Source organism: Cupressus sempervirens, chromosome 7, assembly GCF_028749045.1.
Source record: "Cupressus sempervirens isolate cs-2001-9-10 chromosome 7, ASM2874904v1, whole genome shotgun sequence".
Taxonomy (NCBI): Eukaryota; Viridiplantae; Streptophyta; class Pinopsida; order Cupressales; family Cupressaceae; genus Cupressus; species Cupressus sempervirens.
The window spans coordinates 730,831,748-730,903,836 of record NC_143124.1 but is presented as its reverse complement, the minus strand read 5'-3'; the positions used below and the strand labels follow the sequence as shown (position 1 = coordinate 730,903,836).

Sequence of the window (72,089 nt, the reverse complement as noted above, 5' to 3'; positions counted from 1 at the left end):
CACCTTTGAGTGACAGTGAGAGTGAGTCATCTGAGACATCTTCTGAATCGGACTCGGAAGAAGAGCAGAGGAGGAGAAAACATAGGAAGAGGGGACATCAGCGTTATAGTTCTTCTGAGTCTGATTCAGAAGGCTCATGCAGGAAGAGAAAGTCACATCAGAAGAGGCATCATGGTAGACGATGATGTTACTGTGTAAGTGGTTTACCTTATAAAAATGTCATATTAATTAACTAGTCTCGATAAAAATGTTTACATATGCATATGCATATGATGTCGCTGTGTAAGTGATTAGCCTGTTGTGTTTGTCATTTCAAAACTTCTTTTTTCAATGACACAGTTTGCCTATTAGTGGCCATGACATAGAGCAAGGACTTGAAATTCAATGCGAATCTACTTATTTGGCTCTGTAAACACGGCACCTAGCTGCCCTGTGCCTGTATCATTTGCAAATGTTGTAAATTCCAACAAAAACTTATTTTTGCACCAACTTCTTGTTGAGTATGGGCTTCTCTTTCTTGACTGCAGGGATACTTTCATTGCTCCTCTTTTTGTCACTTCTATGGATCAACTTGTATTTAGAAATCACATTTTTATCTGATTTAGGATCTTTTGTTGTTCTGCAACTTAACTCTAGTTAGCTTGGGGTTTGAACCAAAGTAATGTGACTCGGACCCGACTTGGACTTGGAAAGGATATCTTGACTTGTGACCCGGCTCGAACTTGCTAGTGACTCAAGAGCGACTCGGCAAAGTGAAAAAACTTCAAAATTTCGAGATTTTTTAGGATTTAAAGAACATTCCATGCACCCATGATTGAATAAAGCTATAAGACACAATAACATCATTAAATAGAAGGAAATTTGATCATAATGCACATACTTAAAAGTAAAACATACATCAATTACATAAGTACAATACTACAAAGGTAAATTGCTAAATACTAAATAGTAGCTGAAGGAAATATTAGAAAATTACAACATAGATATATAAAATGATAAATCCATGAAACCCATTAAAATGTATATGAAATCCAACACATCAATAGTCATCATCAAATGTTCCAAATCCCAATCATGTGTTAAGTTAAACAAAAAATTAAAACAAGACTATAGCTATGGCTCCTAGTCCTCATCGTCATCGTCATCGTCATCGTCATCGTCATCATCATCCTCATCCTCATCCTTATCCCCAACCTCAACCTCAGGCTCAGTATAATCTATAAAATGCCTCTTAGTAAGGCATCTAAGGTAGGTCCTAGATGACTGATTAGCCATAGCATCAGCGTGTGAGGTGCCTCTAGGATCAACTGTAGTTTTTGGCTTTGCCAGTGCTTGTGAGGTGCCACTAGGAAGAATTGGAGCGCTCTGGTCCTTTGCTGCCATAGCCATGGCCTCAACGTCTCTGTTTGCCTTGTGAACCCACTCTAGGTCCTCATCATCAAAGACGGGATCAATAGCTCCAGTGATCCACTCAGACTCTAGGTCAACCTCCTCTAGAGTAATCGGAGAGGTGTCACTATCCAAAATCTCTTTGGTCCTAATGCGCAGGTTGTAATGCACAAAGACTAGCTTATTCATTTTCTCCATAGACAACTTGTTACGCCTCTTCGAGTGGATGTGCTCGAACATGCTCCAGTTGCGCTCACATCCAAAAGTGCTACTTGGTTGGCTCATTATGCGGATGGCGATTTGTTGTAGTAGGGGTAGGGGCCCCTTCTATATTATTGTGGGGGAGGGTTGGATTCCGCACGAATCTCTATTTCCGGGTGGATTGGGAGATAATGTGTACATTTCATTCATTCCTCAATAGCCCAACGGGGCCTAGCCTCGCTCGATGAAGAGCTCAAAGGTTTTTGGTTGAAGGCCCAAATATTTGTCACCATCTATTTGAATTTTGAAAAAAGCAAAAGAAAAAAATATTAGTCTCATTTCAAAATTTGAACTTTAAAGCTAAAAATTTAAACACTAGATTGTATAAGGCTTAAGTTGCAATTTTTACCTGATTGCAATTTTGTACGACCTTTGCAAATTTGACTTGAAAAAATGGGCCTTGATGCATTATTATAGGCATCCATCTCAAGCAATATATCTATGGCGTTAGTGGCCATCTTCGATATCACAGTGTATAGGCCACTAAGAACCTCCTCATCTGCCTTGAAATCTTCATGAAAATGGTATGCCGGATTGAGGTAATAGGCTGTTGAGTGGATGGGCTTATGAAGCTAATTTTGCTATCTCTTATCAATTATGTCCCAAATAGGGCCATTCTTGTCTTTAACTCCTACATATTTGGCCTTAATAGCCTCCTTGGCCCTATCCATGCCCTCATATATGTAGCCCACAGCAGGCTTCTCTCCATCAGCAACTCGTAGGAGGGCTACAAGGGGCTCAGTGATCTACAAAACAATTAAACAAAAAACCACTTTAGTGAATGATGAAAGTTTGCAAAGTTGCACAATGAAGATAAAACAAAAGTATGTATGAGATAAATTAATTTATAAAATTTTAAGACTTAAGTTTTTAAAATTTAAATTACCTCCACTATCTCTATACATGGCTTCGAAAAACCTTCTTCATCATAAATGCATTTTGTTGCATCTATCCCTGCAAGGGTGGTGGCAAAGGAGGAGAAACTTCATTGTGGACCAACAAACATGCCACCTCAAAGCTAATCTTGAACTCAACAAGGATTTTAGTGTGATAAAATTAGAGGCAAATTTTGTGATATTGGGACAGGTCAACTCCTTTCCCTTTGTGTATTCTCTCATAATGTTGAGGACCAAGGCATGAATATAGATGAATTTGCAAAGATTTTTGGCCTTAGCAACACATGATTTCACCCATTCAAGCTTGCCAATATCCTCTAACATGAGGTCGAGGCAATGGGCTACACATTGAGTCCAAAAGATTCTTGAGTGTCTCTCCATCAAATGTTACCTTGCAGCAATTTTAAATTAGTTAGTAAACAATGAAAATTTTTGATATATTAAAAAATTTTTAATTTTCAAAATTTAATGAAAAACTAAAATAATTTTTTTAAAACTTAGAAGTTACAATTTTACTTGTAGCAACATAATTAGCTGCATTATCAATCACTTGGACAATATTCTCTTACCCCACCTCCTTTATGACCTCCTCAATAGCCTCACATAAGAATTGTGTATTTTTGACATGTGAGGAAGCATCTATATAGACTTCAAAAACATGGTGGATCCTGAAAGTGAAAATTAAACAAAATAATTATTATTCAATAGTCAATAAAACAAAATTTCTAGTTATTCAATAATACATTAAATTTTAGACTTCGAGAAGTAAAGGATGATGAATTACCTCCACTAGAAACAAGAAAATTTAGGAGGGTCCTATTCCTCCTATTTGTCCATCCATTCGTCATAATGGTACACCCCCTTTGGCTCCAAATCTTTCTATGGTCCTTCAACTCAAGTTTCATCTCCTCAACCATTTCTAGTAAGAGGGGGCCACTCAACTCATCCTCAGTGGGGGTTTTAAACCTTGCACCACAGATGGAAACCACAACAATCATCCCCTGCCAATAAGGATTCCTGTTACATTTATAAAACATTTTAATTAGCATATTACAAATTTTCAACATCAAGTTAAAATTATAAAATTGAATTTAAAACTTAAAAGTTTAAAACGTGAAACAATCAAATATAAATGAAGTTGAAGTACCTAGCTGCTATAAATGGAATGTTGCAGAAAAACCAAAACTTGCAAATTGCTCTTATTCCAGCTCCATGGATCTCCCTATTCTAGCCCAAGCTCTCAAGTGAGGGTTGTGCACTAGGAGTGAAACGTGGTACAAAAAAATTGTCCAACCTAGATTTTCTGACTTTAGGACGAAAGGTAAAGCCAGTTTTACTAGTAGGGGCAGCACCACTAGTAGTGCAAGGAGTAGATGTAGAAGAAGTACAACTCGCAGAAGCATTAGGACGATAGGGGGGAAGGGAAGAACCTTCTCCAACACAACCTATTGAACCTAGCGCGGGTGTAAAACTAGATACTTAAACATTTCCAGATGAGTGTGGAAGGGAATTGGAACCAATTTGAGCTAACTTTGCTAATTGTTTTTATTTTAATTCCTTTTCTTGTTCATATTTTTCTAAGGCAACATGACAAAAATGTTGAGCCTCAAGAGTTGCAACTTTACAAGGCTCAGCATCATTACCACATATGCCAGCAATATGGTATTTCAATCTATTTATCCCCCACTATTAACGAACTTACAAAATAAGTATTTTGTTTGAGTTCTACTTCTACCTGGGAAGTCTATGGTGTACTTCCAACACTCATCTTTTTTATTGCCTTTAGAGAGTTTGGGTTTTTTACCTCCAAGAGCCATTATGAGTAAGGAAAAATGTAAAGGTTGCTGCAACAAGACATTTTTGACCAAATATTACCATTTAAGCATTGTTTTTTATGAAGATTTAAAATAAAAAAAATCCATAAACATACAAAAAAGATTCATCCAAAAAACCCATAAGCATAGAGAAAAAAATCATAAAAATTTAAAAAATCAACTCTTACCTCTTTGAAATGTGTTGAGAAGTGTTGAGAAGAGCTCCTATAAACTCCTTGATGATCTAAATGCAACCGTATAGTTGCTCCAGTGTCACAAATGCAAGCTTTTCTCCTCTTCCTTTCAACTAGCTGCAAAACAATGACACACTATTTCTCTTCTTCCTCTCTCTCTCTCTCTCTCTCTCTCTCTCTCTCTTTTTCTCACAATAGAGTGTTATGAAAGCCCTTTTAGGGTCTTAAGCATAAAAATGAACCTAAAAATATATTAAAAAACTAAGCAATTTTTTATATTTTATCTTACCCGGACTTTGACTGCCGGTCACGACTGTCGTGACCCATGAGTCATGCCTTGATGCACAAGTCACGCTCCTTGACCTGCCAAGCTCGGGTCATGGGTCATTTTGACCCGACAAGCCTTCCCTGACTTGCCAACTCGGGAGACTCGCCCGACTCGTGGCGAGTCTCTTTACTCTGGACTTTGAACTCCGCAAATGTAAAATCTAAGTTATGCCTACACTATAAAGGCAATTTTTGCACGTATTTCCTAATTTATCAATGTACAAACCAAACAAAGTCGGGGATAACAAAAATCCATGCTTAACACCAATATCACTACCAAAACATTTGGGCATTCCTTAAATCTTATTTTGGCTCTAACTCCGTCTATGCTCCATCACTCTAGAGTCTATATACATCTGGAATAGTTAATTCTTCCATTTTGTTCCACAGCTCTTCTCTAGGCATTGTGTCAAAGCCTTTCTTGAAGTTCACAAAACAGCAATATATTTCTTCCCCATGATTGTCCCATATTTTCTCCATCGTATGTCAAAGGGGGATGCGATTGTCATGGTAGAATGTCCAGGCCTGAAACCAGCTTGCTGTTTTTCTCTTTTTTTTCACCTTCTGCCCAACCATTGATCCTACATTTTAGCGTGCTCCAAAAAGTTTGCCAAGAAGAGGATTATAATAGTACAATAGCAATATCACAAACAGAGCCATTTAACATACGGGTCATTTCATTAACACTACCAAGTAAAACTATTGCTCTATAATTATTATGCGAGTCTCAAGTGCATCAAAGTGGCACTTGTTTGGCTATGTCATGTAAGCTGCACATTACAGCTGATTGCTGTAGAGGAGTGTTACATTTTTACTGACATATATCACAAAAAAGAATATGATCAACAAAGTTACAAACCTTAAATTATTTTGAAAAGGCGTCCTTAAAAAGAGATAAAAGGCACTGGAAAAGAATTCTCAATATATTAATATAGCAGCTAAAGTGTTCCCTACCATCCACAAAGCTTATCACATTTGGGAACTTTTTGTGTCTGAGGGTGGCAATAGAGAATATAATCTTCTCCTATGGGAGGGCATGCCCATATGTAACAACTTGTGAAACCTCTTCTTTTACAGTAGTCCAAATATCCAATTTGTTCAACAAGATAAAAAACAATATGGACTAATCTACTGAAAACTTGCAAATGTATGATGTGAAAGAATTTGAAGTTCTTCGCAGTGTGCAGAAATTCTTTGTGCTTTTCTCCTGTTTTTCTGAAAACATATCTAACCACAAAATAGGAAAGGGCAAGAGCAAAAAACTACATTGTTGAGCAATCCATAATAATGAATAATTGATTATGCAGTATAGCACACTAGATCACTCTTAACTCTTATCTTTAAACACATTTAGGAGAAACTAGTAAAGATATTAAGATAATGAGTAATTAGGGTGAGTTATAATAGGCAAATGATTTATGTTTTTGAGCAGAACAACATATTACCAAAATTTTGTGGTATACAGAAGTGCAAAGGGATTCTCCAGACACTGCTTTCCGTCTGGTCTGAAATACTTCACAGAATCCAAATAAGAGACGGAAATGCATTGCTGATTTGGATGAGAACATTCTGAACCAAATTCCTGAACATACACAGTGAAGAGGCAAACATCTATACCATTTATTTTCTGAAACAGAAGAACCTGATAGGATCAACAGTGTGATTCATAGATTTAGCAAAACAATCGTTAAAAACATAGCACCAAATGTACTTGTGATGGTTCTAAATATATGACTGTGATACTAAAGAAAAAGGCAACTGAGATATTAAAAATGCAGTGAATTCTGAAAATGCTATGCATGTTTGAAAAGAACAAACCTACAACGTCTCTCAAAATTACGTGATCAAATTTCACAACTCTTTTAAGGATATTAAAGGTCTCCAAAAGCGTGCCTGATTAGATGTGGACATCCCATATGACACTCAATATAGTCTCCCAAAACAAGATGTCATGCTTAAATCTTAACTAAAATAGATTGGAGTGCATGATGTTTCTTCAATCTAAAAGCAGCAAAAGAGATTTGAAAAGGGAATCATAATAGACCAGAAACAACCCCAAGACCCATTAGAATCAAGCCCAGAATTTGATGTTTTTGCAGGAAGTTAAACTACCTAAAAAGTGTAAAGCTCCCAACACCTTGAAACTCATTTTCTGAATCACTGGATGATTTGTAAATGGAATTCAACATGGGCTGATTCCTAAAATTGTTGCTAGAAGGGAAACCACACCATTCATGGTTACTCTTTCTTGCTGAACAATTAATAGGAAAAACAGCTCCATTTTTAACTTCTTCTGTGGTATGCAAGTATATCAAGATACTCATCTTACCAGATGTCTAGAGGTCAAATAGATAATCATTCTGTACACAGCAATCTACACTTTTTTGCCTTCTGCTTAAAGTGGACATCTACAGTATACAACATCTATAAAATTGATGTATTTGATTTTTGAACCTCTCTACTGATTATACCCGGTGGCTTGTTACGATGTTCTAGGATGTATGTTGCAGTTGGCTTCTCTTGTTCAAGCACAAGCTGCTGAATTTTCTTTTGGTAATCTTATAATCAGGCTGATTTTGTTTTAAGCTGGACTATTTACTTGTATTAAAAAATATATAAATGGTCTTTATGGAATGCCCCTAGCAACCTTTTCTTCAAGTAGATTGTCACTATTTAGATTAAATACAAAGATTTGTTCAACAAAAATTAAACATACCTTTGATTTGTATGAAAATTTGCTGGGGTAGCCTTCATCACGAACTATATCCAGAAAAAATTGCTTTACTTCTACTTTAAATTTGCTGGGGTAGTGCTACGACTTCTTGGCCTAGCCGAAGCCCAGAAGTGCCCCGGAGGCCTCCGAAAATGCAAAATACTAAAACATAGAAATTACCGAAAAAATAGATTTCGGTATTTTTTCATTTTTGCTTGTGCTGAACATCTTCTGCATCTTGCTGGACTGTGTTTTGATCAGATAACACTACTCTTACTACAAAAGCCTCTGCTCCTGGAACCTGCTAGTCAACACCAGTGAAGTCTTTTCTTGCTTACTTGTGTATGATCCCATATACAAAATTAGTTATGAGTAGCTGAAGCAATCCTATACAGCCGTGCAACTGCACAATAAAGAAACAAAGCTGCTGATCACAATGTTCGTAAACTAATATATAATATTAAAATGCACCATTGTTCCATAAAATCCAATTCATCTGCAGCAAAAACATCCTTTGTCAATGATCGCTAAAATTAGGGGAAAAAACTATTTGATTGACACCTGGTTATTTACTTAGATAGCAGAAGTGGTTGATATTCAAACAGGAAGAGGGAAAGCAGCAGTAGTATAGCTGATCAAGATTCAAGATGTAGCGAGAACATGGGTAATTTGTTATCTGCACTATCATGTGATTCATACCCACTATTTTCTCAGGTTCTCCTTTCAACAAATGTCAGGTACTACTCCCCGTGGGGTTTAAGGTAAACCAGGATGTGAAAATACTGAAAAGAGCAAGGATTTGTTTCAAAATAGGAGAAGTCATCCTTTTGTAGCCTATATTGCTCCCTTTGAATTTTTTTTCTTTTCTAAAGGAATAAAACATATATTTCCATTTTTTCCAATTTTCCTAATTCCATGTCTTGCTTTTCCTTACCCATACTATTTTTTTGCTAGAAACAAACAAACGAAAAACTCAACAACATCCTTCTGTTTAGCACTCAAAATGCCCCTTCCAGCAAAAAAATTCTTTTAGCACTCAAAATGTTCTTTCCAGTAAAAATAATGAAAGGGTCGCATTTGTTTCAATTTTTCCAATACCCACTGTGTTCTTACGAACATTAGACATCTTCAACAAAAAGAAAAATATCTGATTTCATTATTCTGTCACTTTTTAAAATCTTGTAAGGTTTTTTTGCTCAAAAAGTGTATGAAAGGGAAAAAATAAATAAATCTTTATCGTGATTTCCCATTTAGCTTCTTCTATATCTTGCACTTTTGCACCATTGAAAATTGTTATTACTCACGGTGATTAAAAACAAAGAAATCTTAAGAAAGCTACAAATAGTGTGACAATGATGCATTTTCAGCGTTTGTCAACTTATTTTAATGATCGTGGAGAAGTGTAGCCCAAAGTTCCAAATGAAGGAAAAGGGACCCAAAAAGTGTACAGCATGATATAAAGATAGATGAATTGGATGTCAAAATAAATTAGGTTTCAATTCTACCCACTTAGCTCATCACGTGTGTGAGCTAAATATCCCATGGGCAATAATTAATGTGAAAAGGTAATGTGTTGCTCTCATAAAAAACAGAATAATCTGTCTCTTCTCAATGGAACCATTGTAAGTCCTAATTTGATTTGTGAAATACAATTTGGGAATAGTTTTAGAAGCGAAGTATTATTCAAACAAAACAAAGACAAACTAAGGATATAAATAATTCCCCTCAACAAGACATCTATGGCTTGTTTCAACAAGTAAAATAGAACAGCTAAGATTTCAAATTTCAAAATTCAGAAAGAAAGACCCCATTGAATCAACGGAGAATTCAAAACCGGAAAAAAAGAAAAGAAGTAATCGCATATTTATGGATTCCATGAACTTGGACTATTGATGCCATTGTTTAGAATTCCCTTCAAAAATAATCTTTTAATATCTCCTTAATCAGAGATAAATATTTAGAGCACATAATACCAAAATGGGGAATGAGTTAGCAAGGAAACTTAATAGCAAAAAGAATTGCATGACAATGGGTTGAATAGGCTGTCTTATATTTAGCTTCAATGCAAACTCATGACCTAGTGCTTACTTGGGCTGATTACAGCACTGATACTCAAGAGATCCCAAGAAAAGATATTCAAGTAATGAAGAAATCTAGTGTAAATTTCATCAAAGAAGTATTTATCTACTGCCCAATAAAGAAGTCTCACAATGGGCTTAGAGAATAATAGAATAGATGGATTCAAAAATAATCTTTTAATGTCTCCTTAATCAGAGATAAATATTTAGAGCACATAATAACAAAATGGGGAATGATTTAGCAAGGAAACTTAATAGCAAAAAGAATTGCATGACAATGGGTTGAATAGGCTGTCTTATATTTAGCTTCAATGCAAACTCATGACCTAGTGCTTACTTGGGCTGATTACAGCACTGATACTCGAGATCCCAAGAAAAGATATTCAAGTAATGAAGAAATCTAGTGTAAATTTCATCAAAGAAGTATTTATCTACTGCCCAATAAAGAAGTCTCACAATGGGCTTAGAGAATAATAGAATAGATGGAAGCAAAATATGAACAAATTCCTAATACAAACTGCAAGAATTAATACAAGGGTGATGCATCATCTAAGAGACTCCCTAAGAGGAAGATGCGATAAAACTAATTTACAAAGCTGTTATAATACTTGACAATTCAATATTAAACAATGGAGATGAAGTTTCCTCAAATAGAAAAGCACAACAGGATGGTTCTAAAAGAAAGAATTGTTAATTGAATATGAAAATGAAAACTAATTAGCAAAAGTAAACTAGCAAAAGAATGCCATTATAAACATTCAATTATTATTTGAATACCCTCTTTTAATGGTCATCGTACTAAACATCCTATAGAAATCCGCAGGTCTATTGATCATAGATGCATAGTAGGCTATCACCTTCTTATCCTAACGCTCAATGGAATGAACTTGTTGTTGAGACAATCCCAAGATCTACAAAACTTTTAGAAATGATCAAACTATCAAAACCATCCAACTTGATGTTTGAAAACAAAGGCACCATTCCATGTAGCCAAAGACACCAAAATAAAATTGAAGCTAAAATTTTGAGGAAAAATCATCAAACCCTTGTACAAGTTGTGTTGCCCTAGCAACTCGAGGTAAGGTTTGAACATTTGCAAGATGCTATGATTTTTGAGAAAAAAATTATCAAAACCCTCAAATGTTTTTTCTTTGGGGAAAAAATAAAAGGATCCCAAAAACAAATTATGAGGATAAAATTGGAAAAACCAAACATGCTTGTTTAGGAGAAAAATCAATCAAAACCCAATATAATTTTTGAAAGGAAAAAATGAACAAAACCAAACATTGAAACATCAATGAGTAACTAGCACAAAATTAGAGTCATGGATTAGATTAGCATACAAAACATTGATTTTTAGGATTAATGTTTTGGGCCAAAAAAAATTGTACAAAATATGAGAAAAAAATTATGGACAAATTATAAAACTCTCAATTTTTTTTAAGGAAATAAATTATGAAAACTTAACAAATAATTTAAAAGGAAAATTATTAAAAAAATAGGACAAAACCAATTAAAACCAACGAAACTCTTTGACATAATTTTTTTGTTAAATCTCAACCAATATTTTTTAAAGACAAAATTTAGAAAAATCCAAAATCTATTATTTTGTAGAAAACTCAACAAACCTTCCACCCGTAATTTTCGTGGTGAAAAAAAAAACGTTTACAAAACCTAGAAGACCATATTTTAAGGAGAAAACCATGCAAAATCCTCACATTGCAAACAAGAAAAAGAAGAAAAAAAAGGTAACAGTTGTGACAAACAACCCATTGCAGAAACCTTCACATGGCACAAGACTAGTTTTTGCAATGTAATATACCCCAGAAAACTAGCAAACTTCATCACATGGTAAAATAAGAAAATACTTCGCATGGAAAACAACACATGTAAGCAACCTACAACTCACAAAACTATAAATGATGTTCTAAACAAAGTAATTGTTAACTAAATTTCAAATAGAAACTAACTAATGAAACTTGCTAAAGATGACCATTACAAACATTATTTTTTTATCTGAATAAAAACAACATGAGCCTAGGATGCTTTGTGCCATGAGTTTGATGCTCAAATTGCACTAAATTTGTTGGTTTCACTAATCAATGATTCATTTACAAGAATCCATGAAAACTTCACTTGAATTCTTCATTGGTATACAATTGGCAAGAACAAGGTTGTTTGTTGGAACAATAAAAGTCGGAGACCTAGAATGAAACATGATTTATACACATCATTCTCAACTTAAATACACCAAATAAAACCATCCACGTGCCTATTACATCCAATATTATCCTCTTCCAACATAAATCATTGAAGACCAATTGTTTAATAATCCATTTCAATCGCCCATCTAACTTAATTGAACAAGTTGAAATCATTTATTTTAATTAACTTATTATTTATCCACTTCACATCTATAGTCTACCCTTAAATAAATTCATGTTTATCTTTTTAATTTCAACTTTCACATTCCTATCCTCCCAAAATTAAATAAACGCAAATTTTAAATCTAGAAATATCCTAAGGATGATTATTAAAGTTGTACAAATATTAGATAATGGAAATTCATCCCCAAGAATGAGAAATGACATCAATTTATACCCTGGCCATCCCAAGAACTACTACTCATCTCGTACAACCCAACAAGTTTTCTTGAAAATGTGGGGGGTACAATCTTGGGTCTTATCTTGGAAATCACCTTGAAAAGCCTCTTCTCCTAAAGATCCCTAGTTGCTTCTACTCCTTCATGTTTGAAACGACCTTTAAATTGGTCATCACTTTCACCTCTTGTTTTAATATCTATTCCTCTACAAATATCCTCTTGCAATGCTTGCAGTTATCTCTAGAGGGTTGTAAAACTCGCCCTTGTTACACCTCTAGCTCTTTTTCCGTAGTTACTTCATGGAGGAACATTCATGCTTATCACTCAGACCCACAAATGTACCACAATCCTAGTGCAAATTGCCTCATGTTTAGAAATCTATCTTCACGCATAGGGACCTAGCTCTGACACTACTTGATGAATTGTACTCTCCTTATTAACACAAACACATACAATAGAATAAAAAAAATTATAAGAAAAGAAAATTGGCTTCTTATTATCTCCAAAATTATGAAATCTTACATTTTAGAAATATAAAATGCAAAGCCACATGGGCATTTTTTTAACAAGATTTTGTAAGTTAGAACCACCATATATATCTCCCAAAACTATCCTGGACAATCCTACAATCTTGCCATATATAAGCAATTTTAGCTACCCAAGAAGGTTCTACAAATATTAACCCTGAACTTTGAGGTCAACCAACCTTAAGATATTATTATTCATATTTTAGCACATTAGAGTAAGCCCTAACAATTTTTGGAACTTAAGAAATTTTGAAGAAATTTTATTTTCGTCTATTTCAAGTGGCTCAACTTCCTGACACCATAACTCATTGCCAGTTGCTTCGATTGGCTATCATGACCCAATTTCATAAATGACACAAACTTATCTACAACATTTGACTCACCCAAGCTTCATTAAATTGAGGTTTGATCCCTTTTTAGGGCACCTAAATCCTTCAAAATTGAGTTTAAAGTTTTTTTACCCCACTACAAATACTTTACTGGCAAGTTGATATATCCAAATGTACCAATTGAACAAACAAACACTTAAACAATTTTAGATCTTATCATTCCATTGCTCGACCTCTATTGTGAACTATTAGCAACATTAACTAGTTGTCCACTATTCTTAAATTAATAGACTTGCATAATGTAAACATAAATCAATAAAACATCACAGCAACATCCACGCAAGTTTGACACTAGGATTTCATTTGGAAATCCAATTTGGGAAAAACCACTAGCAACATGTCACCAATTTTCACTCTTCTGAAGTGAGCCCTATTAGGAGCCAACCCTATTAAAGGTTACAATACACACTGTTAAATATGACCTTGTTAAAGAATTTAATCACCCTATTAGGAGTGGCCTTGTTAGAGGACTTTAAAACATTCCATTAGAATGTCACCCGGTTAAAGGATTTTCATAGACTATTAGGTTCTTATGATTATTAGGTCAACCTTGATTAAAGGATTTCACATACTGTTCACAATGATTAGAAAGTAACAATAGGTTTGAACAATTTAGTACAACTCACTTTGCATGTTCAGATCTCCGTTCATCTCCTCATACTAATTCACTATTTGGCCTCCGTTCTTATCTCAATTTTAGATTCACTTGGCAACTCTTCAAGCAATCACCCTATGCTTCTCTTCAACTCAATTAAGCCTTCTGCTTAGATTCGCCAATCAACAACATTAGTAACAACTCCAACTATCTAGAATTGTTTCACACACACACACACACACACACACACACACACACACTACTTCTTTACTATCTGCTCTTCCATGCACACATACATAAAAGTTCACCTATGTACCTCCTTAAATAGGTAGTTCTGATCTTTTGCCGCTTAATCAACATCGTAGATCTTTAAGGTTCACAATTCTATCCATTAGATACAATGTATCTAATCACCATTATGTTTATATCTTCTTTTCTAGAAACTTCTCCTTGGATTCATCTCTTAGATCATTTACCTAATCCTCTCATGGAGTTAAATGGTCCAACTCATCGATCCTTATCTTTAACATGTTTTTCATTTCCCAAGAAATCAACTTAGTCAGCTGGAAATTATGATTCCTCACAAACAATTAAAATGTTGTTCCTCAACCAACACTAAGTTTTGACACTCGGTCATCACTAAATTGCTCGGTCACTATAGAACTTCTCACTTGACATCAACAATGTCACTTGGTCGATATTGATGCTTAGTCAACATTGGATTTTATCAGCACTTATTGTGGCTCGGTTGACACTAGCATCATTCGACATGTACATCAAAATTCCTTAGCCTTTCACTCTGTTGCTTGGTCAAGCCTACACAAGTGATCTAACTTTGCTTATACTGTCAAAACTTGAACATTAATGTCTTCTCCTCTATCAACATGATTTAAACAATTACTTTATCTTGTCAAAGTCTAACTAATCAAATGTCCATTTGTAGTTTCCTCTTCATAACTGAATCTTTCCTCTAGATGCTTTTGTTATGAACAACTTCTCAAATCCTCTTCATTAATCAAGCAGATATGACATTTAGGTTAGATAGCAAATGCCTCACCAATAGATTTGACGTCAATGAATACACAACAATTATTCCAAGTGTAGTTTCCAACAATCTCCCTCTTTGGTATTGATGACAACACCTCAACAAAAATATATTTTCAGGTTACCATACAATCTAAATTGTATAGACTTCAAGTAACACTCTCAATGTATCAGATCTTTTATTAATATCGTTAGTTTCATTTTGATGCATATCTCGTATCTAGTAACACATCTTAAAATTTTAGGAATTCCTTTTAAGTAATCACTCCCTCTTACTTAGCATGTCTCTACCAGCATCCAATTTCTCCTTTCTTGAATTCTTGAATTCCCCTCTTTGAAGATAACCTCCCCTTTAGTAAGATTTGTGCAATTTTTCCCTCTAGTATTTTATTTTGTACAACCTTGTCAATTTCTCCCTCTTTGACAATAATGCCAAAGACACTATCTCTTATCTTGATACATCTTGATTATGTAGATAATTGCATGTTAGGTTTGAATTCTTCATCTCTCACCTTCATATGATTGATTTGTTATGATGTTCTTCTTCTTCGCCACTGCCTTAGGCAATTCCTAAAGTAGAACTGTTTGCATCAATGTATAAGATAGACTTTTCAATACATTTGATGCAATGCTTCACTATATCTTTGTCTAGGGGAATCATCCCCAATGTACCTCTAAGATATTCATGAGCATCCTTAGATAAAGCTTCTATAAATATGTCAACAATTTTCTCTTGTGTTCACATATTCCAATTTCACTTTGTCTTGAACTAGCTCTCTCAAGTAATGATACTTGATAGCAATATGTTTTGTCTTTGTGTGCATAACAAGGTTCTTTGATATGTTAATAGAACTTGTGTTATCACAATAGATAACCACTGGATCAATAATTTCTTCCTTCATACCTTTCAACACTGCCACATACTCAACTTCAACTGTTGATTGGAAAATGCAGTTCTACTTCTTGCTTGTCCATGAAACTAGTCTCTTTCATAGAAATAATGCACCACCATTTGTGCTCTTTCTGTCATCAACATTTCCTGTCCAATCAGAATCAGTAAATATATTTAGTTCAAACCTATCATTCTTGTAATACAATCCATAGTCTTTTGTTCCTTTCAGATATCTTAGTATTCTCTTTATTGGCATCATGTGATTATCCTTAGGACTTGCTAAAAATCAAGCAACTATCTCAATAGCTAATGCAACATCTAGTCTGCTATGAACAACATATTCATCGATTTGTATTGTGTCTGGTTCACATTAACATAATTGTCATTCTTATATAGTTTGTATCTAGTAATCGTAGGTGTACCTACTGCTTTAAAATCTTCCATCCCAAAAGTCTTCAATCTATCTTGCTATAGTTGGACATAGTAATGAAGATACCTTGCTTAATTTAATATACTTGCAAACCAACAAAGAATTTGATCTCACCTAACATTGATATTTAAAATTCCTTCATTTCATCAACAAATGATTTTCATAGTGCTTCCTTTCCTCCAAATATGACATCATTAGCAAAAATTTCAAATAACAATACCTCATTGTTCTTTCTAATCTTCAAATATAGATTGATGTTATCATTTGTCTTTGCAAAACCAATCTTTACCAAATAGTTATGAAATCTCCCATACCATGCTCTTGGGGCTTGTTTCAAACCATATAAATCTTTGTGCAACTTGCTATGTACCATGTTCTTCTTATAACGATCCAAAAATCCTTAAGGCTGTTCTATGTATACTTCTTCCTCAAGTATCCCATTTAGAAATGCAAATTTGACATCCATTTGATAAACCTTGAATCCTTCATAAGAAGAATATGCAAGAAGAGTTCTCACTCCTTCTAGTCAAGCTATAGGGACAAATGTTTCCCCATAGTCAACACCTTCCTCTTGCACATATCCTTTGCATACCTATCTAAATTTATTTCTTGTGATTTCTTCTTTCTCATTCAGCTTGTTTCTGAATACCCGCTTTGTTCTAATAACATTTTTTTTCTTTAGGTCTGGGTACTAGAGACCATGATTTGTTCTTTTCAATTTGTTCAATTTCTTCATTCATAACTTGTATCTAATCTTCATTCTCCAAAGCATCTTTCATAGATTTGGGATCAAACTCACAAATTAAGCATGTATCACTTCTAAGTCTTTTTCTTTTCATAACACAAGACTCTTTATCTCCAATGATTTGTTCAGGTGCATGATGTCTTCTGACATATTTTGCTAACATAGGCTTTTTCCTTCTTTGTTCTTCAACATGTTCATCTTGAAAAACAATTTCAAGCTCATTGTCTCTCACTTGTTCAGGTTCTATATGCTTGACATTTCCTTCATTTTGTTTGAATTCCTCTATTTGTGACTCATCATTGTTTAATTGTTTCTCAACACCCATAGTCTACTGCTTGACAACTGGTTGTTGCAATTCGACATTCCCAGTCTGTTGAGAATTTGCAACTTTGTTTTCTTGTTTAGGTGGAGTTCTTGGAGCACTACCATCCACACATATGAATGAACTATAATCTTCAGGTTTTGTCTTACATTCAACTTAATTTTTCTTTGTAAATTCATCAACTTTCATATTTGCACTTTTCACAACTTTTTTAGTGTTAGAGTTCAAACACTTATAAGCTTTACTCTTGGTAGAATATCCTAGGAATATATCTTCATCACTTTTAGTATCAAGTTTTCCATTCCCATTGTCTTTAAGTATGTGACATTTAATTCCAAAGACTTTAAAATATTTCACATTAGGTGCATAACCATACCATAATTCAAGAGGTGTAGCATTTATACATTTCTTGACTTGTACACTATTTAGAGTATAAACAACTATACTTACAAATTCTCTCTAGTTTTTTTGTGACACACTCTTCTCTATCATTAGTGTTCTAGAACAATCCATGATATATCTATTCATTCTTTTAGCTATTCCATTCTGAGGAGGGGTCCTAGGTGCATACATCTATGTTTTGATTCCTTTTTCATTGTAGAATATGTTGAACTCATTGGAAATGAATTCACCACCTTTGTCAGATCTCAAACACTTCATACTCTTCCCTGTCTCATTTTCAACTCTGGCCAAATACCACTTAAACAGTTGAAAAGCATCAAATTTTTCTTTATGAAATATCATAGTCATCATTCTAGAGTAGTCATCTACAAATAGAATGAAATATTTGTCTCCACATTAACTTTGAACTCCAATAGGTCCACATAAGTCAGTATGAACCAATTCCAAAGTGTCATCAGATGAATATGTTTTTCTCTTGAATCTAGACTTTGTCATTTTTTTTCAATTAATATTTTTTACGCATAACATTGTCAGGTTTCTTCACTTTAGGAAAACCTCTTACTCTTTTCATTTTACTAATGATAACCAAATTGTCAAAGTTTACATGACATAACCTTTTGTGCCATAACCAAATATCTTTATATTGTGCAAACAAACATGTCTCATTAGATAAATCTAGATAGAAGAAGTTACCTCTTGTTTGATCACCACTTCCAATCAGTTTCCCATCAAAATTAATATTTTGGCATTTTTGCGATGGAATTCAACTCTAACCTGATTTTTTAAATTGTGAAACACTCAATAGATTATAATTAAGTCCTTCAACCCAATAAACATTATCACGTTTGATTTATCAATTAGTTGAATTATTCCTTTACCCTTTACAAGACATGGAACATCATTACCAAATTTTACACAACCACCTTTGTATGGTCTAGTGTCCTCAAATTTACTACTCTCACTAGTCATGTGATTAGAGAATCCCTTATCAATTATCCATTTGTCACTTTTGTTCACATAAGAAATTAAAGAAATTTTCTCATCTTCCTCAGAATCTTCTTTCATAGCAACATAGACTACCTCTTCATCATTACTTTCAAATTCAATATCAGTTTCTTCTTCATCAATATAACAAGATTTCTTACCTTTGTCCTTGTAGTCCTTGTTCTTTTTGAAGTCTCTTTCATCTCTTCTTCCTTTGTACTTGCTCTCTTTTCTTTCATCTTTGTCCTCTCTACCTGGAAACCTTGTAGCAATACAACGAACCTTGTTGTGTGAAAAACAAATTTTAGGAAGTTTACCTTTGTATTATATTTTGCCTCTTCCAAATTTCCTAGCTATCATTGCCTCAAGTTCATCAATTTCATCATCAGAAGTATCAATATCATTTTTCACATGTTTTCCTTTTCATTTCTTGCTAAGAACCAATTGTGAGTCAAAAGCTGATTTAATAGTAGTAGGAGTGTAATTATCAAAAATAGACATCTCAAAAGTAGTATGCCTACCAATCACACCTTCATGAGATAGGTTATTACCTAGTGTACATGTAAGCTCTTGAATTTCAAAAACCCTAATGACATAAATATGAAGTAGACTTCTCAATACCTTGCTGATTATTGTTTCATCTTCAATCTTTCTATTTTCTCCTTTGATAGCATTGAAAACTTCTTTGATTCTTGTACAATATTTACTATGTTCTCAGCTTCTGTCATTCTCATTTCATCAAACTTACCTCTTAGAATTTTTGATTTGGCTCTCAAGAAATTATCATCTCCTCCATAGATTGTCTTTAGTTTATCCCAATTTTCCTTTGAATTCTTGCATTCCTTTAGGTCATCAAAATCAAGATAGCTTAGGGCTAAAGCAATATCCAACATTGACTGATTACATTCTTTCTTTTCTTTCAGTTGTTTAGCAGTACGGGGAACTGTTGTTATTTCCACATATGCATTGTCCAAAAAATTCAATGTAGCATCACCAATAATAGTTATATGTAATCTCATCAACTTCTTCCATGCAAGAAAGTTTTATTTGTTCAATTTTGGTAACTCTCTCTTGTACGCCATGATCTTCAACTTTGAGTACCTTCAGACTTCTCTCTACAAGAACCAATGCTCTAATACCAATTGTAAGAATATTTAGAATAACTAGTTGGAGGGGGGGGGGGGGGGAGTGAATAAGTTATCCAAGGTCCAAATATACCAATTGAACAAATAAACACTTAAACAATTTTAGATCTTATCATTCCATTGCTTGACCTCTATAGCAAACTATTAGCAACATTAACGGGCTATCCACCATTCTTAAAATAATAGACATGCAGAATGTAAGCTTGAATCAATAAAGCATCACAATAACATCCACACAAGTTTGGCAGTAGGATTTTATGTGGAAACCCATTTTGGAAAAAACCACCAGCAACATGTTACCAATTTTTACTCTTCTGAAGTTAGCAGCCCTATTTGAAGCCAACCTTGTTAAAGGTTACAATACACACTATTAAATGTGACCTTGTTAAAGGATTTAATCACCTTGTTAGGAGTGGCCTTGTTAGAGGACTTTGGAACATTCCATTAAAATGTCACCTGATTAAAGGATTTACATAGATTGTTAGGTCAACCTTGATTAAAGGATTTCAAATACTGTTCACAATTATTAGAAAGTAACAACATGTTTGATCTATTTAGTACAACTCACTTTTCATGTTCAAATCTTTATTTAGCTCCTTATATTGATGCACTGTCTAGCCTTCATTGTCATCTCAATTTCAAATTCACTTGGAAACTCTTCAAGCATTCACCCTACACTTCTCTTCAACTCAATTAAGCCTTTTTCTTAGATTTTTCAGTCAACAACATCAGTAACAACTCCAACTATCTAGAACTCTTTCACACATGTATAACTTCTCTACTCTCTTGTCTTCTACACACACATACATAAAAGTTCACCACAGTACCTACTTAAAGAGGCAATTTTGATCTTTCGTCACTTAATCAACACCATAGATCTTTAGGGTTCATGATTAGATCCATAAGATAAAATGTATCTAATTGCCATTATGTTTATCTCTTCTTTTCTAGAAACTTCTCCTTGGATTCATCTCTTAGACCATTTAGCTAATCCTCTACTAGAATTAATTGATCCAACTCATCAATCATCATCTTCAACAAATTTTTCATATCCCAAGAAATCAACTTAGTTGGCTGGAAATTATGATTCCTCGCAAACAATTAAAATTTTGTTCCTCGACCAACACTAAGTTCTGACAATTGGTCATCGTTGAATTTCTTGGTTGCTATAGAACTTCTCACTCGACATCAACACTATCACTCGATTGATACTGATGCTCAGTCAACACTAGATTCACTCAATAGTTACTATGGCTTGGTTGACACTAGCATCACTCGACATGTACATCAAAATTCCTTAGTCTTTTACTCTATTGCTCGGTCAAGCCTACACAAGTGATTTGTCTTTGCTTATATTGTCAAGACTTGAACAATAATGTCTTCTCCTCTAGCAACATGTTTTAAACAATTACTTTGTCTTGTCAAAGTCTAACTAATCAAATGTCCATTTGTAGTTTCCTCTTCATAACTAAATCTTTCCTCAAGATTATTTTGTTATGAACAACTTCTCAAAACCTCTTCATCAATCAAGTAGATATTACATTTAGATTAGATAGAAAAACCATCTCACCAATAGATTTGACATCAATGATAACACAACAATTGTTCCAATTGTAGTTTCCAACAACAAAATAGGTACAAAATGAAGAAATATTGTAGAAAAAAAGAAAAAAATATTGAGGCACAAAATGTATAATATGAGGAGGATCTTCAAAGTAAGTTAGAAACACAATAAGAGCATCATCATAAAGAGCTAGAGACGTATACAATTGTTATAAAGACCTAGTCTCTACAACTATAAAGTGTGAGAAGACCCAACATATCAAACATGAAGAAACCCTTGACAGAGAGTTAAAAACACATATGCACCATAATCAATAAATATAAGCACAAAAATAACATTTCATTTTTTTTGGAGGCATAATGCTTATTGTTGAAGCTCTAGTTTTCCCAAGTTTAGATAAAACAAAATTAACTAGCTCTTTTAATTACAACATATTTGCAATTAATAAAGAGACCTTCAAGGTCAAAATTCTAAGTTTCATGTAAGGTGAGTCTCATATTGGAATTCCAAGTGTTACAAGTTCTCACTCATTTGAAGAGCCTATTGAAGAAGCCCAATAAAATTAGCCAATAGGAGAGGGGGTTTTTCAATTTGTGTTTCCAAGTTATAAAGTCTATGATATGTAGCAAGAGCCTTTTTATTAAGAAAGTAAATTCTTTTGAGGAAGCTATTCAATATTCAATACCTCAAAAGAATATTTTTCCAAACCTAGTGAAACCTCAAAGCCCATTTTATTGAATCTTCTCAAAATAGTCAAGTTGTAGAACAACAAGACAACATGTTTGAAGAAAATGAGATAACTCCTTTACATGTTGTTAAAATTGATTCATCTATTGAGAATGATAAAAAATTGTTACAAGACGTTATAGATATAGAAAAGATTAATACTTTCCAATTTTATTTTAGTTTGTTTGACATGATTTTGTACCTTGTGAAGGATGAAAGTAATGAAGTTCATATCATGCCCATAAAAGTTGTAGGGACACAAGAAGAGGTTGAAAATTTTGATGTTTTGACTAGTGTAGAAAGTAGCAATCAGGCAAAAGAAATTCCTCTTTCATTTAAAAAATGAGAATCCAAGTAAAGAGGAGATATTTTGGGTTGATATTTATGTTTTTGTCTCTAATTTAGATGCCAAGCACTTATCTTTGCATGAAGAGAATCGAGAGTAGAAAGTTATTGATAATGTGATAGTTACTCAATTCTAGGTTCAAATTGAATTATTTGGGGCAGATTCACATTGATGAGGATCAAGGAGTTCTTTAATCATGATGTGGACTGCTTCATATTAATACCAAAAAATTCATTATAAGGCTTGGCATCATTCAACATGGTCATTTGTCAGTGTTGAAAGTGTTATTAATTCCAAACAACAACCACCATATTTATTCATGTTCAAAGAAAGTGAATATATTTTTCAATATTGACAACTATCTAAGAATTTTTTAAAAAGAAGTAAAATTGATTACACCTTGAACAACAATTGTATCATTCTTATCAATGGTGGTGAATAAGAAATTGCTTTCTTTTGATATCAGAATTCACATTCATAGAGAAATGTGATATATATTTACAACAATATTGGACTATATAACTAGGTCCTAATCAATTTGGATTAAATATGGTGATTGGCAGAGGATGAAGAAAATAAAGATAATAGATCATCAAAACATCTAATTATGCCAGTTAATGTTCAATGAATATAACATAAAATCTATTGAAATAAAATTTATATCATTGTGTGGATTCATTTTTTCTAGACATAAGTATTGTAAGTTTCAAGTGCTATTCTATTTCTCTTGACTTGGATGAGGACCCAATAGAGAAATTCAACAAATGTTCAAAAGTTGACTGGCTATCTCTAGTTCATCTCTTGGAATAGTGATACAAAAGTTGATTGGTCAACTTCCCTGGGACCATGTCAAAATTCTCTTTGGGGTGCCACTCTAACCCTTAGAGTAGGTCAACATGCCCCTAAGAATAGGTCAAATTCTTAGGAACTAGTTGACTTCCTATCCTAATAATCTAAAAAAGACTATTGAGGACATGTAGAATCTACAAAAATAAGAAATCCAAAAGGAAGACAAAAAGAAATATGCATGAGAATTGAGACTTACCTCATCAAACTTGGTACCCTCTATGATGGAATGTTAGAGCACCTCAAATCAAGTCAACAACACATCCTCTCTTTTTGGCATCATTCTCCTCCTTCTTCTTCACCTTTAATTACAATGTCACATTTGAATTTCAAAAAGATAACCTCACTTTATACAAGTCAATAGGTAAAAGCACAAATCTGTGTCACCGTTTGTGATATCAAAACCTATTTTGGTCAAATTTCATTTCTCTATCAAAACTCAATTTTATGCAAAAAATAAAAATACCCTTTTATAGATCTTAGATTCAATATCATCATTATATAAATTTTTGAGTGTTTTGATTAGTTATAATATGTTAGAATTTCAAAATATTATAAGTCGATATTTCAACATTTCAAAAGATGCTCACTTTAAAAAGGGAAAAAAATAGTAAATCATACCAAAAAAATAAAAAAATTATATTTATCTCTAGAGGAGAGAGTCCTCTTCATGAATATGTAATTTTTTCTCAAGAAGGTGTAGATTTGATTGGGAAGTTTTGACGGGAGGAAAAAATTGTTGGCTTTTGAGAAGGTCTAGCTTGAGTACTTATAACAAAGAAAATATAGATAAAAAATAATTATTTCTTTTTTTGTGCACTAGATATACATGTCATCTATAAGATATTTTCAAAAAAAAAAAAAAAAAAATGATTTGCATTTTTTTTTTATGGGAACTACACCCTATATTTTTTATTGTTAAAAAAGGGAATTCAAAATAAAAGAAATGAATGAATTCTTACTCAAACAAATTTAAAAAAATGATAGGCATAAATTTCACCCAATTCTACACATTTCATCAGTTTAAATCATTTTCAAATTCTAAACATAAATACCATTTTTTTTGTCATTAATGTTGAACTGTCGCATTCTGATATCACGTTTCTTCATAAAAGGTGACACAGGTTTGTGCTTTTACCCCAATAAGTTAAATTATTTTTTAATTTGTTTTTAATATTTAGGCTTAATATTAACACCTCTTGTCACTCTTTAATCATATCTTGAGCTTGGTAGCTCTGATTTGCATGTTGTCCCATGTGTTGGAATCATGATTCAATTACCTTTCTTTTTGAACACCTTTAAGAGCATTTTGAGTTTATCTCGAGATGCTTTGAAGGATATTTATCATCACCTCCCATATTTAGTTCACTGTGGTAAACGTGGTACCTTGCTTCACCTTTTCTAAATGAGAAAGCCAAAATAGGGGAGATATAGTTGCTTGCAAATCTTTCTCTAGTAAGTCCAAGTTGATTTTGGATTATCACTGACTCGTGGTTTTGCAGGGTGCAGTTACTAATGTTTTCCTGAAAAAACTGCACATATAGACTTAGCTAGCTTGCATATGCATGCAGTGTCATATACCACTAAAGTGGGGGCTAAATAAATTGTCTTAAATAAGAAGAACTTCAATTTATGAACTTTTAGCTCCTCTTTAGCATGTTTTCATTTCAAATTTTCACTAGGAACACACTTTTTCCTCTTTTTCTTCTCTCTCTCCTACATGAAATTGAGGTAGCACCTACCAAGTCTTCCATGATTTCTTCTTCTCACACATGAACCTAGGTGAGATCTAAGTACTAAGCATCCTCCTCTTCCTAGGCTTCATTTCTCAGACCTAATATTAGATTATCAAATTTTGATGCACATTACACCTTAGGACTTCTACAATCCTCAAAGATGGATTAATAAAACCAAAAAACCTAACCTCTTGGGGAATAGGTCAACCTCGAGCTCTTCTAGAACTAGGTCAACCTAATGTCAACCTCTTCTTAGAGGGTCTAATGATTTCAGGTCCATAACTACTTTACTCTCCGAGTTAATTCTTGCTAATTATCGTTGGCAAGTACAGGGGCAACTTTTTAAAATTACTATAAAAGGAAATTAAACCCATCATTTTGCACATGAGATGAATGAAGGAAGCACATGTGGACACACCAATATGTCATAGAGAAATTACAAGGTGGAAGCGAAGGGATGAAGTTGATTCTTTCAATGCAAAATGAGGTCTACATCTTCTTTTCTTCAACCAAGTATTCAAAGCAGCACAGATCACCATGGAGATGCAAGGGGATCATGACGATGGTTAGAGTGTTAGAATTCTTTAGAATAACTGAGAGGGGGGGTGAATCAGTTATTCAAGGTCCAATGATATCTAATTCAACTTTTTTTCTTCTAATCCTTAATGGCACATAACTAAAATTATCATGCATGCAATTAAACATTAAACAATCATAAAAGATAACATGCAGCACACCATGACACTAAGGATTTTGATGACCCAGAAACCTCTAGGAATAAGAAGGTAAAACTGGGGTGGGGATGATACCGACAAAATAATTGCGCAATTGATTTCAACTACTTTTGATGGTCTGCCCTGTTAAAGGCTACAACACACTATTAAATGTGACCTTGTTAAAGGATTTCTACACCCTGTTAAACTCCTTGTCAATCAACCAATTGATAGTAGAAATCCTTTAACAAGGTGACATTTTAAAAGATTGATTGCCACCCAAGTCACCCTGTTAAATGAGACACTCTTATTGATTGCCACCTCCTTGTCAATCAACCAATTGATAGTATTTGGATCACTTAAGAAATTGTCATTCGTGCAAGTAGCAAGTTTGACATCAATGACAAAACAATGATTGAAAACATTCTTTACCAATTCCATTACTCTTCATTCATGATCTTTTCAATCATTTCCAACATAGAGTACTTTATCCTTGGGGGATTGGTATGATTTCTATGCTTATTTTCATATCTAATCTTTACATCTTCATACTCTTCACATACATTTACATTCACATACACATTTTAATGTTAGGGTTTTACTTATAGAGCATATTCTTAGCAATTTTAGCTCTATTACATTCTAGATCTACAATCTAGGACACACATGTACTGAATACACAAACACCAATTTTCCTAAAGACTATTTATGGAGGTGGAAATCACTAAAGTGGGGGGTTGACTAAGGAAAACCTCTTTATAGGCACCCACACACACCAGATCTGTAACAAGTTTGTAGGATATCAAAGTTTTGACTTTGGATTTGAAAACTACTTCTCAAGAGCTTTCTAGAAAAGACAAGTCAACCTATCTATAGTGCCCCAAGAGGACAATGAATTTGCAAAATGCATTCCAATTTTTTTCCATGAGGTCAACTTGTTCCAAAGACTTCGACTAAAAAATATTTTTATGGGTTTTTCATTTTTTGGGAGCAGGAATCAGTGGTTAGATTTTCATATATAGGTCCAACTCCAAGTAAAAAAGACACTTTTCCAAGCACATTTCAAGGTGAGCTCCTTCATCCTTTATTTTATCTTTCAATATTTACTCATTAAAATATCTATATTGGGTTGTTTGCACACATTTAAGATCTCTAGTTATATTGCATATCTTGTTTAGTTCCTTTTTTCTCCTAATTGATCACATGAACATTGCATGAAAGAGGCCTTGGTAGTGTACTTCCTTGATAAATATGGTTTAGTATTTGCATCCCTCATCACACTTGAGCTTTTGCTAATCTAACGTAAGTCTTATTAAGAGTTATGCTTGGAAGCCCCTCTTTCTCTTGTATTAGATGACTTATGGAGAGTATGTTAAACTTGTATCTAGTTTACATTATCCTATTCATTAATGCCATTTCCCCCTTGAACATAAAATATTATAGAAACGTGAAATATTACATAGCATCACAATGCCCGATTAGTTGCATTGAAGCTTGCATATTCTCTAATCTGTAATTCAACATCAAGACTCATGCATTACATCAACATCACATCCCATTGCATCAATACATGCTAAAAGATTTTCTCAGTACACACTTATTATTTATTAATTTAGTCAATTTCACTAACCCTTCACAATATGTGTCCCTTCAATTAACAAAATACAAAATTGGACCATGCTATCCAAGAGTTAATTATTTGGATGTCATCCCACTATTTTGAAGAAATTCAATTGAGAAGGAAATTGAATTAGCTAATCCAAAGTATCCAATCTCATAGACTGTCTTGAAACTTTTCCATACTTGACTTGCTCTACTTCACATCATGAAAACACATGGTGTACATAATATTCATAAGATAAACCTTACCATTATCTCATACACATTTTATATACAATATTCCCAAATTTGTAGCTTCAACTAATAACTCTATTGCTGTAATTAACCATAATTGTTCTACAATATCTTGCATTTCCTTCCTAGCCATAGGCTTTTTTTACATTTACATCATAAAAAAATGATTGTTAATCGAACAAATCATGTAGATGAGATATGATTCCATCAATGACAACATTTGATCACTCATCTAACTTTCACTTGCTAATAGGTCTATCTGGATCAACATGTTTGATATTAACAACCAAAAACAAGTGCATTAAAAAGTTCCAAATTAAAGTTGATGTGAGAAGAATAAAATATTAGAAAATATGAAAGGTGGTGAGCATGAATTGCATAGAATTACAATTTACGGTGCTAAACATGCTAATAAAACTATAACAATATTTTTAACAACATATGAAAAATATCCATAGGCATAATATTACTACCTAATCATGGTTTACAATCTTGAACTTTACTATATACATAAATGTTCATTTACCAAAGCTTTATGGTCATTTTGTAATCAAGAAAATTGATATGAACTCAAATACATTATCCTCTCTTATTTCAATAGATTAATCATTTCTTCTAAAATAAGGTTATTAGTACTATCTCTATCACTAACACATTGCAAACTTTACCTTTATACTTACATATTTTGAAAAATAAAGTCTTCCACTAATCTATTTTTTCTCTTTTATTCAACAAGGTTGTTCTAGTAACAAGAATCCTCCTATTTCAACATCTTTGAAATGCGAAGACTCTGTCCTCATTTTTATTTGTAACTCATCCATTACCCTTAAGCCTTATTTTTGTCCTCTTTTGAAGTTGAAGACATTCATATACTCTGTGTAATGCCCTGCTCATGAACCTAAAAGAAATAAACCTAATATGTTACAAAGTTCACCAACCTATTATTATTATTATTTAAGTTTAAAAAACATCAAAATAACAATGCAAAAGCAATATACACATACACAATAATCACACATATGCAATTGGGATATAGATTTCACTTCTCAAGGGTTCCTTCACTTTGAGTCACATTTAAGAAGTTTAAATAATAAGTTTTAATCTTAAGTACAATATTCATAACCATAAATGAATGACACATACCTAATCTCACCAGAACATACATAAGAACAATTGATATCATAAAGTACATCCAAATAACATCATCCACTGCACATTTTGCATGGTATGCAATAATAAATATAATTACTTCAATATACATTACAACATCTGATAAGATCTCAGGATAAATGATACATAGATACATAAAATGAACAAAAGTCTCCAAGACAAGAAAACTAATGATAAAGGTACAAGTACATCCACATACATCCAAAAAATGGAAATATGTGGGGGAACCCAATGGTATGAAGTCACTACCTCTCGACCGTGTAGTCACCAAATCAGGCTCCCACTCCCACCATGCAGGGAAGATAATGAATGATCAACACAGATAATCAAATCATAAAAAAATCCTAGGAAAGGAATCTTGATAGCCAAATCTATCTCAAGGGTACACAAACTACTGATAGAGAAAGGTAACCAAAGTCAACCAAGATGCTCCACCAATTCTCGCACCAAAGTAAACATCAAACACCAACTATAAGTCAACTACCAAAATAAAGAGATTATGGTCCCACCCCAACCTTCCTATTCCCATGTGAAAAAAAAGTGGATGTAAAGTGGGTGTTTCATTATATGTAAATTTGACTTTGTTTAAAATAAATAAATTATTATTATATGGTATTTTGTTAAAACTATTCCCACCAATTAAGGGGAAAAGTATGGGTTCCCCACAATTGTATCCAACAAACTTATAACCTTCAAATAAATCACAAACATAAAAATTTAGAGTTTTACTTTAACTCTATTTGTAAAATAAACCTATGGGTGAGTGCACCAAGATGGTGTACAAAAAGGTGGGTATAAGTGGGGCAACTTTTTTTTGAAATTAGGTAAATCTTAACTTGGATGAGACATTTGAGGTTCATCCACTTAAAATGATAATATGTGTAAAATACATAAATTGTAGTGCTTTGAATCTACTTTCTAAAATACTAGATTTTTTTATGAAATGGATAAGATTAGGTGGGTCAAACCCTGTGCACATGAAAAATAGTTCCTAATTTTTTTAGAAAACATAACATAACTATTTTCTTGTGCAACACAAAAAACATATTTATATTTAGTATTTCTATAACCCTTTGGTAGGATGATAATTAAGATTCATATCTAGAATTTGTGTATTTTTCTGTAATTTTCTGATGAGTATTTTTTAATTAATTATTGAACTGACTACATCCTAAAATTTTAGTACATGTTTGTGTGTTGAGCATAACTTGCATCAAAATAATAAAAAATAGATTTTAAAAAAAAAATGTATAGAATCAAGTGTAGAACAATAATATATAATTTATTTTGAATTTGGTTAAGTATATCAAAAGTTATTAATATAATGGTAGACATATAGCTATGAGGAATGTGAAAGCATTGGTAAAAGTAATTAAACTTTACATTGTTAATATTGTCCAAAAATAGAAAAAAATATATGATTAGAAAGCTAAGAAGATGTGTTATATTATGGTAGTAATTTTAGAGATACCCACTTTACCATTAGCAAACTTGATGAAGGGAATTCATCTTAGATTATGAAAAAATGTCTGAAGGAAAAAATTTGAAGGGAGAATAGTCTCCCAAGCATTTTGGTCATTTCCCTATGCTATTACCAAGCCATAAACTGATCGGGTTTCTAGGATTCAAATAACCCAATTAGGTTATGAGAATGAAAAAAAACATTCAAAACCCAATTGGGTTATTCAATACCTAATCTAGTTTTGAAGAACTAAAAATAGGCTTTACTCTGAAGGCCATAGCTTTCACATACAGAGTCCGATTGAATCCTTCAAAATGCGTTGGAAAGCTATTGAAGAGATCTACAAAATTATGTAGATAAATAAATCCTATCTCATCAAAATTTTATTTTCCATCAATTTTAATTAAGCATAATCTAAAATAGGCAGTCATTGTTTTCCAAACGTGTAATCAATAGGTAAACACAAATGCTAATGTATTTTTAATTCTCTCTCTCTCAAACATACATACACACACTCACTCAATAAATAAATATATCCTAAGAAATATCTCTTACTAACTCCTAACTTCTCTCTCTCTCTCTAACTTGTTACTCTTACACATTGTCTCTCTCTGAGTAATCCCTAATATATATATATCGCCATTTGTGTTTGTGTGTGTGTGTGAAGTTCCCATTTCATGGATCAGAGGTTAGGGAGAGAGATAGTGGGGATAGATATTAAGGGTCAAAGAGAGATGGATAAGGGTTTAGAAAGAGGTTTGAGAGAGATATAGAGAGTAGGGGATAGGAAGAGAGAGTGGGGATATGATAAGAGATATTGAGAGAGAGATGGAGAGAGTGATAGAGGGATAGGGGGTAGGATGGAGAGAGTAATAAATATGGAGAAAATGGGATAGGATAGAGAGAGAGGGGGTGATAAGATGGAGGGAGAGAGAGAGAGAGAGTGATGAAGCATGCTCCCTTTAAAAACCATAAACTCATAAGAAAAACAAAGAAACAACAAAAAATGTGAGAACAAAATATGGACTTCTTATTTGTACCACAAATGCCAAATTACTGAATTCACAAGTACAAAATGCTAACCCATATGGGTGCCTTCATTACAATAATCTACAAAACTAAGCTGCGAACTACCACTGAGAGCTATTCTAGACAATGTTAGGGTCTTTCTTAAATAGGCAATTTTATGCCACCCAAGAAGGTTCTAGACATTGAAACTTAATACCTAGGGCCAAAAAACCCTAACAATACATATAGAGTTAGCCAAATACATCTTTGAGAATTATTTTAGATATTTCAAGCAACCCAACTTCAAAAGGCCATAACTCACACACCGTTCCTCTGATTGGCTATTATAATCACTTTTCAAAAATGTCAACATTTGGTCTACAGGATCAAAATAGCGCAAGTGCCATCTTCTATCGATTTTTCAAACCTCATTCAGGCACTTTAAGGCCTCCAATGGTGAGCTTGAAGATTTTTCTGCAAATATTTCCATCGAAAATCTATAATAACTTCTCCAATACTTATGCTTGAGAAATGAAATTTTTATGGTAGGCTTACAACTATAAAATGAACCTTCTTGTAGCAAATGAGAACATTCTAAGATCATATGACAAACTGACTAAAAATAGAAAGTTCCCATAAATAGTAACCACACTCTCTACTAGTCCTTATTAAAATAGAAAAGACTAAAAATGAAATATTTTTGGGTCATGCAAGATTGCTCTTACATCTAGGATGCTCCTGCATTAGACACCTGGGGTAATTTGAGAAGTGAATTAGTCATGTCTTAGGTGTTCAAAGAAAAACCAAGATGCTTAACCTTCACCCTTGATAGCCATGATGAATCCTCTATGGGCCTCCCTTTCCATTTGACTAGGTATTCTTCATAAGTTCTATTCCTTGTACTTTTCCCAACACGACTGTCCAGTATCTCCCCAATCTCCTTTGTAGCCAAACTAGCCATTGGAATACTCCACTATGCTTCTGCAACTTCATCTCCATCATCTCCTTCATAATACTCTTTCAAATCTAAAATATTAAATAATGGTGAAATATTCAATTCAACAAACAACTCCACTTCATAAGCATTTCCAGAATCATGCCTTTCACTATCTTGCATGGTCCAAATTTCTTCATCTTCAACTTATTATATGTACCCACTAGAAAATGCTCTTTTCTCAAATGAACCATGACTTCATCTCCAATATAAAATTCCTTATACCTCCTTCTCACATCTACTTTAGCTTTATACTATGTATTCATCTTTATGATGTGTTTCCTCACCTCCTCATGGATGTTCTTCAAATGTTTAACAATTCTTCTGCTTTAGCACTACTTATCTTTCCTTTATTCAACTGCCTCAATTTAGAAGCATTTCTGAGACTATTCCCATATACAATCTAGAATTGTGATTTACCAGTACTCCTGCCCACAAAATTATTATATGCAAATTTTTCTTGTGGTAAAATCATATCCCATCCTTTTGGCTTGTCTCTAACCAAACATCTTAGCAAGTTTCCCAAATTGTGATTCACAACTTTTGTCTATCCATCAGTCTATGGATGATGTGATGAACTAAAATTCAAATCTATCTTCAAATTCTTCCACAATGTATGCTAGAAACACTCAACAAATTTGGTATCTCGATCTAAAACTATACTCTTTGGTATACCATGCAGTCTCACCATTTCTCTGAAAGATAACTCTACCACATGAACAACATCACTAGTCTTCTTGCAAGGAATAGAATGTGCCATCTTTTAAAACCTATCAACCACCGCAAAAATAGAATCATGCCCATGTTGGCTTTTTTGGTACATGCAATGGCTGATACAACCTTGTATTCTACTTTACTCCTTTCACCATCTGACATACTTTGTAACTCTGTACAAAATTCTTCACATCTTGCTGCAACTATGGCTAGTAATACCTCTCAACAACTAAAGCTATGGTTTTATCTTAGCTAAAATGTCTATCCAATCCTCCACTATGCTTCTCCTTGATGAGATTCTCATTGAACTTCTAGGAATGCACAACTGGCTTCCTTTGAACAACATACTATCCTAGATCATGAAATCCAAACACTTTGTCCTGTTAAGTGTAATAGATTCTATATAAGCCTTCCATGCTTCACCAAAATTAGGATTGTCTGGATACAAAGTACTAAGTTCCTTGAACCCAACCACCTCTATCTACATTTCTATCAGCAAAAGTTGTCTTCTACTAAGAGCATTTGTAACTCTATTAGACTTCCCACTCTCATGTTTTAGAAAAAATGTATAACTCTACAAAAACTCAACCCACTCTAAATGCCTTTGGTTCAATTTTCCTTAACTATCTAAATATTACAAAGCTTGATGATCAGTATACAAAACAAACTCCTTAGGAAGAAGATAATGTCTCCACTTCTTCAATGGTTAAACTATAGCATACAATTTTTGATCATAAACAAAATATTTTCTTTTGGCATCATTCAATTTCTCACTAAAGTAAGCAACAGGTCTACCTTCTTGGCTCATAACAACTCTTATTGTAGTACCACTAGCATCATAGTCTACTTGAAACACATTATTAGAATGAGGAAGTGATAAATAGGCTACTCATAAACTTTTTGTTTTAGTAGATTAAAACTCTTATCTAATCCTACAATCCACTTAAATTCTTTCCTATCCCCTCTCATTGTTTTAGTTAGGGGTCCAAAAATATTGCTAAAAGATCTTATGAATGTTCTGTGAAAAGTAGCTAGTCCATGAAAAGATCTTACCTTTGTTTCACTCCTTGGAGTAGGCCATTCAAGGATAACCTTCACTTTCTCTGGGTCTATTTTCAAACCTTCTGCTGAGACTACAAATCCTAGGTACACCAACTCCTTTACAAAACTGCACTTCTTCAAGTTTATCAACAAATTTTCTTCCCTCAACTTATCAAACACATTGTGAATATGAATCAAATGCTCCTCCAATTTCTTACTAAAGATCAAAATATCATCTAGGTAAATAATGACAAACTTACCCAAAAATTCCTTTAGTACCTCATTCATGATCTTCGTGAAAGTGCTCAATGTATTGGTTATCCTAAAAGACATGAATAACCACCCATATAGTCCTTCTTTGGTGTTGAAAGGAGTCTTCCACTCATCACCTTCTCTGATATGAATTTGATGGTACCCACTCTTCAGATCTATCTTTGTGAAATACTCAGCTCCACTCAAATAGTCCATAATATCATCCCTCATTGGCAATGGAAATTTGTACTTGATTGTGATCTTGTTGATAGCATGAGAGTCTATGCACATCATCCATTCCTCATTCTTCTTTGGTGCTAATATTTTTGGTACAACACATGGACTCAAACTCTCTCGAATCAACCCTTTCTACAACAACTCATGAACTTGCCTGTTCAACTCTTCACTTTCTGCTGGTGTCATTCTGTGTGCTTCCTTTTTTGGAAAATTAGCTCATGGAACCAAATCCATATGGTGACTAATCTTCCTCATTGGGGGTAATCCATCAGGTACATTATTTGATACAATATAAAAAAACTCTCCTAACATATCTTTAACTCCTATAGCTACCTCCTCTATTTCTTCTTTACTATCTTTTGGAATTATAGCGAAACAACTATGCTCATGCTTCATACCTTTGAGAAACTCTTTTGCATCAAAACAACATATTTTGGAAGCACTACTCATCTTTTATTCTTTCTCCTATAATGGCTTCAACTTATGTTTCACTCTATCATTGGTTAGAGTGTAGGTATTTGCTCGCCCATTATGCCTATCAAATTGCCACAACCTACCCAACAACATATAACATATGTCCATAGGTATGATATCATATAGTACCTCATCCTGGTAGCTTCCAATCTTGAACTTCATTGAGTACTTCTCATTGACTATGACCTTGTGGTCATCTTGCACGTAAGTAATATGTAATGGACATGGGTGTTTTTTCCTCTTTAGCTTCAACTTGGTGACCATCATTTCTAATACTAGATTGTCAACACTTCCACCATCAATAATCACATCACAACCCTTATTTTCACATCTACACCTTGTGTAAAACAAGCTCCTTCTTTGATTAGGTTCATTCTCACCACTTAATAGGACTCTTTTGTTAACTAGGACTTCTCCTCTTTCAACATCTTTAGAATGTGAGGATTTGACATCTTTATCAACATGTGCATCTTTGGCTTGGCCTTCTATTCTTCAATCTATCCTTCTTTGGTGTTGGGAACATTCAAATTCTCTATGCCCTTCTTCTCCATAGTGAAAACATTTCCCATGGAAGCCTCCTCTTGTAGATCCTTTTCCTTTGCCTCTTTCTCTCTGATCTCTATTATTTTGATCATGAAAACAATTAGAATTGTTTCCCCTTTGGTTTTGGTTTCTGCTTCCAGCTTCATCCTTATTTTTTTGATCATCATTATAGCCTCCATAAATATTCTCCATTCTTATTTGGTGCTAATATTGCTGGTACAACACATGGACTCAAAATCTCTTGAATAAACCCTTTCTACAACAACTCATGAACTTGCCTATTCAACTCTTCACTTTCTGCTAGTGTAATTTTGTGTGCTTCCTTGTTTGGAAAATTGGCTCATGGAAACAAATCCATCTGGTGACTAATCTTCCTCATTGGGGGTAACCAATAAGATAAATTATCTAATACAATATCAGAAAACTCTCCTAACATATATGTAACTCATGTAGGTACCTCCTCTACTTCTTCTTTACTATCTTTTGGAATCATAGATAAAAAAATATGCTCATGCTTCATACCTTTGAGAAACTCTTTTCCATCAAAAAAACATATTTTGGAAGCACTACTCACCTTTTATTCTTTCTCCTATAATGGCTTCAACTTATGTTTCACTCCATCATTGGTTAGAGTGTAGGTATTTGCTTGCCCATTATGTACAACATGCCTATCAAATTGCCATGACCTACCCAACAACATATAAAATATGTGCATAGGTATGATATCATATAGTACCTCATCTTGCTAGCTTCCAATCATGAACTTCATTAAGTACTTCTCATTGATTATGACCTTGTGGTCATCTTGCACCTAAGTAATATGGTATGGACACAGGTGTTTCTTCCTCTTTAGCTTCAACTTGGTGACCATCATTTCTGATACTAGATTGTTAGTACTTCCACCATCAATAATCACATCACAACCCTTATTTTCACATCTGCACCTTGTGTAAAACAAGCTCCTTCTTTGATTAGGTTCATTCTCACCACTTAATAGGACTCTTCTGTTAACTAGGACTTCTCCTCTTTCAAAATCTTTAAAATGTGAGGATCTGAGATCTTTATCAACATGTGCATCTCTGGCTTGGACTTCTGTTCTTCAATCTATCCTTCTTTGGTGTTGGGAACATTCAAATTCTCTATGCCCTTCTTCTCCACAGTGAAAACATTTCCCACAGAAGCCTCCTCTTGTAGATCCTTGTCCTTTTTCTCTTTCTCTTTGATCTCTATTATTTTGATTAGGGAAATGATTGAAATAATTTCCCCTTTGGTTCTGATTGTTGCTTCCAACTTCATCATTATTTTTTTGATCATCATTACAGCCTCCATAAGATCATCCATCAAATCTTCCACCATGAACTCTTATGCTATTCTTCTTGTCAAAATTCTTGCTTAGTTTCTCCTCAACTCTTAGGGAAAATTGGTATGCCTCAATACTGTTCATTCAGACCAAACTCAACTCATCTTGAATACTTGGCCTTAACCCATTAAGATAAAGGGCCACTTTCTCCTTATTAGCTTTTGCATGGCCAATTCTAATGAGAACTCATTAGAACTCTTGAACATATTTTCTCGCTTGCTTCAACCCTTGCATTTTCTTTAATAGATCAAGCTCATAATCCATAGGAATAAATTTTTGCTTTAGTTTAGCTATCATCTAATTGCATCTGGTGATTTTGTCCTTTCCCTTTCTATTTCGCTCCAACTGAACCTCCTGCCACCAGATCTTTGCATGTCCCTTTAGTTTTTCCTTCCCAAACTTGACCTTATTAGGATCTTCAATATCTTCATACTCAAAGTACTCCTCTAGTTCATTGATCCAATTGATTAGGTACTTTGGGTTAAAATTTCCCAAAAATGTGGAAACTTCAAACTTAGGTCTTTTTTCAATCTTGGAGATGGCCCTAAAAAGCCTCTTTTCCTTTGGTTAAGAACTGCCTCTATTTCAAAATTTTCTTTTACTTCATCCTCATCCTCACTTTCATCTCTTATGGGAAGATTTATTCCTCTACAAATTTGGTCTTCCAATGCTTGCATTTGTCTTTGGAGGGCTCTGAAAACCTTAGGTGTAACACCTATGGCTCTTCTACCATGCTCTCTTCATGGAGACATTTTTGCACTTCTGCTGAAACCCTAGTGCAAATTGCCTCTCAATTGGTGATCTGTCTACATGCTCAGCCCAAACCATGGCCCTATTGTGAACTACCTCATAGTTGATGATCTATCCACACACTCAAGAACTCTAGCTCTAATACCACTTGATGAAAGGTGCTCCCCTTAAAAACCATGAACTCATAAAAGAAACAAAGAAACAATAGAAAATGTAAGAACAAAATATGGACTTCTTATTTGCATCACAAATAGAGAATTACAGAATTCACAAGTAAAAAATTCTAACCCACATGGGCAACTCCATTACAATAATCTACAAGACTAAGCTACAAACTACCACCTAGAGCTATTCTAGACAATGTTTGGATCTTTCTTAAATAGGCAATTTTATGCCACCTGGGAAGGTTCTAGACATTGAAACTTAATACCTAGGGCCGAAAAACCCTAACAATATATATAAAGTCAGCCAAGTACATCTTTGACAATTATTTTAGATATTTCAGGTAGCCCGACTTCAAATGGCCATAACTCACAAACCATTGCTCCAATTGGCTATTATAACCACTTTTTAGAAATGCTAGCTTCTGATCTATAGGCTCAAAATTGTACAAGCACCCTTCCACTAAGTTTTTGGACCTCATTCAGGCACTTTAAGACCTCCAATGGTGAGCCTAAAGATTGTTCTACAAATATTTCCACAAAAAATCCACAATAACTTCTCCAATACTTATGCTTGAGCAATGCAATTTTTATGGTAGGCTTATAAATCTAAAATGAACCTTCTTGTAGAAAATTAGAACATTTAGAGCTCATATGACAAACTTACTAAAAATAGCAGGTTCCTATAAATAGTAACCACCCTATCTACTAGTCCTTATTAAAATAGAAAAGACTAAAGATGAAATATTTTTGGGTGGTGCAAGATTGCTCTTACACCCAGGATGCTCTTGCATCAGAGAGAGAGAGAGAGAGAGAGAGAGAGAGAGAGAGAGAGAGAGAGAGAGAGAGAGAGAGAGAGATGGGGGGGGGAGAGATGGGGGTAATTATATGGAGAGAGAGAGAGTGTTTAGGGTTAGTTAGGGAGGGGGTAAGGCTTAGTCAAAGAGGGGGTAGGTGTTAGTTAGAGAGAGAAAGGTTATGTATTGAACATTATATAAAGAGAGTGGTTAGGAGTTAGTGAGATAATTAGAGATGTTAAGAGTTTTGATTATGCAAAAATAGGTTTTAAAGAACTCAAAATCATGCACAAAGTATCATATAAATAAGAGTAGAGTAGCTCAGAAGAAACAAAGCCTTGGTACCTAAAAAAGGGTAGGCTAAAAAAGCTAAAACAAGAGGCCAGGAAACAACTATGCATGAAAGATAGCAAAAGGAAATTAAAAAGAAAACATCTAGATAGCTACAATGTCTTTAGAAGATCTACTATTTGGTCTGCTAGGATGTTCATGTTTTTTGCAGAGACTTTCATATCATCCATCTCTTTTGCTTCCACAACCTCTCTCTTCTTGGAATTAGCCCTTGTATGCTTGCTAGGACCCTGGTCCTCTTTCATATCCTTAGAGCCTTGGCCTTTACCTTGTTTAAGCTTGTTCAATAGGGTGTTAAAGTTGTCAGCCACTGTCTTCAGGTTAGTGCAATTCTAATCAGCCAATTTCTTAACCATTTTCTCCAAATTACCCACTCTGTTGTCTAGACCATCCAATGTTTTTTGAAACTCTTTGTTCAAATGTTATAGATTTTTGTTCTTGGATTCAAGTGGTGGAACACTTTTCATAATTTTTTTTACCACTTTAGCATTGCTAATAACCTCAAAGAGTCTATCAATATGCTAACCTAGAGCTCTCTCCCCCCCATCTGTCCTACTAAGTTGATCAAATTCTCTTGAGATGTCCTGCATTTTCTACTTTAGATTGAAAATATCCTTCTTCATAAACTTTGGGTTACCAAAGATTCCCTTCAATAACCCTTGGTCTTCCTCATCCCTGCTATACACATCGTAATCCTCATTCACTCCCTATTTGTTCCTATCAAACTTAGCCTCCTTAAACCCTTTTTCTGCATCCAAATCTTAAACAAGTACATTTTTCCTTTTTCTCTCCATCCTCTTAATTAGGAGTTCATCATCAGAAGGAACAACTCCTCTTCAAAATTAGTGTCTTGTTCAGAATCAATCTCCTTATTCTTCCTTTTCTTCCTAGACGAGCTCCTAGGATCACATTTCTTCCTCTTCTTAAGCTTAACCTTAACAACCTTATCCTCTATATCTTCATCAAAACCCTCCTTTGGTTCATTTCTCTCCATCTCTGATGCAGGAGCATCCAGAGGTATAAGGGAAATCCTGTGTCACCAAAAAAATGTACTTAGATTTAGTCTCTATTTCATGTGTTTTCATTTCTGGATACCCATTTGGGTCAAATAAAGGTTCCAACTCTCACAGTTCCACTATTAGTGTTCTAGGATAGAGTATTTGAGCACCTTGGGATACATGTAAATGCTGAAAAAATAGGAGTACGTAATTGAGCCATCATTTTGGTGAACTAGAAGGTGTAAATTAGTTGGATTATTTTCATTGTAATTTAGAACATTCTAGAAAAAGAATCAGGTCAAAAGGCCCCACAGTTTGAAAGTTATCGCAATTTTTTAGTTTTTGGAGACATCCTAAGAATGCTTCAAAGTCAAGTTAGGGGAATTAAATGACCTTGAACAGGGCCAAAAAATGGGAGATGAGAAAAGATGGTCCATAGGGCTATAGAGTGCTTTGAGAGCTTTTAAAAAATGTAAACAGTTCATCAATCGAAGCTACAGCTCAAAAGTTATGCTTCCCAAAAGTTTAGTTACCATTTCTGGATTCTTCTTATTTTGTGCCAACTTCTAATGTTACTTCTAGAGCCTTCTATTTGGTCGATGGATGCCAACTAGAACTTTCTAGAATGTATTCCTAATCTTTAACCCTCCAGGGTCTATTTAAGAACATTTCTGGCATTGTAAAAGGCAGTTAGGAGTAGAGTTTGAGAGAAGGTACTAGGAGAAGAATTTATCTCCAAATTTATGCTATTGTAAGCCCTTAGGGCATGTTTTGGAGTCTGTTTCCCTGCACTAAGTGTACTAGCATATTTTTTATAGTTAATAAAATTTTCCCTTTCCTGTTGTGTCCATTCTGTGCTTGGGTTGTGTCCCTATCAATCTCACAATCTAAAGTTTTCTTTCTTAGACGGGGTCTATCCACTTTTTTGGATTTCATATGGTTCATAACTAGAACAATTAAACCCTCATGACAAGCATGATCACCCTCAAGATTGTTTTGAAAGAGACATTAAGAGTTATTAAGAGAGAGATTATGAGTTAGTAAGAGATTGATTTTACAAGTTGATGTGCATGAGCATGCCTTTGTGTGTGTGTGTGTGTGTGAGAGAGAGAGAGAGAGAGAGAGAGAGAGAGAGAGAGAGAGAGAGAGAGGTTAGGAGTTGGTGTGAGAATGAGAGAGGATAAGAGTTAGTAAGAGAAAGAGATTAGGAGTTAGTGAGTGTATTCTTCTGAGTGATTTTTTGTGTGATAAATAGATAGAGGTATTGAGAGAGGGAGAGAGGTGATAGAAAGATTAAAACTATGATAATACAATTTCCTACCTATTTGCTGCATTTTTGGATAATAATAACTACTTATTTTAAACCATGATTGATTATAGTGGATGGAAAATAAAATATTGATTTACTACTATTGTTTTAGTTGCATTATTTTGAAGATCTCTTCAATAGCTTTCCAACACATTTTGAACAGAGTCAATTAGTGTCTGGATGCAAAAGTTATGGATTCTGAAGTGGAGCCTATTTATATTTCTTCAAAACCTGATCAAGTTTTGAATAACCCAATCTGATTTTGCATAACTCGATCAGGTTTTGAAAAGGTTTTTCATTCTAGAAATTGATCGATTTTTTCTTTTTTTAAATGTATTTTTACCAGGCTTGGTAACTAAGCCTAACTACTTTTTGAAATTTCATATAACCGGATCAAGTTATTGATGTTTTAAGTTTTTTTTTTTGGGGGTGTCCACTAAATTGTACACCATCTTGGTGCACACGCCCCTATAATCTAAATAAGTAAAATAAAAAATATTTAAGAAATCTTTTGCATTAAAATGGGATGGAAGTTCTTGGGGGCATGTCAATGTCCTTCCTAAAACCATTTAAAGGCAAAAATAGTAATAAAAGGACTAAGCCTAAATTCTTAGGTACTAGGCATGAAAAGTATACAACCCATAAAGTACTGTAACGTGCATCCCAAAGAAGAGCTTGATTCTCATAGAATATGATGCAAGGGATTTAAAGCATTAATTTATTTATTTTGGTTGTTCTATTAGAGCTTTTTAAATAGATTATTTTATAATAAGAGAAAAATATTCTTTTTTTTTTAAATTTAGGAAAAACTCATGATAATCTCATAGTTTTTGAATGATCATTTCATGGTTTAGTTGATATGACTTACTTTCTTTCAAATTTTATTCTATAAAAATTCTATTAAAGGGTTTAATAATGATCACATTTTCAATTTCCTTTAGTTTCAATGTGAAATTTTCTATAGTTTGCACAGATCCAAGTTAGTAGAGTAAACCAAACAACCAAATTGCAACCATTCAAGAAGACATGAAGAATATAGATTCTTTCAAATAAATTTATTACCATAGGTTTCAAAGCCTACCTTAATCTGATGCTAATAATCTAGATAATCTACTAAAATCCTTGCTAATCTAAACCCTTCGAAGCTTCCAATAATTCTTTTGCTCTAATTCCCTAAAATTTCTCCCCAAATCCTATGTTTATAATAATGATCTACAAACCCTCTAATAATCACCATAACCCTAACTAGGGTTTCTACCTCTGATTTCATAAAAATCTACAAAATATAATTACTTTAATTAATTAATCATTTCATGAAGACTCGAAGCATTATTTAATTAAAATAATCTTTTATTTTCTTTCTTCCCCACTTTATCTAATCACGCATGATACTTTTAAAAGTATAACTTGTTATTTTCATCAGTAATATTAATTAAAGTTCATATTTCAGTGCAACTCAAATTTAATAGGTGCAAATTAAATAATAATAACCCAATATTAAATCTTTAATATTTTAATCTCTTCAACTAATTTCTAAAATTATATTTTTTATTTTCAATTAATTAAATATTATCTTCTTTTAATCCTTTTCTTTTAAAATCAAATAATATTTAATAATTCAAACATCAATAGATTAACTAAGAATATTAATTAAACTATTTACAAGGTTATCACAAGCAAAAATCACATAGAACAACATGCAAAAAATTGACTAGAAATCAACATCAAACTACACATGTGAGACAACTCATAGGTTTCAAGGGTAGGCATTTAGATACGAGTCCTCCTTCTTAGGACAAGTAATTAGGCCACGGATGGGATTGGATCTGAATATTATCTCCCCATTCTTACCACTGAGTTAATGCAATAGGGTGTGCTCACCCTAGTAGTTTGGGGAAGTCAATGCTCGATACTTGCAACTTGTATAAAAGACGAGCATGTATATATGTATATGTATATCTAAACTAAATAGGCAATGACAGGGAGTAATACATCATGTAGATTCTAACTAGCTAGTGACTGCAACTCCTCCCTTTAACCATATTAGAGACATCAAACATAAATGCAAACAAAACATGTACACCATACACATGCAAGTATGGGGTAACCACCAAAATTTATCACGAGCACAAATAACATTAGATTCCAATATAAATAAGTCATATTCATAAATACACATCAATCATAATTTAAAGACACATTGTAAGAGATCATCATGAAAGAAATTGCATTTACTATCTAGGAGTCATTAAATCATCATCATTATGAAAGTAATGAATCTAGATATAAATAAGTCATGAAATAGTGTCATATAATTGTAAATTAAATATCTCTAACACATGCATGGAGTAAGCCTAAAGAGTTTGGCTATCAAAATTGAGAAAAAAACTACAGGTGACCACTACATCCAACCCCCTATAATTAGGCTTGCTCCTGGAAGCTGACTGTTACTACCAAAGTAACTTAAAGTCAAACATACTACCCACCAAGTCATATAAGGGTAAAATTTGGAAATTAACACAATCATGTTTACTAAATATACACATCCAACCACTAAGAGCAATATGATTATGATTTAGGCATAAATTGAAAACCACATTGACTAAACATTCAACTTTTAATAATTTCTTAAATGAATTTAGATTCGTATTCATTAAATATCATAAAAGACATCCCAAAATTTATCTTTATATTAAATAATGAGTTAAATATTTCATACAATTGTAGTTGATACAACTCCCCCACAAATGGGTGATATCTCAAAATCTATTAGAAAGCATAAGGACATAATGCATAGTCATTAGAAAAGAGTCTAAAACACAAATGTTACGAGTTTCCAAGTTTTAGGTTCAAAAGTTTTATTGTTTCCAATTTTATTGTCCAAAATATATTGTCTAAGTTTTCTTATCTTCTGATATTGTTTGAAGGTTATAACTAATTGTTTAACTGATGGCGCACAATGTGCCTAGAGTTCCTAATGTTGAAACTAGGGCTTTGATACCAGATGTAATACCCTGATGGGAAATCCAAAAGAAATAATCCTAATATGTTGGAAAGTTCACGGAACTATTTTAAAAAAATTAAAATTTAAACAACATCAAAGGAATAATGCAAAAGCAATATACACATACACAATAATCAAACATATGCAATTGCAATATAGATTTTATTCCTCAAGGGTTCCTTCATGCAAAGTCATGTTTAAGAAGTTTTATTAAGAATTTTTTTTATCTTAAGTAAAATGTTCATAACTATGAATGAAAGACAAATACCAAATCTCACAAGAACATACATAAGAACAAATGATATGATAAAGTACATCCAGATAACATCATCCATGGTATGCAATGATAAAAAGAAGTACCTCACTATACATTACAACATCCCATAGGATCTCAAGATACATGATATATAAAATGAGTAGAAGTCTCTAAGACAAGAACAAGAATGATAAAGATATACCTATGTTCACAAACATCCCAATGGTAAGAAGTCACTATCTCTTGACCACGTGGTCACCTAATCAAGTTCCCACTCCCATCGTGCATGGAAGATAGTGAATGATCCACACACATATAATCAAATCATTAAAAAATCTTAGGAAAGGAATAATGATAGCCAAATCTATCTCAAGGGTACACAAACTATTGATAAAGAAAGTTAACCAAAGTTAAACAAGGTGCTCAACGAATTCTCACACCACATACCAACATCAACATAAAATACCAAGTAGAAGACAAATATCAAAATAAAGAGATATAACACTAGAAGAATATCCATTCCCAAACAAAATGCCAAATGTAAAAAGCACAATAATCGATAGATAACCAATTGTCACCAATGAAATTAAATAACAATAAATAACATTTGACAATAAAATGCCACTAGAGGAAAATTACAAAATCTATGGAGGAGACTTAGGCTACATACTAGGGAGTTTCATCACATGTTCAAACTACTTGAGTTACCCTAGACTAGTCTCCCACTAGACCCTGGACCCTTAAGCATTGAGTTACCCTAGACTGGTCACTCTAGACCCCATATCCTCAACTTGATGCATGTGGAACTAGAATATCCTCTAAAGATAGGGAACACTAGTCATACCTCTCAATAGGTATCATCCCATTCCCATCCTTAGCCTATAAAAGCACTCAAGGCATGGGTGAGGCAATATCTCTAACTTATGTTTTTAATGTTTTCTAAATATTTTAATTACTATGTTATCACTTATTATACAACTTACAATAGGTTACCCTGTTACTAATCACTTTGGATCCCAAATCCCTATTGTAAGCCACTCCCATAGACATGCACCTAGATAACCTCTCCTAAGTTTAGAAAAAAGATTTGTGTCCCATACCACAAAAATAATATTGATCAAATTCAGTTCCATAACAAGAAATCCAAAAATAGCATTGATTCTCAAAATCCAAGTTCACATAAGTACTCATCAAAATATAACTCAATCATAATACTTAAATTGAATCATAAAATACATCACGACATCTAGACACACACACACACACACACACACACACACACACACACACACACACACACACACACACACGTGTGTGTACATATATGTTTACACACACACACACACACACACACACACACACACACACACACACACACACACACACACACACACACACACACACACACACACACACACACACACACACACACACACACACACACACACATCATAAAATAAATTCCAATAGATGCCTCTAGTGCACATCCTAATTGGTCAACTAAACAATTCTCTTAAAATCAATATGAAATAAACATCACAAGACTTGAAACCAATACCACAAACGTCAAATGAAAAACATATAAAATATAAAGTTTGGTCAAATGGTTTAAATCAAATTATTTTCTAATGTTTAATTTGGGTCATAAAGATGTATTCATTAATAAAATATTAATATACTTAGTTTCAAATAATAAATAAAATAATAGTTTCACATAAGAAAATTAGGATTCATAAATTCATATATGTACATACAAATAAAACATTGATAATATTAGGTAAGAGCCTATAACACAATGGTAACTTGTAAGCCTCTCATGTGGGAGATCTTGAGTTTGAGTGTACTCAAGCTTAACACATAATAATAATTAAATTCAACAAATAATAATTATTTTAGGCTCTGGGGAAAAGTATGTGTTCCCCACAATTATATCCAACAAACTTATAGCCTTCAAATATATTGTACACATAAAAACTCAGAATTTTACTTTAACTCTCTTTAAAAATAATTTGTAATCTAAAAAATAAAATAAAAACAATAAATGTTGAAATAGGAATTACAATCCCTCCAAGAAAAAAGGTTAGTAATAAATATCTTAAATCAAAATATAATAAAATATTCATAAAGACCTTTTGCATTAAAATGGGATGGAAGTTCTTGGGGGCATGTGAGTGTCCTTCCTAAAACCATTTAAAAACAAAATAGTAATAAAAGGACCAAGTCTACATTCTTAGGTACTGGGACTGAAAAGTATATACAACCCATTAAGTATTGTCATGTACATCTCAAAAAAGACCTCAATTTGCACTGAATATGATGCAAGGGATTTAAGCACTAACATTTTTTTTTTAAATTATACAATGTATTATTATACTCGTATTTGGTGTTGCACTCTTATATATCTATTAGCAATCACACCTTAGGGTGGAATGGACTATGCTAAAGAGTCTAAAATAGGAATATAATTGTAGTCCATTAACAAAAAAATATGTAGTTGTTCACAAGAAGGATTGCCCTATAATTCAAATTATTTTTTCTTGATTTGTGTGCCATATCTACAGAGGAAGGCAATGGCAATCTATTCATTCATATGGAATGTAGATGATTGGGCTACATAGGGTGGACTGGTGAAAAATGAGTGGAGACATTCCCTTTTTATTGCATTGCAACTTACATGGATTTCAACATTGATGCTTGTGAGTATACATCTACAAAATTTGTTGTCAAATAGATGAAACAAAATAATCCTTAACAATGACTTCAATTGAAAATTTTTATTCAAAAATTCACCATTTGAGGGAATCCCCAAGGAAAATTTAAAATCTAGAAAGATCTGGAGTCAATACAGTGTCAATATTAATTGCTGACCTTCCCCTACTATTACCAATGTTTTAAATTCTTTATGTAAAATTAACAACCATAATTTAATTTGAAATTAAGCAATACAACTAAGACTATTTGATTAATGCTAGATAGATAATTGAACATATTGTATTGGTAAGGAAATGGAGCACTATAATTTAGTGGTAGGTTAGTAAAAATGTTGGTCAAATATAAATATGGAAATTTAATCATTGATTTACATTTTGATTGAAATGTCTTGACTTTTTCAGGATGAAAATCAAATTCTTTAAGAGCCATATTACATTAGAGGACCTAAGAACTTTTTACATTATTTAAGAGACTTTAAAAAAAGTTATTTTTATCACAATGGTTAACATGCCCATTTTGAGTTGTAGAATACCCATCTAAAGTTTTGAGTGCCTTCATTGTACATCCTTCATTGCATATTAGAGAAAACTCTACCATGGCTTTCAAAATTTGAAAGTAAAAATTTTTTTAACCCTACTCAAGACAAAATATTTTTAGCTTTAAATTTTTTTTTCCATAAAGTTTAGACATGCATACAATTCAATTACAGGTTTCAATTCAAATATGTCATATTCCCCATACCCATTACCAAATTAAGAAGATTTTTGCATAAATCTTCTGTCTCCTTGGGTCTTAGTTTTGTTTTTTGTATTATGTTAATGCATCCATGACAACATCATGGTCAAACATTAAATGATTTTGGTCAATGTTTTTATCACAATAATGTCAATTGAGTTGGAGTGACTTATCTAATATTTTAATTCAAGTGAATATGTAAAAACAAAAAAGGAACTCGTTGTTGGAATTGTATTGTAAAGGGTTGCTGACTTTAGTGGCATCACATGAAATAAATTTCTTAATTTTAATAAGGCATTAATGTTCAAATTCTTGAAATTTCACTCTTATCACTATGATTACAACATCACACTTCCACATGGCTAGAATCTTGAAGACATTGCAATATTAAGAATATCTATTTTATGAGTCCAATGATCTTAGTATTATAAGTCTGTATATGCAATCTAATGTGCCTTACTATGTTGCATAGAAGAGAATATTGATTTCTCTGTTATTAATATTAAATTAAGCCATCCTCTTAATTCTTTATCTTGTTGCATATTCCACTATTATAGTTGTAGAATGTGGTAAGAAATAGTATAGATTAGTCTTGCAAAGGCCATTGTTTGGATCATAAGTTAGCCCACAAACAATCTAAGGTCTAAATCACACATGCATAATGAAAACCACAAAAAATATGGTACATTCTAAAAGGAAGAGAAATCCTAAAAAACAACAAACATTTTCACCAAATTCGAAGAGCATATAGATAAAAATTTAGATACTAGAACAATCCTAAACTTAAAAGTCATTATAAATGTTTGGAAATTCCACGAAAACAATAAAATACCAAACAAAAAAGTCACATCAAGGATGGAGTAAACTTCCTAAAAATAGGACTAATAAATGAAAGAGATTTCAAAGCTCTTGGTTTGAATAGTAAAGAAGTTGAATGCTCAACATATTTTCCTTACAATACATTAAGGAAATTATGAGTATGGTGTCACAATTTTAAGTCTTCGTTGTTCATGAAAGTGATAGAAATCCCTTTTCCTTTTGTTGATTCTATTGCTTTGTAGATTCTCATATGTTGACTAATTAACCATTTTGGTAACCTCAATGCTTTTTGTTTTGCACGTCATTTTGTGAGCTAGTGGCTATGGGGCAACATATATGCACCCTTAGCCAATGTTAAATAGTGGAATTATTTTATACTTCCATTGAATAATGGTGAATATATGTTGCACCATAGACGATGCCATTTTTGTGAGGAGGGAAGATACTTTGTGACTTTGAGATGGTTTTTTCACATAGTACACACACACACACACACACACACACACACACACACACACACACACACACACACACATACACACACACACACACACACACACACACACACACACACATTCACACACACACACACACACACATTTTAATTGTGCTCTATTTTGACATTTTTCTTTTACAATTGGATGTATGCACAAAACTATAATCATCTATGGACATAAGAAATTGAGATTTGTAGAAATGGAGCATAATAATATTTGTGTTGAAGTAATATTATGCACTCTGTAATAGTGCATGACAAAGAAATTTAAAATGTGAACTATGAAAGATGCAAATCAATGCTTCTAGATTCAATCATATATGTTGTTTTAAGCATCAACATTTTGGACCACTCTCTGTGATCTATCATTAGGATGAGAGAATGCAAGAATAGTGAGATATGTAGATCAAATCTCCTCCAGAGGGACTATAAAGAACAAGAGGGGGGAGGGAATCATGAAGAATGAGGAAAAGAGAAGAGAAAAAAAAATACAATTAATATAATGAAAAGAATTTGAAAATACACTTAAAAACACAAACCATCAAAAAATAATAAAAGGGCAGAACCCCAAAGATAAGAGAAATAAATAACACTCAACCACTAAAAGCTCAACAATAGGCAAAAGCTAACCACAAGCAAAAATACTAATAAAAATTGAAATAAATAAATAAAAACAAAAACAAAAATAAATAGATAAATATATACACATACACACAATGCAAGAATATAGATGCAACAAAAATATACCAAGTTAACAATAAGAAAAAGAAAAAGAAAATAATGATAAGAAACAAAAAAATGAATAAATATACAAAATATTATATATATATATGTATGTGTGTGTGTGAATGTATAGGTATGTATATGTAAATATATATAAGTATGTATATATGTATATGTATACTATATGTACACACATAAAAATAAAAAGACATGAAAAAAAAGTACATATCCAAAATGATGAAAAACTAAAGCATGAAAAGCAATGAAATAAAAGTGTGGGAGCTAGTGTGTGTGTGTGTGTGTATGACACACACACACACACATATGTATATATTTATTTTTATTCATTTATTTCAATTTTTATCAATATTTTTTCTTGTGGTTAGCTTTTTCTTGTTGTTGAGCTTTTAAGTGTTAATTGTTTCTCTTATCTTGGCGGTTCTGCTTTTTTATTATTTTTTGATAGTTTGTGTTTTTAGGTGTATTTTTAGAGTCTTTTCATTATATTTATTGTTATTAGTTTTTCTCTTCTCTTTTCATCATTCTTCATGATTCCTTTCCCCCTCTTCTTTTTTTTATAGTCCCTCTCAAGGAGGTTTGATTTGCATATCTCACTATTCTTGCATTCTCTCATCCTGATGATGGGTCAAAGAGAGTGATGTGAAACATTGATGCTTAAAAAATATAAACAATTGAATCTAGAAGCATTGATTTACATTTCAAATGGATTGTGGAAATCTGATAAGATTAATTGTGAAAGAACCAACCGAGACAAATAATTTTCCATACAATGTTGCTAGAATGGTATTTGCCCAATTTAGATGGAATTGATATGGAAATTGTGAAAGAATAAAAAAAGACTAATAATTTATCATACAATACTACTAGAATGGATTTTGCCTGATTTAGGTCCTCTGTTATGTCAAATTAAGACTTATTTAATGATAAGATTTTTAGCTTTGGGGTTCTGTTGATATCCTCTCTCTATGTACCTCTATATTAATCAAACTAATTATTTTCTATACTTCTTCAACTGATGGCATTGAACAATGGAACTTGAATTATGATTATTGCATTCAATTGATTTTCATTCCCCATGCCAAAGGGTTCAAAGAATGCAACCAAATGATTCTCCATTACCTATTTCTCAATATGTATTTAGCTATATACTTTTATTTTTTTGTTAGCTTGGTATGTGTTTTCTCTATGTTTGTTTCTAATTTGGGTGTTTTTTGTTTACATCCCCTAATTTGGAATATTTATGGTTTAGACTATACTTATGTTTGAATAGAGTTTAGTAAAAAAATACATATAATGCTTTTAATTAAGAAAATAGGTTTTGAAGGGCTCCAAAAACCCTTTACAAAGAGATCTTAAAGATTAGATATTAAGCCAATTAAGAAAAATTGAAATAAAAAAGGACAATGTAGTGCCCACCCATGGTTTTCCTTTTGGTTCTATGTCCTGATCTCTTTTAGGCATATTTTTAGGCATGCATTAGTTTCATATATATTTGATTTATAGTTATATGACATTATTCCATGACTTGATTTTGTGTCTAGATTGAATACTTTCATAATGATGACGCTTTAAGGACTTCTGGTTAGTAATTGCAATTTCTTTCATGATGATGTCTTACAATGAATCTTGAAACAATGATGATTGTGTATTCACGAATATGAATATTTATATAGTAATATGATGTTCCTTGTACTCATTATTAATTATGGTGCTTACCCCATACTTGCATTTGTATGGTGTGCATGTCTATTTTACTTTTCTGTTTGATGTGTTTGATGTGGTTAAGGGAGGGAGTCATAGTCACCTTCTTGTCGAGATCTACATGATGTACCACTCTCTGTCATTTCTTGTTTAGTTTCTATGTATTTACACACACACACACACACACACACACACACACACACACACACACACATACATACAAACACACACATATACATATATATATATCTATATATACATGTATATATATGCATATATATATACATATATACATATATACATATATATATACATATATACATACATATATATACATATATACATATATACATATATACATATATACATATATACATATATACATATATATACATATATATACATATATATATACATATATACATATATATACACATATATATATATACATATATGTATATATGTATGTGCATGTGTGTGTGTGTGTGCGTGCGCGCACACAGACACACAGACACACAGACACACATGTACATGCTCATCTTTTATGCATGATGCACTGACTTCCTTGAATTGTCAGGATGAGTGTGCCCTATCACAATAAATCAATGGTAAGAATGGAAAGATAATGATCAAGTCCAATCCCAACCATAACCTAAATACTTTTCCTACAAGGAGGACTCATAATTGACTGTCTATCCTTTTCAAACTTATGAGTCTTTCTATGTTGTGTTGTTCAACTTTCACTTTGGTTGATTTCCTTATGCATTTCATATGGTTTGACTTTGTCATTTGCTTGGTAGAATACTTATTTATGATATTTGGATTAATCATTGATATTAAAATTATTAAATGTTATTTATTTAAAAAGAAAAAAATATTAAAATAAGTCGATATTTCATTTGGTTGGAATTATTGAAATAGTTGGCTAAATTAAGAAATTCAACTTAAAGTCTTAATTTAGAAAATTAAATTAAAAGATTAAAGATTAAATATTAAGAATAAATATTATTTAAGTGTAATTATTTAAATAATATTGACTAAAATTAGATTTACATTTAAAGAATGCACTTTAATTACTTGATTAAATAATTATTTTAAAACATGTTTGCATTAAATTATAAAGTGGAAAATAAAATATGAGTATTTTAATTAAAAAGTGAGTTAATGTGCATGAAAATAATATTTAAATATAATAAATATATTTTAGGGCCTTTAGAGACATAAATGTAAAGAAAAGTTAGGGCTCTATATTAGAGTATTTCGGTTCATTATTTCACACACATGTTTTGGAAAGAAAAAAATTGTAGATCAAAGTAAAAGAATTTATTTAAAAGCTTAGGAGTATTTTGGATCATGTGACAAGTTCATTCATATTTTGGAGATGATTAAAGAATTGGTTGGAAGCTTTGGACTATGTATTTGCGAATTGGTCTTCATTGTTACAAGTCAATATTGTAAATGGAGGTAGGGTTCGAATCCTTTTACAAATTTCCTTTAAAAAGACTGTCTACGTCATGTTCTTTAGATTGGATGTAGAATTTGAGTGTCTGAATAATGGTGTTTCTTTTTAATTTTTTTTAAAAGAAGGAATAATATTAGGAATTCCTTTAAGAAAATATTTTAAATTTAAATTTACCATGTTGGTTTGAGAAGAGAGGTATGCTTTTCCTAATTAATAATTCTATCTAGTTATAGTACTTTTGACCTTAATTACATGTGTGTATATATTGAGAAGTTGGTTGGGGCGGGGCAGGGTGGGGGGGTGGTGAGGGGGTGGGTGCGCTTTGAAAACATATATTTGTCTTTAAAAATATGTATTTATAAAAATATAATTTGTAAATAAAGAAACTATATAAAGAAAACAAGTTTTAATTCTATACATACTTATCTAAATCATCATGCCTTTTATTTTAACTCATTGTTTCTTTCTTTTTATCTAACTCCTTCTTTCTAGAAATATTTTAAGTGGTGGAATTTTTTTAAACTAAACTTAATTTCAAGAAATGCATATTGATTCTTTTTATTATTTATATCTTCAAAACCTGCACTTGAGAACCATTCAATGATTTTATTATGCTGAAGGTGTTCCTTATATGAGATGGAAGAGTTGAATTAAGAGATCAATGGTTTAAACAACTTAACAAACATGGATGACCATAGTTTTCATTGGCATCATTAGATATTTTATCATTTTTGTTGGTCAATATTTTAACCCAACAATCAAGCCTGGAATTTGACAGTCACCCCTGCCCGTCATCTTTCTTTTTTATGATAGTTTCATTATATTAATGCCTTACATTTTACGTTTTGAGATAAATATTGATGGTCATAAATCAATATAATATAGATAAAAATTAGTAATATTAAAAAAAAACCTCATATCTTAAAGTATCTAAATTCATATGTTTTAAAAATTAATAGAAAATTCTAGAATGTAATTAAAAATCAACAATATATGCAACTTAAGAAAGTTTCTAAGTTTATATTTTGCATACTAATATTTCAAATTGGTAAAACAAACTTATATAGTATATTACAATTTTTTTATTTGTTATGAATTTTGACAATTTATTTATAAACTTAAGTATCATATTGATGGTTTTATAAAAAATTAATATATCAATCAATATAGTCCCACAAATTTTTAGCCTATCATATATGGCTCAAAAGTAGAAAAATGACCAATACAACCATTAAATTCTAGGCCTACCACCAATGCCATTTTCTTGTTTTGAACAAACCATGTGTTAAGCTTGCTTTGTTGACATCATTTAGTTAAGAAATTGCACAGACCCCATCCTTTGCTGGAAATGTTCAAGGAAAAATTATCTTTGCAACAATGGGGACAAGCCTGACATACCATAGATGAACTAGTGAAGACAATCTAAACTTCCACTTGAGAATACTTCATTTGATTTGACTACAAAATGAAAGAATGACATTAAAGGTGTTCTATGCATTAACATATGTACTCAACTGTTGTGACACTCTCATTCACATCTATGCTCTTCCTCTAGTCACTTTGTGCTTTTATTTCATCCTTCAACAATTAGGTGATGATACCCGAGTTTTGAGAAAAGCCTTCTTTAAGAACTCAATATAATTTCTAATTCAACAATCCCATGACTGTAATATCCTAATCCTAGAGCTTGAAAATGAATATAATTATTAACAATTAACCAAATGATTGAATATTACAATCAATAATTAAATAAATAATTATTATCAAGATATAAAATATCATTGATAATAATAATAATAATAAAAAAACAAGAATAATGCATAATTATAACTAGCCTATATAATGATTATCAATCCACCATGATAAATAAAATCTATTTATAATTATACATAATCATTTATAAGTTTGTAAATGAATTATATAATATTCCAAAATTACTTAGAAAAATAATGCCCTAGGGGTCATGATTCATTTACTTGAGTATACATAACCCTTCATTGATGGGGGAATAGATATAAATGGTCAATACCCATGCATATGAAAGATAGGGAAAAGAGATCTAAAAAATATATAACTTTACGTGGCAAATATAGTCCCCATGGACCCATTGATCGAGAAGGACATTTTTTGATGAATAGTCCTTTTCAATTAATAAAATTTACTAAGATTACAATTCACAAAAAAGGGACGGGGGATATAGGATCACCCCGCGAATGAGTTCAAATGACTGAAGCCGAAATAAACAACATGGCCGTAGCTAGAAACTATAAACTATTCATAAAAAAAAAAAAAACATTTTAAACAACCTCAAGCTGCCAAGGCAGTACCGGTAGAGGGAGGAGGATCATCTTTATCAGGAAATCCCCACGCATCAGTGGGATTGTGAGGCGGACTGGGAATAGTCTAGCTATCAGCAACATCTGTAGGATCTGGGGTAGTCACAGTCTCCGCATCCTTCTTGTTTGGCCGTGGAGGAGAAATTGCCTAGGCCAGCCGAGGAAACTTGCCAGAGTGCACCCATCTAGGGGGAGGAGCTCAAGATCCGCCAGAAGCCTGCCTAGTGGGGGGAGCCAGGGACTAGCCAAAACCACCACGCGGTGGGGAAGCAGAGCAGTGCCTCTAATCGCCATGACCACCACTGGGAGAGCAGTGGCGGGGACCTTGGGAGTGCGGCGTGTGTGAATGGCAGCCAGAGGATTGGCATCGAGAATGGCGATCGTGAGACGAGGAGGCATCGACTGAGGCATCTGAAGGCACTCTGGCAATGGTGCAAGGAGCATTGCCCCAATGATTTAACAATTCCTGTAAGTGGGAAACCTCCAGGGCAACTTTATTAGCTTGCACCTGTATCTGCATAATGACATTGTTACAAATGCATGCCTTAGTGTACATTGCAATGTTAACATCCAAAAAACTGTGAGTGAATAAAACTACATTCCTATCTTTCCATAGAGAAAAATTTTTTTCCATCTTGAAAGTATGTCAAATCTGGGAGAACTTCCAAGGAAATCTAGGGGAATCACCCAGTAGGATCATGTGCCATGAAAAAGGTTCGAGCCTGAAAGGCTTGAAAAAATTATGAATCCAGTGCCAATAATTTTGAGCACGCTTGCAAAACCAAAAAATATGCAAAAAGGACTCAGGTTGGCCACAGAAGGGGCATCTGGGATCAAGAACCCCAATGTGCTTGAGCTGAGACCCCAGGGGAAGACCTTGGAAGGCAAGGCACCAAGCAAAGCGAGCAATCTTAGGTTCTATAATGGCACTCCAAATGGTGCGAACTATTTTCTCCATTGAAAAAGCGAAGAATGCAAATGCCACCATTGATTAAGCGTGTCCACCATCAGAAGGTGGGGTGAAAGCCATTTGTATCCCATATTGGGCTTATAATTGGTAAATGGAGTGGCAAGAAACCACTTTCAATCATACCACCAAAGATGAACAGACTGAATCCCCACTTTATGAAGTAAGTGCACAGAGATGGAAGACAACAGAAGGTCATAAGTCTGGCAATCATCATGAACAAGGTGGTATTGAACTTGCATATCCTCCCATGACCTAAAATTCATGGTGACTCTTGAAAAATGTCCTTGGTAGTGCAGATGCCACGTTTAAAGAAACGCAGAGCACTGGCACCTTGAGTCTTGGCAAGAGGAGTACCCTAGAAGGAAAACAGGGGAGACCACCAAATGTTCTGTTGATTTAAGGATAGCCCATTGCGAAACTCATCACCAGCCCAACAAAGCCAAGGTTTAACAGCTTCCCAAGCTTTCTAGATGCTTTTTATAACAAAAGAGTCCTGTATGACCACTGGTTCACGCATAGTGAGAAGGGTCTAAAAACCAATCCCCTTCCACGCCGGTCTGTTAGCAGGGAAGCTTGAAGAGATGCAATGCCTGATAAGAATTTTCCAGGCTTCATCTCTAGAAATAGCTTTGATAATCCATTTAGCACAGAGGGAAAGGCCCTACTTCCAAGTGGAAAGCAGGCCGAGACCCCCAGATTCCCTTGGGAGACAACAGATGTCCCAAGCAACTTTGTGAAAACCATGATGGTCAGAACCAGAGGCCCAAAGAAAATCTCTGAGCAAACGTTCTAATTTGAGATAGGAAGCTTTGGAGGGAGCCCAACAAGAAGAATAATACACATGGGTGGTAGCCAAAATCGTAGAACAAATTTGGAATTTACCAGCAAGAGAAAGCGGCTTAGTGATCCAATAATCAAGCTTTTTGCTAATCTTTGTAAGCACAACATTCCAAAGTTCCACAGGGGAAGCTTGGAAAGCAAAGGGAATGCCAAGAAAGTGGAAGATTTCTCCACGAGTAACCCATTTCCATTGGAATTGGCTGAGCCAAGGTGGAGCTGGCAAAAAGGACTGTCGGTAGCAGAGCATTTTATGCCATTGAATGGTAGAGCCAGAGGCTTGACAAAAAGTGTCCAGACAATTTAAAGCATTTTTGATGTTTTCTTCATCTTCAAGAAGAGTAAGAAAAGAATCATCAGAAAAATGACCATTGACTAACTGGGAGGAATAATCAAGCAAGGAAATCCATGGACCAGTCCTGAAGACACAAAGTGAGCAAGTAAATAACCAAAACCTTCAGCAGCAAGGACATAAAGTGCTGGAGCTAGCGAACAACCTTGTCTGATGGAACAAAAAAGTCTAAAAGCTTTAGATTGTGAATTATTGATGGTGATGTAAGCATTAGCGTCACCAAAGAGCATCTCCATGGACTGAAAGAAATTGGGACCAAAACCCAGAGCCTGAAGCATAGCCAAAATGAAAGGCCATTCAATGCGATCATAGGCTTTAGCAAAATCTATCTTTAAAAAGATAGCCTGCTGCTTGGACTTACGGGCCCATTCCATACCTTCCCAGACAACAATGATGTTGTCAAGAATATACCTAGATTTGATGAAGCCAGTTTGTCCAGGCCGCACAATTAGAGGAAGCATATAGCGGATTTTGAGAGAGAGCGCCTTAGCAATGATCTTATAAGATACATTCAGGAGGGTGATGGGCCTCTAGTTGCAGATGTCCTCAAGATCACTAGCTTTAGGTATGAATTTAATATTTCCTTTATTTATGATCACTCCTAAGCTTTTAGAATGGTATGCTTCAAGATAGACTTTGTGCAGATCAGGACCAATTTTCTCCCAAAGATGTTTGTAAAATTCACAGAGAAATCCATCACACCCAGGGGATTTTTCATCCGCCATGGAGTAAACTACCTCGTTAAGGTCTCAGAGGGAAATAAGTAGCTCACAGAAAGAACGTTGGTCAACCGCGAGGCAGTTTGGAGTAACAGTAATACACTTTCTGAGAGCCTCCTCCTGAGCAACCGAATGGCCCTGCGAAGCAAAAACGTTCTCATAGTGAAGAACAAAAGCTTGCAGGATGTCAAGCAGACTAGAAAGAACATCAGTTCCTTGTTTTATCTTTTTAATCTCAACATTGGTATGACGGGCTTGGAGAGCCTGGAAGAACTCCTTCGAGGCTTTGTCGCCAACCTCCAACCAGTGGAGACGGGCTTTGATTTGAGCTCCTCGAGAAGCATAGTTATCAGCAATTTTATTTTCATGGTGAAGCTTGGAAAGCTAAATGTGAAGATCCACATCAAAGGGGTTGAAGGTGAGTGCTTCAGAGGCTTTTTTGAGGGCAAGGGTGTTGGCTTCATAAGACCATTTTTTGAAAATTGCCAGCTGACGCCTATAGATGCGTAAAAAATGAGCCATTTTGGTAATGGCATCATTCCACCATTGAATCCAACCTCGATGGGAATGTGGATGTGGTTCCAAATTTCAGACACGTTGTATGTGGGAGATGGTGGAGGCATGCAATAGCACATACGTGTTGAGGAAGAATTGAGACTTGGCTACTTTGGGGACAGCTATTTGCCAAAAAATGCCAAAATAAATGGGATAGTGGTCTGACAACGTCACATCTATCAGGGGAATGACAGGTAGATCATGATCTTCAGAAAAAGAAAAAAAAGATTATGCCGAGATCATAGCACGATTAAGACGTTTCAATATGCAGTCAGGACTGGCTCAAAAATTGGACCAAGTGTGCCAGACCCCACTATCATGATGACGGCTAGTATTGGGATCAAAAAGGCCCAATTTATGATGCATGTAAAACTAGGCTTCTCTTTCCCCAGCTGCCCAACGAAAAGGCAGAATGCCTTCTTTGTCAGAGGCCACTTCAACCATATTGAAGTCCCCACACAGGACCCAAGTAGCTGGCGGTAGGTTTTTAGCAAGCCAAACCCACATTTGTGCTCTTTCCATAGCATCATTGGAGGCATAAACATTAATGAATCTAAAATAATGATTGTTAATGGAAAGCAAAAGCCAAATAATATGGTGTGTGGGGTCAAAACCGTGCAAAATAATAGCAGAATGAAGGGGAGGTGAGAGGAGAGTAACTACACCACCTCGGCTAGCTTCATGCTGAGAAGAAAACATGATGCTATCCTGCCAAATGACATGGCATGCAGCAGAGAGCATGGAACCAGAAATCTTAACTTCTTGCAGGCAAAGAAAATCTAAATTCCCAAGTCTATGATGGGTATCCCAGACATAGAACTTTTTGGGGAGGTCTGTAAGACCTCAAACATTCCAAGAGAGGAAGTTCATGAGAAATCTTCCATATCATCCTCGTCCTCTAGAGAGGAGTAACTATTCTATAAAAAGGTAGAAATCGGGTGGAAGTTAGACGAAAAATCCTTTGGACTTACAACCTGTTGTTTGACCCCTGATATCTCCACACGTCCAGGAGGATTGTGAGAACACCTTGTTGCTGGTGGTACTATGGAAGAGGCTACAAGAGGAGAATGAGCCCCAGCCAAGGACGAGGCCCTGGTGATCGCCTTAATCCCCTATGAACTAGCAGGGTTTGAAACTTGCAAAACTGGAACAAGTGCAACAGAAGTCGTTGGCATCTCCACACTAGCAGGCGCTGACACTTCGGTGGAAGCAGGAGGGATTGCGGTAACTACCACATAGGATGGCTTGGGGGCCAAAGGATTCAAGGCAGGCTTGCCTTTGCGCCCAACAGTAACCCATTCTTTTTTTTTTCCTTTGACCTGTTTGATAGGTGTTGCATTAGGCTGGGGTTTGACCCTAGGTGTAGCCAAAGGGCAATCCCTGATCTTGTGTTCCGCAGACTGGCACCTATAACAGGTGTTAGGTAGGTTCAAGTAAAGCACCCTGTGCGAAGGTTTGAGCGCCAATCTAGATTTCCACAGAATCCTTGAGATCTTTAGAAAGATCAACTTCAATGCAAACATGCTGCTGAGGGCAAGAATTAAAAAATTTCTCTGGCTCCTTAGCAACAAATTTGCCAAGGGCTTGGGCAATAGACTCAATAAAAGGCTAGCAGGGCAAGGGTAGACCTAGGAATTCGACCCAAACAGGAACCCTAAGCTTTTTATCATCCGAGATAGAGAAGTCTCGGGACCATTTTTGAAAAACAAGCAGAGAGGAACGCACAGACCAAGGGCCGTTGGTAAAAACCATGTCTGCTTGCGATGGGTTAGCAAAGCGAAATAAAAAAAAACCTTTGGTAAGGTTTTGCATAGCGTCAAGGTGGACTCCATGAGGAGTCTAGCTTTTTTTGACCCATTCTTTGAGCATAGCTTCAGGGGGAGTCCTACCAACAAAATACCCTATCAAGGTATGTTGTTCTAACCAGTCACATGCAACATTAAATTCTTGCAAAGGAAGGACAATATTAGGAATACCTCATGGAAAACCTTCAGGACAAACTTGCGCGGTCGTTTGTTCGGTGGCAGCGCCATGGCAGTCCGAAGCGGCAGTGTGAACACCAGAAAAATTGGTTCACCGCTGGCTGGAGCCATTATATCCTAACCTAAAGCTCCCGCAGTAAATGCAGTATGACAAGTGTTTTCAGAAGGGGAGTGCAAGCGAAGGGCCATACACAAAAAAACTGAATGTTTGCATGAAGCAAGAAAACCCTAGTAGAGCCAGCTGCAAAAGTTTTTCAAATACTCAGGCTGCTGAATCAGGAACATAAATTAGACATGATAAAATAAGTTAAAAAAAAAACTCCCCCATCCCACTTGTCTTGGTCGAGAAGGACATTTTGAAACATGTGTATAAACAAATAGTAAACGAAGGGGGCAAAAGCATACACAATTCCTCTAATAGGAAATATATGCAACAAAAATTAGCTTGTAGCATAGAACATGGTAACCAAAATGAAAAACTAATTAGTCACATAATAACAATTATGTGAAACTATTTAAGGCTGGTTTCATATAAATTCTAAGTTCCCTTACATAAGCAAAGGAATAGTTAAGAAAGGGAGAAGAATACATGGAATAAGGAATAAAGTGAGTAATCAATAATTTAGGAAATTAATTTCATTTTCATTTAAAGAATAAGATAAAGTAAGTCAAAACATAAAGGGTATGTAAATATTTCATTTACATATATAACAAATAATAATCATAAAGTAGAAAAATGAATGTTTGCAGGCTAAGTACATGTTATATATATATATAACAAATGTAAATCTATATAGCAAATGTAAATCTTTAAATAACATATAAAAGGTGTTTTGTTTATTAAAATATATTTATGAAAGATTCAATAATGGCTTGTATAGTGGAGATAGGTATATAAATATATTGAGTATTATTATTATAATTATACACATTTACACTATTTGAGTAATATTATAAAGTATTAATACGATCTCAACTATTATTAAGGCTATTCTCCAATATCATTGTAAATGATTATTTGTAATTGAATGAAACATTATAAGACTTAATCTTTTGATTATTGAAATATAACTATTATTAATATTATAATTCAATTGAAACATCACAAAAATAATGGACCCACAGTGGGGACATTATAGAGGGTGGACTATCATATCCCCATCTTAACATAGAATTTTAATAATAATTAGATAGTAAAATGTTATTAAATAAATAATGATAATACTTCGAATATGGTGCTCTCGAATATCTCTGCTGCTGTGATGCTTAGGGTTTCTTCTGGCTTGCATGGTGCTGGTTGTTCCCAATGGGCCTCCTCCCCATTGGTGCACTTGGAAGGGCCATAGGTTCTCAAGCTACGCATTTTGGATGCATTTCTGCCTCAGCAAACCAACTGTGCTTGCATTTTGGTGGACCCAAGATTGAAAGCAGAAGAGGCACAAATGTAATGCGAATGAAGGTGTGGATGGAGGAAAATGGGGTGCACAAATTTTCAATAGCCAGAGGGACAAGAGAGTTTCAGCATTGAGGGTAGCGGAGACCATGGAAGGGTAGGATGTTTTGGAGGTGGGAAATCAAGAGGCTTGTTAGCTGATGGGGGTAGATGTAATGGCAATGGTGAATGCTATGAAGGGGATGGGTTTGGTGGAGGTGAAAGTAAGGAACACCACGATGAAGGAAGGACACAAGGTTTAATTTCAAGACCCCTTGTGCAACAAAAGGAAGGGGGTTTGTCTATAGTTTTAGATACAGGGGTAGAGGAGGAAGTTATGCATAATGTTTCAATCTTTTCAGAGTATGGTTTAATAGGGAGGTTCTGTGGGTTGTGGCCAAGCTAGAGCGAGTTGCATAATTGGATCTTAGAGAACTGGGGACCCCTGTTAATAGGAATAGTCTAGATTTACCCTGTAGCTAAAGGGTTTTTTATCATAATGTTTGAGAACACCCAAGATAAAAAGATGGTCCTGTGTGATCATTTTTGGTGTTGGGAGGATCAAAATGTCCTGATGCTGAAACCATGGCACCCAAATTTTTGTCCAGATTTAGAAGGTTTTGAGATGTTTCCAATATGGGTAAGGCTTCCATATTTTCCTTTACACTTATGGTTTAATTCCTATTTGGAAGGTATTGGGAATTCGTTAGGTGAATTTTTAATGATATATGAAGGATCCTCAAATTTGTGGCATTCCACCTATGCTCAGATTTTAGTGGAAATGAATATTTCACTTGGACTATCGACAGATATTGAGATCAAAAATTCAAAAGGTTGTTGGATTCAACCCTTGGACTATGAAGGCATCCCATTTAGGTGCAGGCGATGTCACCAAATGGGACACTTGGCTGCAAATTGCTCAAAAATGAGAATCCAACGAGAAGCATCTTGGTGGAAAGATAGTGAGGAACAACACTACACGGTAGTGAAGAATGTGGATGGGGTTGAGAAACAAAAGAGTTTCTCAAAAATTGTAACTGATTCTCCATAATAGATATCTCCAACAGCCACAAACGTGCCTCTAAAATTATCAATGAAGGAAGGAAAGGGCAAGCAACAGGCTGAGATAGGCACAAATACTCCAATAGGACAGGAGAAGTGTAAACACTATGAAAAGGCTACAACACAAGTAACACTGCAAAAAAATGGTAATGAAGGGGTTCTTCATTCTCAAAAGGAGATGACATGGTAGATACAAGTTGCAAGAGTGGAGGATGGATGACAAGTGGTGAAGGGAAAAAAAGAGAAATGGGAGGAAAAAGAGCCCTTTGAGATGATCCTTTGGTCTTAGTCTCGGGATAGAGGAAAGACATAGTTCCTTACTCCTGGTTTAGTTGTTGATGTTTGTATTGATTTTTTGGGTTTGATGTATCTCCTTCTTGTTTGTTACTGGTTCAAGCCAAGGTTAACCCAGTTTCTATCTTTATTTCAATAAACTCTTATTACCAACCAAAATAAATAAAATAAATAATGATAATAAAGTTATATTAAAACTAATACTAAAATATAAAACTAGGAAATAATAATTATTAAATCTATATTATTAATGAAATAATATTTAGTATGGTATTTTAAATAATTAAAAAATAATAAAATTTTAATGAATAAATCAAGAAATACAATTAGATACAATAGACAATATTGTAGAAAGTATGTTAACTTTCTAAACAGAAAAACAAAATTTAATAATAAATAAAATAAACACATATAAGTAAGTAAAATAATATAACATAGAATAATATAAATTAACTAAATCTAATGAAATTTAAGAGATGTTTAATAAATAGACATGACTCCTTCAAATTAAGATATAAAAGTGAGGAGAGTTTATTTTGGAGAGTAGAAAACATGAAGAGGAGACGAGAGGAGTTCAAAAGGAAAAATGGAAGAGGAAAGTAATATGAAGAAATAAGGAAGTGACTTTCTAAAAAGGTATCAATGATATTGAAAGGGTCATAATTATGAATAGTTGTGACTCTTCAAAAATATTTTAATTATAAAGTATCGGGACTTCTCCAAAGGATTTTAGTTATGAAGGGTTGTGACTTTTCAAAAGGATTATAACTATGAAGTGTTGTGACTTTGTAAAGGATTTGTATTATGAAAAGGTGTGACTCTTGGAAAAGAAGAAGGTAAGAAAGGTGTGTTTATGAATTTATTTATGAACCATACTTGTGGATAATATTGTGTTAGCTCATGGGGTTAACACCATGGCTATTAATGAGACTTGAAGCATGGAGCATGTGAGATATGAAGATCTCCATTGTCCACCATGGTCAAGAATCAATGTGAAATCGAAGCATGGAGCATGTGAGATATTAATATCTACATTGTTTGGCACAATCGAGATTTGAGATCAAAGCATGGAGCATGGAGATGTTAAGATCTCCATTGTCTGCTATGGCCAATAATCAACATGCCAAAATATTCTAATGTTGTCAAACATATGCATATGTCATTGGCCTTGGATAGAGGATTCCCATTCAAGAAGAATCTTAAGGGGTGCACTCCTGGGATGATGGCGAGGTAGCTATGAGCTAAGAAGTCCAATTTGAAGATGTCCTTAAGATTGGGGTTAACTTAGAGGGTAGAATAATATAGTTAGTTTAATTATTATTGTGATTGTAACATTTATTTTGTAGGTATTACTTGTCCCTAACTAAGCCTATTAGTGGGGACATTATAATGACTGCCTAATTCCCAAAGCCACCATGATATTTCTCAGGTTGTTTTCACCCTCATCAAATTAATTCTACACTTAAATACTCTTTGTACCTCTCTTGCTTATTTTCTCACTGTATTAGGATTTGTATGTCTTCCCTTCATATTGAACAATTTGGTAAATATATATTTCACATACAAAAAATGTAGAATTATTAAGAACACATGTAAATGTTTTGCAAAATTTTTCCTCATCAGTCAATCAAATGGACTATCATGTTATTGGGTATGCTTAGAATCAAATCAACGAGGAAGCACTAAAACTTTGCATGCAAATGTAGTAGATGTCTTGAACATCATAAAGGTACTTCAACAACTACTTATTATTGGTAGATGTCTTGACAACTCCATCATATTGAGGGGGGCCGTGTGATTGAGAAATAACAGATGTCTTGAACATCATACACTAAGGCTTGATTGCTAGACAAAGAGTGTTAAATAGTTAAAGTTGACTTATTTTTCAAAGCTTAATTTTTTTATTAGTGTGTGATGTTTAAGGATAACCAAAAAAGAGGTAAGGACATAGTGATAGAGAGGAAGGTGTTGGCTCCTAATTTAACAGTTTTGAAAATAACTAAGAAACTAGACCAATACATCTAAGGTTAGAAAATTCCTATAATGGATGCACTTGAATTCAGTCTTGGGCCAACTATAAGAATAATTCCTTCTTCTTCTTCAAGCTTTGTAAGACCTAGGCAGGTGGACCTCAGATTCTTTATATGGTACCAATGTCAAGGCATACAACTGAATCTAGAAAACAGATAAAATCCCTTAATCTTCTATGTTTATGCAAGAATTCATGGGTGAAATAGCTAATAACAGAGCACATGAGTCTGATAAACCAAGTGAGGGAAAACTCTTTTAATTCTTAAACATAAAGGGAAAGATATTCAATTAAATTTTTCATCTCAGCATAACCTAGGTATGCAACAATAGAGAACATGTAACCTCCAAGCTGACCAGTCCCTTATCCATTGGGAATCAACTAAACCTTCGCATACAGATGGATATCTAAAGTATACACATATACTCAGACATATGTTCTATCTATTTGACTTGCAAACAGACATCAATATTCATAAAAACTCTCATACTTATGGTAATATCCTCCTAGTGTAACCCACAATCTTGTCAATGTAAACAAGCATTTACTTGGATATTTGTTCCAACAACAAGTTTATTCTGACATACAACCTTAAGGGATTTCAATTGAGTCCAAGCTCTTAGTTCTTAAACACAAAACATTGCAGATAACAAAAGTAGGAGATGCGAATCAGAATGAAACTAAAAGAAATGAAGCTCTTGTATTAATTTCCTTGAAAACAATACATCATTTGTATGCCAAAATTTAGAAAAGAACACAAAAAGATGAATGTGTAATATAACAATGCTTCAAAAGAAATACAATACTGCTATTCATAATAGAAGAACACTGAGAAAATGTTATCACAACTATGAGAAAAATCTCAAAGAATTGGAACACTTACAAAGAGAAAAAAAGGAAGATATATAGAAGAGAAGATATTTTCAGGCTCTGGAAGCTGAATTTGACATGTGTCCCATTGAAAAATGTCTTCAATCTGAAGTTTGCTAAAACTAAACTTCCTTCATCTGCCTATAACCAAAAACCATAAATGATGCAAAAATATCTGATATATCCCCCTTAAAAATAATTAGCAAAATATCTCATGAAGAAAATATTAGGTACAAATCAAATTTGCTGGAGGCTCAAAATTTGATTTAGCTGGTCACATCTACCTTTGCCATGAAATCAACTTGTGCTATTGGCAAAAACATCATTTTGCAACCAACTACATTTAAAACCATCAAATCTCCCTTTATAACTGATGATGAAATCATATATGATGAAAATCTGATTATATTTGATTGCAATTTCATCTACAACAATAAATCTGCACTTTTCACCAAGAAGCCCGTATAAACACAAATCCACCCATAGCTGCTTCTAGTAAATACATGCACAAAATCTGATTCTGGAAATGAAAAGTGTATTCTCTGCCAATTCCAATGGTATATCATACTTCATATTTTGGATGAAATTTGTGCCCCTAAGACTGATTCAAAATTCTAGCTCTTAGACTATAAACAGAGCATTTAAAATGGAAAATAAAACCATATAGTCAAAATTACATAATATTATTCAATTTATAATCCTTTCAACTTCTGCATGTTGAATGTCTCTAAACTTTTAATTTTTATTCATTTTTCCTTTCCCCAACTGCCACATTGTGCCAAGTGTCAGTATCTAATTTGCCATCACCATCCGGGCAGGCCCCACATCCTCATCAACATTTGAAACTTTAGAATTTCTTAATCATTCCCCTCTCCAATATTATGACAAGCCCCTCATACTACATTTTCATAATATCTCACCTTGGAAGATCTCAATCTTTGATCATACGATTGGCAGGTTTTGCGGCATTAGAACCTTTCAAAATTTATGCCCCAATCCTACAACAATCATAGGATCGAGCCCCTTTATTTTTCTATTTACGATTATATGACACTGGCCCCATCATAATATCAAATACCTCTTGGAAAACCCCCTCCCCCCCTACCCCCCCCCTGCCCCCCCCCCCCCCCCCAATCTCATGACATCCTGTAACATTGCAGGGCCTTTGAATCCACATCTCTGATCCTACAGACTCACCATCTTTTTTGATATCATGACAATGTCATAGGATCACATGGCACAAATTTTTGATATATGACCTCATGGTAGGGAAGAAATCGTAGCATTGCAAATCAACATTTGGCCTCTCACGATATTACGATGATCATAGCATCAAATCACGATGAAATTTGAATCCCTATCACATGACAATATTGTGGCAACATGCACCTTGTATTTGAGATCCCCAACCCCACAATCTCATGCCTTCATCATAGTATCACAAACCTCATGGAAACTGCCCCTTGATCTCATGACATATCATAACATCGCAAGGCCCATTTGTAACCTCTCTAACCTTACGATCTATTGTGAGATCGTAGCCTTGAACTCTACCTCCTTCGATCCTATGCTGGCATCGTGAGATCACAAACCTTGTAGCATAGAAGAACCTCCATTTCTGCTTTGCGATCTCATGCCTGAGCTCCATGAAACTGCCATGTGGCATGTTCCTTCTACGTTGAAGGTCAAAATATGTTGAATTTAACATGCCATGGTGGATGGACCCCTCCACACATTGAGAAATGACTTGTCTTCAAACCACATTTCTTGAAGACACTTCATTAGCTGAGTAACTTTGATTTTAAAACATTTGCTAACTTGTTTTGCACCCAATGTGGGATATATCTCCCAATTTTAATATTTTACACTACCTCCCCTATTACAAACTGTGACTTCTTCTCTGCATGTTGCCATGGATGGCTTTGCTCATTCCTCCCTTACTTTGGATGTGGACCTCCATTATTTTTTGCTTCTTTAACATGGAGGGATAACTAGGAATTTCTATCAATAGAACATGTGGATTAAGCATGGGATTTTTAAGGGCTCAAAATGACTCAAAATTTGGAATGGACACTCAAAAAGAGAAATCAATTTTGAGTGCCATCAGTGGCTCTGTTTGGGCATGTATGCCCCTTGTAGACATGGTAAGAAATTAGATCTTTGGTAGAAGAAGACCACTCAAAATTTTCTCGAACAACTCACTGAAAGCAAGGAAACTATTCTAACTGTACAAAATGGTGACCCCAGGCCACTGGAAAGTTTTCAAATCTTTCTACCTCTATCATATACCTAATTTTCATTAACATCTTCCTAAGGTAAATTGAAACTTTCATTCTCCTTTGTTTTACCCAACACATTAGATCTTCTCATTAGCGGATTAGGTGAAACAAAACCATTTTCATAGTGCATATAAAAATTTGAATTATTTTCTTCATATTTCTTAGTATGAAATTGTGACCTAGCATGCTCTTGAATATAAAAATCAAACTAAAAACCATCATAAACATATAAAGGATGCATGTTATCAAGAGGAAACACAAAGTATTCATATTCCACCTCATTCACCAAGTTGCATATGTTGAGAAAATGCAACTCACCTTGTGTATCCCAGTGTGAAGGGTACATAAAATTTGATTTCTACCTCTTTGCAGTGATATTACTCATTACATTAGATTTATCATTTGTCAAAAACTCTTCACACTGAAACAAATGGTTAGTCACCAAATCTAAATAACTGTTTAGAAAATATTGATCCAAAATTTGTTGATCACAATCATTGTCTTCATTTAGCATATTGTTAGAGTAAACCTTAGAATCATCAAATGTCACATGATTTTCCAGTAATAAAAGGGAAATTAGAATCAACAACATTACTTTCAATGTTTTCCTCTTAATTCGAAGTATCAAAACATATTGTAGTACCATCACCAACATGAGAAAACATTGAGATAGTAGCAAACTTCCCCTCAAACATATCCCCTGCATTTATCAAGTTGTCATGTGCACATGCATCTGAGGTATTACCATATGGACCTCCAAAGTTTGACATAGATTTTTCAGATTTTGTATCTTTTTCTACATCAAACATTGGGGAAGTGACTTGACTAAATGAAGAAAAACTATGAGGGAAAATACAAACATCCTTAGAAGTACTTACAAATTTCTCAAACTCACGAGCCAATAAGTCTAAAATCTCATTAGGGCTCAACAAGATTTCCCCACAAATCTTCTCCTGGTTGTGATTATCATCCATATGACATGAAGAACTCATAACAACAACAACATTAATACAACAATCTGAAATATCAAAATCATTGTAATGCTCATTCTTATCATAACAATCAACACCTCTACTGCTATTAGAAATTTCCTCAATCCCATATTCACTGTCACAAGACTCATTTTCAATTTCATCTCTATCTTCATGTTGGTTGCAACCCTCTAATTCATTAAAAGCTAAATCCCTCTCTTCACACTTAGAAGACAGATTATCATTATTTACAAATTTGTTACATTCATGATTACCTTGACTTTTAGCACATGTATTATCATCATTAGGAGACATAATACGAACAATGTCATTATCACTTTCCATCTCCCTAATGAATCTCTCAACTTGTAAAAGCTCTTGTAACCTTATAGGTGCTGGCCAATTAACTGAATTAGGTGCTATAATATCTAGGAAAATACTTGGTAGGCAAGATTCATCCGGTCTAGAATGCAAAGGCATCATACTAAGTAATGATTTAAACTTTATATAAACTTGTTGAACATTTAGACCCTAGAGATTTCCCATTTCCCCCTTGACTATATTGACAATCATATTGTGGATTTTCTTATTCAACATAACAATATTACTAGCCATAGTTTTCAAATTGTCAAAAAATTGTAGACTAACCTTAGACTTGATGTCTGAATCCATCTTAAAATAAAAACTTCACCTCTTTCTCTAGTGCTAAAAATCACTAAATAGAGGTACTACTTTTTAAACATTCAAATTTCATGAAAATAAAACTAATGAAAAGTAAAATACCTTCAGATTTGATGTAAAAACTTTCCTCTACTGATTTTGGCACTGGTGTGAACTGATACTCTTACACACACTGATGAAAACCTTGTAGAGCCACCACCTCCTTGAAGAGAACCAATAAATTACAGTAGTGATTCACCTTCAAAAATTTAATTTTTTTATAACAACAGGAACAATCAAAACTGAACCTTAATCAAGAAACAATTCTTTTTCCAAGAAACTATCAAGAGTTTCAAATCTACCCATACAACTGAAAGTCCTTCAACTTTTAAACATGAAATCAACTAGGATACATTGGTATAGAGATAGAGTCACCACTCATAAATGAGAAATAAAACAATATCTGTTACTTGAAAAAATCTCAACCAGACTTTCAATGGTAGGAAAAAACATAGATCATCAAACCACTCTTATAGATTTACAATCTTGAAAATAGAGAAAAAACCATGCTTGTTCATTCACCCTTGACTCTGAACACTAAAAAACTTTGAAAACATTCTTCAGTTGAACTAACTGATGATAGAAAAAGCTAGTAAGAATGCAATCTTTATTCAACCTTCAAAGCCACTAAAATCCTGGATAAAATATTATTGGGAGGCATGAAACTTCAGCATGACCTTGCAGCTGGTAACAAACTTTACACATGCCTTTCTTGTAATTGTATTGAATCACCTTCAGATTGCAATACTCCCCAATAGAGTTTCCATTTTTTTGGTGACTCAGATGGGAAAAACCATGCCAAAATACAAGACTGAAGTATATAAGTTCACACCAGAGATTCATGTCCTTTAACTAGTGAATTACTTCACATAGTCCCCAACAAAGTTGCCATTTTGCTGGCTCCTAATTTAACAGTTTTGAAAATAACCAAGAAACCAGACCAATACATCTAAGGTTAGAAAATTTATATAATGGATGCACTTGATTGTAGTCTTTGGCCAACTATAAGGATAATTCCTTCTTCTTCTTTAGGCTCTATAAGACCTAGGTAGGTGGACCTCATATTCTTTATATGGTACCAGTATAAAGGCATACAACTAAATCTAGAAAATAGATAAAATCCCTTAGTCTTCTATGTTTATGCAAGCACTCATGGGTGAAATAGCTAATAATAGAGCACATCAACCTGATGAACCAAGTGAGGAAAAACTCTTTTAATTCTTAAACATAAAGGGAAATATATTCAATTAAAGTTTTGATCTCAGCATAACCCAGGTATGCAACAACAAAGAACATGCAACCTCTAAGTTGACCAGTCCCTTATCCATTGGGCATCAACTAAACCATCACATATAGATGGATACCTAAAGTATAATCATATACTCAAACATATGATCTATCTATTTGACTTGCAAACAAACATCAATCTTCATAAAAACTTTCATATTTATGGTAATATCCTCCTCGTGTAACCCATAATCCTATCAATGTAAACAAGCATTTACTTGGATCTTTGTTCCAACAACAAGTTTATTATGACATACAACCTTAAGGGATTGCAATTGAGTCCAAGCTCTTAGTTCTTAAACACAAAACA

General features: G+C 33.8%; 1 protein-coding gene across 2 annotated transcripts in view; it reads left to right on the top strand.

The window, feature by feature from the left end:
- Positions 1-489, top strand: part of LOC149549315 (uncharacterized) — a 4,729-nt gene extending 4,240 nt beyond the window's left edge. For both annotated transcript variants that reach the window (XM_089792759.1, XM_089792760.1), the window contains exon 2: positions 1-489. This exon is cut by the window's left edge and continues 739 nt beyond it. In XM_089792759.1, the coding sequence (XP_089648885.1) occupies positions 1-185 (185 nt within the window). In that variant the 3' untranslated portion in view covers positions 186-489.
- The last annotated feature ends 71,600 nt before the right edge of the window (positions 490-72,089 follow it).